The sequence below is a fragment of the Rhipicephalus microplus genome, chromosome 3 (genome assembly GCF_043290135.1).
Source record: "Rhipicephalus microplus isolate Deutch F79 chromosome 3, USDA_Rmic, whole genome shotgun sequence".
Taxonomy (NCBI): Eukaryota; Metazoa; Arthropoda; class Arachnida; order Ixodida; family Ixodidae; genus Rhipicephalus; species Rhipicephalus microplus.
The window spans coordinates 140,595,772-140,656,719 of NC_134702.1; the positions used below are offsets into that span (position 1 = coordinate 140,595,772).

A 60,948-nucleotide genomic window follows, 5' to 3' on the forward strand; every position below is an offset into this window, starting at 1 on the left:
GTACCATTACTTTTGTCACACTATGCACTGTAGCAGGTGTACTTAGAGTGGTGATAGTGAAGGATTAATCAAGCACGCCACCAACTGCGTTCACATCAATGGTCGCGTATTTTAAAAATAAACCTGCTGTATAGTAAAAAAAATTTTAGAGCATTTATGATTTTATTGATTGATTTGTGGGGTTTAACGTCCCAAAACCACCATTTGATTATGAGAGACGCCGTAGTGGAGGGCTCCGGGAATTTTGACCACCTGGGGTTCTTTAACGTGCACCCAAATCTGAGTACACGGGCCTACAACATTTCCGCCTCCATCGGAAATGCAGCCGCCGCAGCCGGGAATCGAACCCGCGACCTGCGGGTCAGCAGCCGAGTACCTTAGCCACTAGACCACCGCGACGGGGCCATTTATGATTTTATCCAAATCGAGTTAAACCGACTGGGTAAGCAAACCATTTGCATAAAATCAAAAGGCATAAAGTGATTCATGTATTATAACTATGTGAACAATTTCAGCAATGCAGGGCAAAGTGACAACAGTTCTATTAAAAACCCCTCTCATTATAACATGCATGAAAAGCACCACACCAGAATATTTTTGAGTGCATGTAATATCGAGACTACTAGACTGTCTATTGACCTTTTAGAAGAAGGGTATCTCCTTCACATTCAAGGGGCAACCACTTAGCCTTTTCCTGAGCTTTGCTGTGAATATTTCCTGAATTTCAGATATCATTACGATTGATTTAGAGTAAACAGATTTTGCTTACGCATTGAAACCTAGTTCTGTATGTAACTGCAATTATGGGTGCCAAACCATCTCCAATTAATTTTTTAACATTTAACTTATTTTTTAACTGCAGCAGCACAACTAGCTATGGGTGCCCAAAAAGTAGCTAGAAACAATACCTTTACCTCTTTGAGCCTTTTGGAAGTGTTCAGCTTCTCAGTGCTCACCTTACAACATTTTTTTTAAATACGTGTTTGTATGCCCACTGCTCTTGCTCCTTGTACAGTGAGGAGGAGCACATGGCAAGAAGAGACAAGAAAGAAGCATAGCGAAAAAAAGCGAAATAAGCGAGGACCTCTTTTGTATCGTACAATGTGTGTAACATTACTATTGCGACAACATATAGACAAATTATCACGGCTATGTATCCATTGTAGAGTCATACACAGCTGCAACACCACGACTAAATTTCAACCTTGTGTTGGTTTAGGATCCCTTTATAGTGGCAAGCTAATGATATCTGCATTTGTTTGGCACATACTAAGATGCAGTAAAATGTGATATGGTAATCTCATTTAGAATGCACGTCATGTGGCTTCATTGTATATGTGGCCACAAGTAACTCTGGTTGCAAAGCAATATGGCAGAGCCTAAACAGACGTCACCGACCACTCCAATCTGAACTTGCCTTTGCTACTTGCCCATTATCATCCCAGCAAAAAATGAATAATTGAATCTGCTACAGATAAGTGCTAGCTTATGCTAAGGACCAAGTATGAAGGGTGTTTTGTCATTATTGAGATCAGTTATTTGTTCAAGAACACTTGCTGTCAAACACAAATACATTGCTGTCGAAGCATCAAGACTCAAATATAAAGCAAAAAGAAGTGTCTCTTTAAAAATTACAGGCCACAAGGCAAGATAAATATTTGATATACTTGGGATGTAAGGCACGCACAAGAGGTGCTGCCATATTATACTTTTCCTTGTGTTGAAACCTGCTTGCTTCACTCACCCAACACATCTGTAAAGATGCCGTGAAAACACCAAGGAGCTGATGCAGCAAGGTTGAACACATGTCCAGGGATTCCACCATTCCTAAGCAGCCTTACAGCCTCCACAGTCCTGCAACCATTTGTAAGAAAAATATAGTTCTACCCAAAGTTCTTGGTTTACAGACACACATGCAAGACGCATAACTACTCTATAGGAAGTTTGCATGATAATGCGCTGGGTAGCAAAACGGATGCCAATATCAAGTATCCCGGCCTGCCGCTTCTTTCTTTCCGTTCTTAATTAATCAATCCATGGTTAATAAATGTTCCCCAATGTGAAGTGTACTGGCAGTCCGGTGAAGAATTGCAATGTATTTCAAACACAGTCCAATTCATGGCAAGTAAGCATCCAATAGCGTTTTGTCAGCTCTTCGAGAAAAGAGCATGAAGTTTAGCTAAAACCCATGTTTTTTATAAACACCATTCAATTTGATATAAAAGTTGTGAGCATTATGTAGAGGAACACGGATTCATGTTTAATCAATGATTTCTTATAATGTACTGATGTGAATGCAACTAACTGAATATGAAACGATAAATTTTGCTCGAGAATTTAGAGTTATGAACACTATCGCACTTGCCTGCTGCATCTTGTCCAAAACAGCGGCAAGATAGGCTAGTTTGTGTAGGTGAGTAGTAATGAGCAGTGCAAAGTAACAACAAGAAACACCAGTAACAACAGTATGGGGCAAGCACAGACTGCCAACTGTATAATTTATTACACAAAAGTTCGCCTGAATATCAGTCAGACAACTTGTGCAAATGAAGGTCCAGTTGGGCATGAACAAGTTACGAAATCAACAATGCCTGCTTTCACTAACAGGACCCTCATTCACATAAAGTATTGTTGCGAAAGACGGACCGATCCCACCGAAGCCACCACTGTTGCGAAAGACGGGGACGCCAACACGGTCCCGAAGGCGCCACTGCTTTCAACTCCGCCGGGAAGGTCACCAGCCGTTTGGTAGCGTATGTTTCTCAGCTCGCGACTGCTTCTGCGCAGAGCTGATAAGACGAGCGGACGAGACGACGGTGAGTTAAACAAGGTTTATGTACAGCATATATACAGAGGCGTTACAATTTCGGCACTGGGGCCGACAGAGACTCGAAGAGCCGAGCTCTCCTCTCTAACACATAGGTCAACTTTTTGTCTAAGACCGCCGACTCACACACATGTCGGCTCTCCGACATGGGGACTCCTCTCTCATAGGACCGCCGATCGCGACACGCCGCAGGGCTTCTTTTATTTGCACCGGGTCCAACCAAAATGTCCAATCAGAAGCGCCGCTGGTCGTCAGGGCAGATTCCTCCAATGGGGTCGCCGCGCCATGCGTCAGACCACCAGACACGAGGACGCCGGCTCGCTGTCACGTGCGCTGCTGACTCAATGCACGTGGGCCAGAGAGGCGCCGCGCGCGTTCACGCCGTTGAGTTGTTCGCGTCAGGCGGACTGCGGGCTGGCCTTGACCCAGATTGCCTTTTTCAGAGGCACGGACGTTTGACGAGGACTCGCTGGCATAACAGCACCCCCGTCGCCAGACAACGCACCGGAAAGACGAGCTGCTTCCACGGGGCTCGGATGTCAGGTGCGCTCGTTCGCCAGGTCCCTCCAGGTTCGCCTCCAGGGCCATGGGGAGAATACAGCTCCAGACTGTTCCGGGAACACATCCCATTTTTGACGACGGATCCCAGCTCCACTGGCTAGTCGCCACAACTTGTCGACCAGCTTCACTCGTCTCTTCTGACCATCTTCGGTTTCAGCACTTGTCGATGGTTCTGCAACTTGCCAAGAACGGATCGACAACAAACAACACACGACACAAGCAAGTGCCCTCGGTCACCCGACAGAACACCAGACAAAGTATAGTACAACATATATAATTATCTACGTGTCTATCGGAATTTTGTTCCCTCTACATCAAGAGGCACATGTGGGACGCAAGACTCCTAAAGTAAGAACTTGAATTTTTCACAATTACAACAACGCAACGAATTAGAATACCACATAAAGTCGGTCCCTTGAGATCACTCTGAACGAGAGCGCTCAGCCCAGGTCGTGATGAGGTCAAAATTTTGCCCCGAATCGCCAGCGAGAAACCGAAAGGTTGAGAAGTTACTAGCTGGAACGCACTGCTCAATGCACCTGCATTAGCGTTTACCTTTCCTTTATATTTTTTTTTTGATAGCAAACGTCAAAGTTGCGCTGTGGAGCAACATGCTCCACTTCAGTAACCAGCCACTTTTAGGCGACGATACCTATGCGGCACCAAGAGCGGCTCACACTTTCGACGTTGCACAGGGGAACAACGATACGGCTTGCTACGGATTGACTCCTCACCGCTTAGCTCGATATCGTGTTCGATCACCCTCGTGTTTCCGGGGCGGTCCTAAAACACGTCTCCAAACTCGGAACCAATCTTTCTCAGGTCCTCTTTCTCAGGTCCTCCTTCACTTAAGCTAGGCTCTAGGTTCAACTGTTCCCAGATTACTTCCGATTTCCTTTCGATTATCTCACTAGAACTAAAAATTTCTGCTTCCTCTTCCTCCGAAGCACTTAAAAGTAAATTTACGACTGCTTTCAAGTTACTGTGATAAACTTTGTTCGGCCGCCTTCCTAATTTAAATTCACAATTGGTATCAGAAAGCTTCGATACTACTTTTGCGGGCCCTTCCCAATCAACCTCAAGCTTGTTCCTTTTGGAGGGCTGCAGCCGCCTTACCTGATTATCAACTTCAAAAGCACGCTTCTTCACCGATTTCTCGCAGTGCTCCTTCGACAGCACTTGTGCCGCGTTTTTGTGGCTTTCCACTAGCGCTTCAATCGAGAGGTCCTCACGCTGCTCTCGAATGAGCGTCTCTCGATCAACTCTCGGCAGCTCGCTCCAACTTTCCGCTACAGGCGAGAGCGTTGCAACCCTCTCGCTCTGACTCAATGGCGCCATGTCGTCTCCCCTTTCTACGGAAACCGCGCCGGTCGGTTCGGCGACGGGCCGCTGGCGTGACTGCTCACATGACTCATGCGGAAACTTTCTTTTCTGGGGTTCCGTCGACCCGCCGACAAGGTCACTTGAGAGTTCACCGCATGGAACCAGATCAAGCTGCCGCGATAGCTTCCGCGCTTGCGATCGCGTGAGAGCCATGCACGCTAAGTTGGGGAAGAACGATTTGCCCTGCTCTTTGAGAAGCTGCTCTGAGTTGTTGGAGAAAAGATAAGGAAAACGATCATTTAGCGCGGCAGACACAGCCGCTTCGGTGCGAAGCTCACCGAACGGGCCTTTAATGACAACCGTGGCGATTGGTAAGCGAACACTCTGCTCCTCGGCGACCTGCCTGATCCACGCGCATTCTCCTGTGAAGTCATCCGGAGACACCAATGAAGGATGGACAACGTCCATGGTTGCCGCTGACTCTCTAAGTGCTCGGCACGTTTTCTCATTCACCCTAATTTCTTGGAGATACGGCTCCAACAACCGCATGTTTTTTTCTGATTCTCGGATCGTTGCGAAGGCAAACTTTTCCTGACAGTTTCTCGCGATGTGTCCTTCCTTTTTGCAGTTGTAGCAGATTAGTGGCTTCCGTTTGTTTTCCGATTCAAATGCCTGTGTGGTAGAAACCTCACTCGATTTCTCTGCTTCTGTTTGCCCTTCCCCCACACTGTCCTTCGTAAGAGACGGGTTCTTCTTGAAATTACGGTGCGGAGCGGGTTTCCGTTGATCAGGTTTCTTTGAAAAGCCCTCTTTTCTCTCATCCTTTTCAACGCGCACTGCCCTGCTGTGCAACTTTCGGCGAGTATAATACTCCTCAGCTAACTCTGCTGCCTTGTTTAACCGTACTTCCCCAAGTCTGTCCTGCAGCCAAAGTTTGACATCCTCCTCGATGCAGCGGTAGAATTGCTCCAATGCAACGCATTCCACCACTTTATCGCGGTCGTCATACACACCTTCGCCCTTGAGCCATTCAATTAAATCGGCCTTAAGACGAAACGCGAAGTCAACGTGTGACTCATTCCCCTTTTCAGCATACCGGAACCTTTGCCTGAAAGCCTCGGGTGACAACTTATAACGTCTCAAAAGGACTTCCTTAACCTCGTCATAGCTCTCAAACGCTTCCCTCGACAAGCAAGTTATCACGTCGGACACTTCGCCGGGAAGAAGAGCTAGCAGGTTCCGCGCCCAAAGAGGCCGCTAAAAAGCGTTTCGCTCACAGACGTGTTCAAACTTGACGAGATACTTCGCCATGTCCTCGCCTACTACGAACGGTGGCAGTTGGTCCCGAATTCTAAAACCGCTGACCTGAACTGTTGGAGAAGCTACGCTAGGCGCCTGCGAACACTGTAGGATTGCCAATTCTAGTCGTTTCAACTCGAGACGCTCCTGTCTCTCGGCCTCCTCGCGACGTTCGCGCCTTTCAGCTTCTTCACGTTCGCGAGCTTCGCCTTCTCGCCTTTCAGCCTCCTCACGGCGTGCTTTAATATCTACCCAGGCCTCATCGACTTCCTCAGCCGACACTCCCTCCTCCTTCATGATCTCAAGGATCGCTTGCTTTCATTTCGCACGGCCCAGAGTAATGCCGAGTTCCTCACAAATTTCGATGAGTTCCTACACTTTAAGGTTCTCCATCGTTCACACTAACCTCTTGCTGTTTGCCCCTGTTAACAATTTACTTGCCGTACCCACTATAAGTCAACTAGCAAGACGCGCAAGCAATTTTTCACTCTCCCGTGTTTACCCCCTCCGCATTAACTTTGGTTTCAAAGCACTTCGACTTTGCTTGAAACGATCAAAGCTCACTCTAATGCTTCACACAGCCCTTCTCTAAACTACTACAACCTGAGCTAGAGTAGTCTGGTGAACTGAGGGGAAAACATCAGGCACTCACCGCATCGATGTCGCTGACGCCGGCCGATCCCGCAGCTGCCAACCACTGTTGCGAAAGACGGACCGATCCCGCCGAAGCCACCACTGTTGCGAAAGACGGGGACGCCAACACGGTCCCGAAGGCGCCACTGCTTTCAACTCCGCCGGGAAGGTCACCAGCCGTTTGGTAGCGTATGTTTCTCAGCTCGCGACTGCTTCTGCGCAGAGCTGATAAGACGAGCGGACGAGACGACGGTGAGTTAAACAAGGTTTATGTACAGCATATATACAGAGGCGTTACAATTTCGGCACTGGGGCCGACAGAGACTCGAAGAGCCGAGCTCTCCTCTCTAACACATAGGTCAACTTTTCGTCTAAGACCGCCGACTCACACACATGTCGGCTCTCCGACATGGGGACCCCTCTCTCATAGGACCGCCGATCGCGACACGCCGCAGGGCTTCTTTTATTTGCACCGGGTCCAACCAAAATGTCCAATCAGAAGCGCCGCTGGTCGTCAGGGCAGATTCCTCTAATGGGGTCGCCGCGCCATGCGTCAGACCACCAGACACGAGGACGCCGGCTCGCTGTCACGTGCGCTGCTGACTCAATGCACGTGGGCCAGAGAGGCGCCGCGCGCGTTCACGCCGTTGAGTTGTTCGCGTCAGGCGGACTGCGGGCTGGCCTTGACCCAGATTGCCTTTTTCAGAGGCACGGACGTTTGACGAGGACTCGCTGGCATAACAGTATGCAGCGATAGGCCCCTACCGAGGTACGTCACAGCATGATGTCACTGGCACAAGTAAAAGGTGTGGCTGGAAAAACAGTCGTGCGGTGTTTGGGGCAAGTTTTAATTTTTCAAAGCTTACACTTCACGTTACAATGTCGACATTAGCTGTAGTATGTGTCAGCAAACGTCAAGCTGTGTGGTAAACTGTGTGGTAAAATATTTGCCACGCTGTCTGTTTATCTTGAAGAAGTGAACACACGTGGTGGCCTGTGCGAGCAACAGCGGCATAGTCTTCAAAAATGTGCACTGTTGATTGCGGCATGTAGTATGCATTGAAAGGTATTGAGAATATCGGTTCAACTGAGAATACTGAGTGTGGTGTGTGCAGTGTCAATAACAATGTGTCTTGTTTGCGAAGACTAGCACTCATGGCAGGGACCGGTCGATGAAAACACTTGATTCGACATTTTAGTCAAGGTAAATATGCACTGGACGTGACAATCTGCGAGTGGGTACATCTCGGTGTTTGCGCTGTGTGCAGAAAAAAATTGCAAGGTCACCGGGCTGGAAGATGCCATTTGCTGAAGCTGCATGTATGAATCGCCCCAACCAGTACGCAAGCTCAATAAAGGTATAACTCGTTTTATCGAAGGCCTCATATTTCTTCATGTAATAAGCAGAGATTCTTGTTTCACATATACTCAGTACCTTTACCGCTCGATATTCATGAAGTGACAATGCAAACAACAAGTTTGTGTGTTAGGTCCTAAGGGAGCAATGTAAATATGCAAATAAGTTGTAGGTGTCAGATGCAGCGATGTAACTGCACAAAAGATTACGTATATATTAGGCTACAGGTTTAGAATCGCATACATCTCAGTGGTCTATCAGGAACGTCACAAACTACTTCCTTGCCAACCAGCCCTTGCACAGAGGGAGGGAATGGCTGGCACAGTGCTCGAAGTGACGTCACACTATTTGCAAACATAGAGAGGTTTCTTACTTAGGCAACATTTTGCACAATATATTTTTTAGATGCAAGACTGTACTCATCCACATTGATCATACTGATGTCTTTTGTTGTTACTTTGTGCTGTGAGTCACTAGGCATTTAGTCACCATGATCTTTAAAAGCTAATTTCAGTGTTCTCTTTCATATTGCTGACAACTGTGTTGTTGCATAAATTGGGCAAAAAGCAACACAGAAAGGCTGTCACAATAAATACACCAACATAGGTATTCTCTTGCAAACAAAAGTCGGCACTGGTCCTGTCATTACCCGTCTTCCTTCTCTCTTTGCCTTGTTTGTGCTGAAACAGCCAAACACCTGATGAGTTAGATGAGAAATATTAACGCATCAAAACTATAAGTGCTTGCATCAGCAACTACACAACAGCGTGATAACCGCACCCCTGCCACACAGCAGCGAAACATATTTTGAACATGCTGGCAGTGTATTATTTTATAAAAAGCAACTCTGGCAGATTACAAAATCTCACATTGTGCATGCAAGTTTTCTTCAAAGTCAGGCGTACAATGTAGGTGCTGGCCGGTACATTATTAGTTACAAGCAGAGGCGTCTTGCAGGTACACATGCAGATTGCACGAACACCTCTCTCTCTCTCTCTCTACACTAGGCACACACATTATATCTTTCAACAAGCACACGCCACTGTTTAGGGGCATAATAACGCTCTACCGTGAACGTATGCTAATCAACCCACTTAGGCGGTTGGCTAGGTGAATCGAGCCAAGTTACAAATTGTATCGCCCGCGAACGTAAACAAAATGCTGCTTTGCATCAAATGGCACTGCAGGCTTCGTTTAATCAACAACGTAGCAAGCGCCGTGTGCATCTTCCTCACTACATTGCACATATGAAAAAATCGATCACCATACACATGCATGTTGCCGCAGTTGTCTCGAATGAGCTCCAGTAAGGCCGCGCCGATGCGCCATGGCTCTGCTGGCGTTAGCGTTGTCAAAGCGAATCGGCAACCGCACTCGCAAAGGCGCATAAGGTTGCCGTTTCACGACGCCTCGTTCAAGTGCAGCAACACACACTTGCACTGAGTGGCATACTTGGTCTACATAAAAAAGTGTCCCCCTTACCTTTAGTTTCTTTCACACTGTCCTGAGGGAAGCGACCACAGGCGTCAGCCGTCACCTCGGAGTCCTTCGAGCGCCCGCCCAACCCGCCGATTCCTTGGACGACTCGCACTTGATCCGCACTCGGACAACCGCGGGAATAGGGCGCAATCTTAGCACATCACACGAACGAGGAACGGCGCTTCCTTGCGTAAATTTAACATTTCGTGCTCTCGTGTGTAGCAGCGCGAACACATGAGACACGCACCGAAACGGCATGCCCACAGAAACAAAGAAGACAAACAACATGTGGCTTTAGCTGTGAATGAATTTGACTTGGATATCTGTGTGAGAAAAATAAAAAAAAACAACTGTCGCTGCTATAAACTGAAAAAAAAAATGTATGTTATCTAGCAAAATAACTTTAAAAGTGATAAACGGTTATTCAAAAAACAAGTTACAAGTTATGAATATTTTCGCAGGTCTTTGTTTTGTTTTTGTTCTAGCAGACGACAGCCTCCTACTGCTTCTACGACAGACGTAGTGCGGTTTCACGTTCGGTGCGTGTCGCCGACGCAAAGCTCTACAGTAGTGATATCAGAGTTATCAATTCTCAATGAATCATAGGATGGCTACAAAGCAGTAACATTTTGACATAGTGCAGTACGCAATCTTTCAAGGTATGACATTTCTTTGCTCTGAAGCAAATCGAAGCAAGCCGGCCGGCACAATCAGCTGATGTCGCCGCTACGCGAGGCATGGTCGTGCGCAATAGCGTCGCGCCCCGCTCTCGATTTGTCATCAAGCGATAGAGCTACTAAGTGGAATACAGCTAGATGCAGGGATTGATGGCGTATCACTCTAATTCCCTGTGGTGGCCGACTCAGTCGCAAGAGAGCCCCGGGAAACAACCTTCAACTGCTCAAGCTTGTGTGTGGGTGTAAAAATACTTGTTTTCATCCGCGGCGGGGCAGCAATCTATAGTTGAAAGACATGCGAAAAGCATGTGACGTATATACAATCCCAAAACATATGCACACAACAATAGATACGATCGCATATCGTACATAAAAATGCCAACACATAGCGTGTAAAAAGCAAATTTATATACATAACTCAAACTCCTGGCTTCTTCAGCGCGAATAGCTTAGCATTTCTGCTTCTGGACGCCGGTTGGTGCAGACGCAGGATGGAAAGCTCATCCCGAGCAGCGACAGCGGCCGACGCCGGCCGCGGTACAGCGTCTCCTCTCGTTCCAAAGGACTACAGGATTATTCTGCCTTCGTTGCCATCAGGTGAAGCGATGCGTCGAGCAGTAGCTCTACACTGCGACGTCAGCGGCCGACCGTACCGCATCGACGACTTCAGGAAACCTCTCAAAGATTTAGGCGTCATACAGCAAGTAAGTGGCATCGGAGCATATCAGATGTCGCACGTGTGGCTATTGAACATGAAGACCGTGGAAGCAAAGAAAGCGCTGACAGACGCAGGCGTTATCAGAGTTAAAGACCGGGTATGTCTCGTCATTGACCCGACGCGGCAAGAAGTTAAAATGAAATTGCACTGGCTAGCGTTCGATGTTACAAAAGACGCTATTCGACGTGCCTTCTATGAATACGGCGACGTCAAGGAGGTGACCGATGACCGATGGAGAGTCGAGGATTTTGAAGGAGTTGAATCGACCACTCGAGTAGTACGCATGCAACTACGAGATGGCGTTTCTGTGGATCAACTGCCCCATCAGGTGCGTATTGGCAGCAGTACGGCACTGGTCGTGGTGCCGGGAAGACCGCCTTTGTGCTTGCGGTGCCGAAGCACAGGGCATATGCGACGCGATTGTAAGGTCCCAAGGTGCAGCGAATGCCACTCTTTCGGTCATGAGCAGGATGAGTGTAACCGTTCATACGCACGAGCTGCAGGGCGACGACCAGAGACTAAACAGAGTGAACTTCTCATGGATGAGGAGGAATCTGAACAAGCGTCTTTGCCTGCGACACCACAGAAGCAGACGACATCGGATGACACGCCGGTGCTGGGGAAAAGCAAGCAAGTTTCTTCAGCCCCGGACACGAACGCCGAACGGAAGATGGGAAGTCAAGCGGCCCCAACGACTAGCGAAGAGACGCGTCCTGCGCCTGCGATGCACGCCGCGTCGCAGTTGCAAGCAACGCGCCCTGAAACGCCGGCGTCCCAGGCCAACGCTGCTTCGACTCCTCTAAACTCGGCTTCACGGCACTCTTTGGCGAACAAAACACACGAAAATGAGGATTTGCCTAGTGATCTGAATACCTTAAACATGGAATAAAAATCGGCGTCTGCAAAACGCCGTCGCGATTCAGACGACGGTGCTCAAGTAGACGAAACGCAAGTAAAGTCGGAAGTGCAGTGGAAGGTGGTCAGTGGAGGCAAGAAACGAAACGCTGCCCGACAACGGTCGTCGTCGCTGAAACGCGACGATGGCCGCTCAAACTAAAGGTGAACAACATGGATCCGCCCTGGACGACGAGAGCCCAATAAGTGAACGTGCCGGGCTCTCAGCTCGGACCCGCTCACCGATCACGTCGCTGAGCGGGTTCGCGAAAGCAGCGACGCTCAATGTACGAGGACTGGCTTCCAGGAAGAAACAGACTCAGCTCTACAGACTAGCCATGGACCAAGACCTGGACATTATTGCAGTTCAGGAAACCAAAGTGGAGAGCGTGGACGCCACCGAGAGCCTACTGCAACGTTTCACCGGACGCTACACCGCCAGCGTCAGTCATGCAGTTGGTAGGTCGGCAGGGAGTGTGATCTTTGTGCGGAAATGTTTAGGTGCCAGTGTTCAAAACGTCACGTCTGACTCATCTGGAAGGTTTGTTGTATGTGATTTGACCTTCTTTTCTCTTAATTGGCGAGTGATTTGTTTATATGCACCTCTTAAAGTTGATGAACGGTGTGTAACATTCGACGAAATTCGTACTTATTGTCAATGCGATCGCATAGTCATCCTTATGGGAAATTTTAATTGTGTGATCAGTGCCGATGATAAAACAAGTACATCCAATTTCAATGATTCAAGCACAGTCGCGTTAACGAATCTAATTTCTGACTTAGACCTTGAGGATGTTGCAGAGTGTATTGGTAAAGGACCAACAGTGTATACGCATTTCCAAGGCTCCAGTCATGCGCGCCTAGATAGGGCCTAGGTATCACTGGATTTAATTCCGATTATCAGTGAGTACAATGTCCTCCCTATTTCATTTAGTGATCATTGCTTAGTATCATTTGTTATAGGTAAAAGGAATAGACGTAGACCAGTATTTAACTGGGACACGTGGAAGCTGAATTCTAATCTCTTGGAAGATGAAAAATTTATGGACAGTGTTCGAGAGGCGTTGGTAAACATAGATAGTGGAGACCAAAAATACGGAGTGAAGTGGGAACAATTTAAACAGAATATAAAGTTGATAGCTATAGAACGCTCATGTGTAATAAAACACGGAAAGAGTGAAGAAGAAAGAACCCTTCGTTTAAATCTCAAAGAACTGCTAGCAGAGGACAGCAAAACGCCAGGCTTATTCACAAATGATATAAGGTCAGTAAAGTCCAAATTGGAACAAATTGATGAGGGGAAGTATCGTGGCGCACAAATAAGGGCAAGGGCAGAGAAAATGACCGTAGGAGAGAAACCGACCAAAAGAATGCTTGGTCTCAAAAAACGAAATGCTCAGCGGAATGTTATACATCAGATTGAATACATGGGTAACGTTACAAGTGAACAAAGGTATATAGAGGATGCTTTCAACGAGTACTACACCACTTTATTTGATAAATGTAAAGTAAATGTAGATGAATTCAAGAATGAATTTTTAAAATTAATGCCAAAGGTTGAGGACTGCAGGAAAGACAGCCTAGAATGTCCTATTTCTGAACCAGAAGTGACAAAAGCAATCATTGCCCTCCATTTGGGAAAGTCCCCAGGACCTGATGGCTTAACAGCCGCATTTTAAAAGGAATTCAAACACGAACTAGCACCGATCCTGGCAGCGGTTTTTAACGAAGCCTTAGACATAAAGACTTTGCCACCTTCTTTTCTGCTATCTCATACTATTCTAATTCCAAAAACTGAGGACGCAGTTAAATTACGTGAAGTGAAATCGTACAGGCCAATCAGTCTCTCAAATATCGACTACAAGATTTTGATGAAAGTGCTAGCAAGGAGACTGCAGACAGTGATTAATAACATAGTAGGCGACCACCAGACATGTGGGATCAAAAGGCGCACTATATTCACAAACATTCACAAGGCACGAAGTGTATTGGAGTGCTGCGATGCCACAAATGATCACATCGCGATGATCCAGATAGATTTAGAAAAAGCATTTGATCGAGTACCGCACGAAATTCTTTTTCTTTTGTTAGACTATGTCAATGTTGGCAAAGTAATTCGAGATACAGTTCGAATGGCATATACTGGATGTAAAACTCGGCTAATCATCAATAAAGTTCTTGGGAAACGAATTAATGTCAGACGTTCTGTACGACAAGGCTGCCCTTTGTCTTCCCTCCTATTTTCAATTTTTATAGAGTCATTTTGCCAAAAAGTCATGAAAAGCAATAACATAGTGGGGTACAAACTACAAGAAGCTGAAGTACGGGTACTGGCATACGCAGATGATATAGCTGTGTTTTGTAAAGATTATGATAGTATCGCTGAAACTATAAAAATTGTGAACCTTTATTGTAATGCAAGTGGTAGTTTGGTAAACTGGAGCGAGTGCCTGGGTTACTGGCACGGTGAATGGCCTGTGACTCCACAATTTGTGGCTGGTATTTCATGGACTACTACTCCGGTACGATATTTAGGTGTGCCATTAGAATATTATTGCGACAGTGAACCGTACTGGCGGCGTCAGGCTGCGGAGCTACGACAAAAAGCTGAACAACTCAATGGTTTCCAGCTATCAATTTTCGCCAGAGCGACATTTTGTAACGTATTTTTAGTCAGTAAGCTCTGGTATGTCCTTCAGGTAATGCATTGTTCACGTGTGAATCTACAGAAGCTTCATCGAATATTTGCTGTTTTCTTGTGGGGTTCTTCTTGGGAGCGAACAAGTAGAACTAACTTATTCAGACGGGTTCGCTCTGGAGGACTTGGTCTGTGTCATTTGTACCTTCGTCAGTTAGTTAATCGGTTTATGTTTTTCCGAAATAATCGAGACCCATTCATACGTACTGTTATACAGCTTAGGCTTGGAAGACGGTTGCCAGAATTTGTGGTAGCATCTGTTCACATGAAGGCAAGTATTAGAGGTTTCTTAAAAGAAGTTGTTGATTCATGTCTCTTTCTAAAAACGCGTTTTTCATTGGAATACCTCAGTACGGTTTCGCGTAAAAAGGTATACAAAGATTTAGTAGAAACAGTTCTTCCTGTTCCCCTATATAGAGCATTATACCGTGTAGGCCCAGGCCAAAATGTCTTAAGCCGTGTTAAAAAAATGGAGGTAACACCTGGAGCGAAATCCTTTTTCTTTAAGTTGCACACTGGGACCTTGCCCGTGAAAACATGGATGCAAGAAAAAGGCTTATTCGTTCCTTGGGGTGTTGATTGCCTTCTCTGCAAAAAGCCGGAAACAATTGAACATGTTTTCCTGGACTGCTGGGATGCAGTCTTTTTCTGGGATGTTCTCCAAAGGACTTTGAAAAAGGATCTGCCTCTCGATGCCTATGGCATCAGATTTCTACCAGTATCAAATGAAGAAGGAATACCTTTCGACCTAGTTATGTTACTGGGCCTGCACGGTATATGGCAATCTAGAATGGCGGTGCGCCATGCTGATATTAATGCACGTCCGGTCAGGCAATATTTCTTTCAATCTGTCTGTTCGTTCGTGGAAGCACAAAAGGTTCAACAAGAGGTGCCCGAATGGCTTCATCAAGTAGAAAGCCTTCTACAGATGAAGGAATTTTAAAAAAGCCTGTCAAATATGATGCTTTTTACCTCTTTTTTGTTTCATGTTTCTACTTTGTTTGATGTATATATGTTTGTGAATGTTGTATGTAAACAGGCAATAAAGAAAGAAAAAAAAGCGAATAGCTTAGCAAGCTGATGCACTCAGTTCACGTACGCGAGCACAACTAAGTGGCGCAGGTTCGAGTCCCGTCAAGTTTAAATTTCTTTTTGTTTTTTTTCAACGTTTTTATTGTACTGCTATTTTTTCTGATGCCTTAGGTTCTAAAACAAAATAAAAGCAATATTGCGTTCAGGTACGTATGTGGGACTGTGTTTTTTGCGCAAGAGTTATTAGTATTTTTATTTTCATTATTAATTTTTTTATTTATTTTATAATATAACAAAATTAAGGACTAAGGGGAACAATGGGTCTGCTTGATTGTGAAGGGACTCGAGAAGTGAGAAAACTCAAACCAAAAAATTTATTTGAGAAAAAACTGAGCATTTCACAGCCGGACCAGTTTCTTCAAGGGTAGGCCCTAGGTATGCGCGAGACTTGCTATATGACTCATCTCAAGCTGTGGTAGTTGAGGGAAGGCAATATCATCGAGAAGCAGTTCGAAAATATATTTTGGTTGGTGTTTTTTGATTCCTCCAAAATAAGGGCTGCACAATTGTGATCGAGCCAAACCAAGAATTGCGGGCACGAAGTCATCAGACAGAAAATGAATAATGTTGATTGTTTGAAAAACTGCCCTTAATAAAAGGAAGAGTTAGGGAGTGCTACGTAGCTTAACTCGCAGTAGGAATTTTATTTATACATATAGATAGTTTAAAATGGACAATGTTGCACACACAGACATTGGTTAAATTTCTTTGCAGCACAGTTGAAGCATCTATGTAGAACTGAAGCATCAAGAGAAGCTCATGCGTCCTCACTTTATTGCGCTTTACATAGCTTGTATGCGTCCATGCAGCTATGATATGATATATTTTAAAGCATTTGTTTAACCTATAATCTTCTTATTCATTAAAGCTGGCCCATAAGTTGTGTCTTATGTAGCACTACAATTGAAGCGTAATCTGCATGGTGGTCTGAAACAATGCTTTTGAAAATCTCAAAACAACCCAGCTCTATACACGACCATCCGTGCATCAGTGATAAGCACCATTATGTGTTTGTACATATCAGTTGTGCTCTCATACTTAATTATTTTTCTGACCACTCCCTCTGCCCCTACCTCGTTTCTGTCGTGAAGCTGTGGCAAGTTGTGTATAGCTGTATTTATAATGTAGGAGCACATACTATCAATAAAATATTATTTTTAGGCTACATGCAATTAGTTTTCATAGATTTTCATTTCTTTTGTCGGTGCTCAGGAGAGCTAAGCTCATGGTCGATATTTTAAAATAACATTTCTCTTTGCCAATGTTAATGAGAACAGTTTCATTAATATTGACAAGTTCATTCACATTGAATTTAGTTCTCATTATTATTGTTTCTACCAAAAAACGAGCCCTTGAAGTTATGCTTTTTTTGCTTGATTTGTTTTCGTGTGACAGCATGCAAGTAAAATGAGTTATTGTCATTCCTTGTGAATGACACATTTTCCGTGTGACAGACTTTAGCACCTGGTCATCTGCAGAAGTTGTATTCATTCTGGAAAAGGGCGAACAGCGGGGACTGACAACACAGACTAGCCTGCGTTATTCTTTTGTACTATATATGTCACTGTGCATTCATTTATAACTTTATAGAGCTCGGATTTCCTGCTTAAAATGTGACAACTGTAGAGTTTCCACATTTTTGCAACAATCCACATGCCTTTCTTACACTATTGCACATTTTCGTAAGCACCTTACAAAATCTGTATATTTCCGTAAGACCTTACATTCTGCATTTTCCTTATGAAAGCTTCTGTACACTCCATACACTTTCCTTATCCTTCCATATCTTCCATCATGAACTCTCCGTATGCTCCATAAGTTTCCTTATCTTTCCTTATCCTTCCATATACTCCATAAAAAGCGTTCCATATATGCCATACATTTTCCTTATCTTTCCGTATACTCCATAAAAAGCATTCCGTATACGCCATACAATTTCCTTATCCTTCCTTATACTCCATAAGAAGCTTTCCGTAAATGCCGTACAACTTCCGTATATTTCCATAAAACTCCATATTTTTTCCGTATGTAGCATAAGGAAATGTTACGGAGTCCATATATTTTCCGTAAGATTTCATACGGAACGTTTCAGTAGGGATTAATCGAAAGACGATTGTCTTTTGCCGGGCGTACTACAATAGTCCTGCTCTTATCCGTGGCCACCCATGATGCTGTTTTCGTACCATTTTTGTACTTCCATGTGGCCGTGCATATCGCTGGCAGAGGGCTTTTCAGTGCATCGCGCCGCATTTTCAGTGCAGCGTAGCAAAGCTTAGGGTACTTAGAATTACGTATCTACGCATTTTCTACTAAAGGAATCACCTAATACTACTATAATGGTGTTGAACCTCCGATATGCGTAATATTTGCTTTTTGATCGAAAATGTCCACAGATATGAACCGTCATGGTTATTACATGGGCTGCCAGAGCCTGATGCTGCACCTGTTGCCAGGTTCGGTACCAATTAGTTCAAGGTGGCTGAGTGCTCAGCAAGTGCTCAAACTTGTATGTGGTTATATCGTGTGACATACTGATAAGCTACAAATACAGATAGACGAAAATATTTACGTTGAGGTATCCCAAAAAAGACTATTGGAATTGGAAGCAATGCGAGTACGTGTGCGTCTGCACATGTGGTGCCTTGCTCGTTCATTCCATTTGACCTCGTTTTACGGGCGAAGATCCTTAAAGCGGCAACCGTTCGTCGCTCGTAGTAGTAGTAGTAGTCGTAGTGTGTAACCAGTCTCACATTTTGACCTCCAAGGTGGTGCCGGTGGGAGATTTCTTCTGTGCGTTGTAGAACAATAAAAATTCGCAGCGTGCGCGTTACCCAAAAGCCGCATTCTCCTGTCTCTCATTCCCCATTAGCCGCCATTGGCATGTACATTGAGCACTATCTGACAGGAAAAGGTTGCTACGTTATACTCGCTAAGCGTAACCTCCTAGGTTTTAGAAAGGTTTAGCGAGCGTTGAGCCGCAGTGCCATGAATACAGTGAACTAGTATATACCATGAATTCGAGGTGGTTAAAGGCGGGAAGTAGAGACGAAGCGCAAGCCGTAAGAAAGTGTGCGCGTGCCCCCTCTCGTTTAGTCCTTGGAATGTCCGCTGAATGGTGGTGCATATGCGGAATATATGATGAAAAGATGCGAGATGGTGGTACTTGGAGTGTTGAATAGGTGGACGAACGGACACACAGACAGATGCTTGGATGGATGCACGGATGGCTGCACGGACGGATGGACGTGCGGACGTACGAACAGACGCACGCTCGGACGGGCGGATGGACGCATGGGCGGCCACACAGACGCACGCACGGACGGACGGAAGCAAAAACGAATGAATGGACGGATGCTTCGCCCCACTCTCCATCATTCACTCCGTGGATATGCAGCCATTTTTTTAAAGCCTCACTTTAACATAAGTCAACTAGACCGCAAGGACATCCTAATAAAGTGTATATGTTAGCTAACACATTTACACAGAGCGTCTATCATAACCTCAAAGAGCAGTAATTGCGGTATACTTCAGGCCAAACTATGCGACCGCATGTATAAGTCACAGCATGTCCACTAGGTGAATGATGGTGAGTGGGGCAAAGCGCATATATGGGCAGAAGCACGGAAGCACAGACGGACCGACGGACGCTTTGGCCCACTCATCATCATTCACTCCGCGCATGTGCTGTGACACCGTCTTTATTGACATGCGATGCAATGCAACTGACTACTACGACGGCACGGGACATACGACCCACAGCGTAAGGAGCTTCGCCCCTAAAAACGTCTAAAACACGAGAATTGCACTTATTTTCAACTGCTTATTTCTCGAAGACGGTGAATGAATGGAAATGTTTTTGAAAGCACTAATCAACGTTTGTGTCCTGTCCCATTGCTTTAAACTAACACATAATTTCTAGGATGAGCCCAGATAAAAACAATTACGCTGCAAAAATAGTGCGTGTGAAAGGGTTTGCTTGTGTCCCGCCACAATGAACGTGATATACCTCACACGCTATTCTTTGCATTGTCACTGTGGGGCCAGTACTTCCAGGTGACGATGTACATGCGGCATTGCCACAGTTAAATATCATTCTTGACAAAAACCAACAAAAGCTGAGTTTTCAAGAAAGCGTAAGCAAGTTAGCGAAATCATTTATTCTTCTGAAAGAATACACTCTTTTTACGAGCTTTTTTTTTCTGAGCGTAGATATTCCGTATTTCTTCCTCCGCGTTCTAACTTTCAATTACATTCACTCTAGACGCACCCTTCGCATCTTAGTTAATAAAATATAACGGTTGTTTCGCGGCAATAATAAGTCACCCGCCATAAGTAAAAATGAATTTAGCTAAAAAAGAGAAAAGTTAACTCGCAAAAGTCATTATTCCTGGACTTTGAGCGCATATAACGGAACGAGGAAGAGTTGTTGATCACACTATTTTTTTTCTAGAGATGGCTAAAGAGATTGCTAATCAGCAAACTCTTTCTTGAGGAATACCCAATGTTTTGCTGAAGGAAGACGTTATGTGAAATAAATCACTAACGTAGTGAATGGAATGCTTTGCTCTAATCGAGAAATTCACTTTTGCCTAACAAGTTACCTGGCAGTAAAAAAAAAAACAAAAAAAGAACTCTCCGGCGGTGGCTTCATTGTTATACTATTTTTTTTCGTTAAGTATGATATTAGTTGCTCTGCGATGCGCGCTAATGATATAAAATTTCGCTAAAACAAAAGAGGTTTACTGCGATGGAGCCACAGCGGTTATCAGAGGTTCATAAGCTCCGAGCTCAGAGGCTCATAAACGTCAAAACTGGAAAAATATTTTTACGAAAGGCATGTCATTTAGACAAATAGCAGCCACACGCATCGCCTCGCAGGCACGCGGTCAGTACTTCATAAACTGGTGATCCATTTCGACGCAGTATCTCGCAATTGTACTGGAAGTAGGCACCCTTAGATAGGAACAAAGTTAGCAAGACACACCTGATGGTTTTAGCCATTGAAAAAACAAAAACAAAAAAGCATAAGTCAGTCTAGGCTTCGGAAATGTCACCATATATATATATATATATAGGGTGAAAAGAATTTGACGTACCACGCTCGACTGTAGAAATTGAATGAACGTACCTAGTTGGTGAGCGACGTATCTAGTTTGTAGTGCATGTCTCAGCGATTCATCTGTCGCGCTTTCTAGAAAAATAGGTGGCAATATCCGCCCCTGAGCTGATGTTTGGGACCACGGATTGTAATTTTCTCTCTGATAATTATTAGAACGCGCGATTAGGGTTTCCATATCGCTGGTGTGCTGCCAAATATGCTCTTCAATGTGCTAGTTGCAGCTGAGTACAAAAGTGTGCAAATACGATTCGTGCTTCCATAATAAAGTATTTGAATGAAGCGTAACGCTAAGTGTGCGCAGTTGTGTGTCTTTTTTGTCGTTGTTCACTAAATATTGGTGGCACAACAGAGTAAAAGAATGAAAATTGAGTGACGACAAGATAGGGGGCACCTTATTGTCTTATCTCGTTTTCTTTGCTCGATCTACGTTATGCACAACGAACATGCACAACATTGCACATGCATACTGTGTTCTCTTTATTTTCGCGCTGGCATAGTAACAAAACACATGGAATTCCAAAAAGCCCATTCTGAGAAAAAAATTAGAAGTCTAGCACAACAAGAAGGCGGAAGAAGCAAAAAGAAAAAAAATTGGGGTGCTTAGGCGCATAGAATGTTCCTTCATAATGATGTACAAACTTGCCCAACAACAAGCGTTTCTGCCTTACGGAAAATCCCATTTTGGAACTTTAATTACCCTTGCCTAGAGAGGAGGGACACCGCTAGGGGGCCACGGAGTGCGGACGTGTTGCGCGTCAGCTCCGCAACTTTCCTATGTTTTTGGTGGATTGTCGAATTTATCGTGGAAAACGCTTCTCATCATCGATCGGCGGCAGTTTCAAGGACTTCCCTGACACCAAGTTTTGCCAGGTGGGACCACTTTTTAGCCACTTATTGGCGCCTTTTATTCCACCACGAAAGCAAGAACGCCAAGTCCAGCGTCTCTGCGCACGACGCCATAGGCCGGCCGCTGCGGCGGTGGGGCCTGCAAGCCTAACGTGTCGCCGGACCTCCTCGGAGCTCCCGATCCCCGACGGCAGCGTACAAGGCCTTTGCCAGGGCTAAATGGATGTCGTAGATGTAGAAGGAGAGGACATTCGGCCGGAAGATTTCGGCGAGGGAGCAGGATGGTGCAGCGTAAAGAGAACGAAACAGGCCGACGGCGCGTCCGAGTCAGCGCAAGACCAGAAGACGGAGACGCAGCAACAGGCGGCTGCCGCGGAGACTACAGGGATTGCCCCGGATACTGCCACAGCGGCGCAGAATAAAAAGAAGTGTGCTCGTTACTTGCAGCACCTCGCTAAGGCGAGCCGAATGCCAGAGCTACCGCCCGATGACTACAGGATCATTGTGCGCCCCCGCGGCGGATTCAACGGGGCTGAATACAAGATAGATCGCATTTACTGCTGCCTTCGTAACGCGGCAGGTATCGGTAGAGAAGCGGCTAGAGAGGACAGCAGCTGCCTCAACGTTAAACAGAACGTCGTGGTGCTCAGCACTCCGTCCGCGGACAGAGCCAAACGCTACGGAGCCATCAGCAAGCTTTGCATCGGGAACCGAGAGTTCGAGGCGAACGCCTATCAGGCCGCCCCGGAGAACACTTCCAAGGGCCTGATTAGGAACATTTCCAAAGATGAGAGCCCGGAGGACATCGTTAACAACCTAGTGACGCAGCGCAACCCCGGCGTGCTGCATGCCAAGCGAATGGGCACCACGGACAACATCATCGTATTGTTCGACGGTTTCCATGTTCCCAGACACGTATACTATGGACCTATGCTTGTGAGATGCTCCCTCTACAGAAAGCACATCGACGTGTGCTACGCGTGCGGGAGGCTGGGCCATCGCTCCGATGTGTGTCCCAACCCTGCCGACAACATTTGCCGTGGCTGCGGAAGCAGTAACCCACCGTCTGACCATCGCTGCGAGCCGCGGTGTCAACTGTGTGGCAAGGATCATCTCACGGGTGACCGCGTCTGCAAGGCGAGATACAAGACTCCTTACATAGTCAAGCGTCGCCGCCTAGAGCGAAAGCGGCGTGAAGAAGAGCAAGCGGCCGCAGCGTCCGACAGCATCTACAACAGCGGCATTAGCACCGAAGGCAACGGAAGTTACTACAATCATTATCCGGCGTTTGACAGTCATTCATCCAACGCCACCCGAAGAGGACGCTCGACAAGCCGAGACGCGAGAGGCGGCGGCGGTAAATCCCGGTCCCGCTCTCGCAGCCGGACACCAAGGCCGAGAAGCATGTCGAAGACGCGCGGTGGCGCCGTTCCGGGCGCCGCAGCTGTCAACCAAGGCACCCAACAAAGTCAGCAGCATCAGACGTGGCGGCAGCCGCAACAACAAGGACCCATGGGCACATGGCAGCAGGTGAGATGGGCGGATGTAGCCGCCTTTCGCGCCGGCGGCGTTGTTTCGGCGGGACGTCCTGGCGGTCCCGCCGTCGGTGGCGGCGGTGGGAGCGAGCTCAAGCTAGCGGTAGAGCGAGCGCTAGAACAACGCCTAGGACCATTACAATCGATAATTTCAGAGCTGAAACGCGAGAACGCCACCCTTGGAGCGGAAAATTCCAAATTGAAAGGAGAGGCTCCACGAATGCAACAACCGCAGCAACAGTCGACGGCGCCGCCACCACCGACGCCTCGGTCTTCGACTCCGTTGAGACCCGAGGCGGCGGGGATGGACACGGATGACGAGAGCAGTTCGGGAGAGGGGGCAGGCGGACGCGAAGACCGCCCGTGTATCGCGAAAAGGATAGCACTAGATCCTGCCAGGCACGAATCCACACAGCGATTCGGCCGTTATGATAAGCTACAGAAACAAATCGATACTATCGAGACCAGCCTCGATGAACGTTTTGCTAAACAGGTGGCACAGATGAATGACATGTTCAATAGTGCGATAGCTAAGCTCTCTGAACAAATGACACAAATGCTCACCGCGCACACGGCGCGCATAGAAAACATTGAAGCGCGACTCCCGCCATCTGCGGGCAGACCGATTAGAACGGTGAGTAAGCCCTACGCTAGACAGCAACAGAGTCAGCAGCAGCAGAACACGCTGCCAGACGCCGAGCCGCAGATTCAGCCACACCCCAGTCGCCTCGACGGCGATGGGCTAAATTAAACACAAGCATCACCATGGCTAGACACGCGCACACTCACACTAACACTCACAAACAACAGTACACGATGTGGCAGTGGAACTGCCGGGGATATAGGAGGAAGCGGGGAAATCTCGAGCAATTTATTCGAAGCCGTGAGACGAAACCGGACATTATCCTTTTGCAGGAAACAAAGTATCCGGCAAAACTAGCTGGTTACAAAGCCATAAATGCGGCCGCGGCGGACAACAGGCGGAAAGAAAAACGTGCTACACAGCGCTCGGCGCGTGGTGGGACGCCGGGGGCGGCCGCGGGTCGCCGAGGGCGGGGCGATCCGCTCTCGTCGTCGGCGCGACCGCGGTCGCTGCCGTCGCCCCCGCCGCGTCCGGCGCCGGTCGCCGCCGTGCTAGTTAGACGTAACATCACGGTGGCGCAGCGCGAACTTGAGTGCGTAAGGATACCGCATGTTTTTGTAGAATTAATTCCTAAGCGCGGCCGAGGCCTGTTTGTACTTAACGTCTACAGTAAACCCACGCTACAGCACCGATTTGGGGAGATGCTCCGGAGAGCAAGCACGGCCGCCAACGGTGCACCTCTGCTAGTTGCGGGTGATTTTAATGCGCCCCATGGGGCCTGGGGATACACGCGTGAAACGCTCAAGGGCAAACACCTTTGGGAAGACTCGCAAGACCAACGGCTTGAACTGATCGCGAACCCCGCCGATCCGACGCGCCGGGGTAACAGCGTGAGCGCAGACACGCTACCGGACCTCGCGTTCGTGTCGAATGTCACAGCGGTGTCTTGGCAAAACACGCAGGAGGACTTAGGGAGTGACCACTCTCTGATAGAGATTACGGTAGACACGGGCCCGAGCGTTCGTAGAACATACTCTGAAAGCACAGGCCGTAAACTCAAATTAGTGCAGTGGGACGCGTTCCGCAAAAAGAGAGCAGAAGGCGGGCGGGGCGACGAGCCGATCACGGATATAGACGAGTGGACTGCGACGCTCAATCGGGACGTAGACGCGGTAACGTGCCACATCCCGCCCGAAGCGAAGCTCGAAGTAATCGACAGCAGGCTCCTACACATGTGGGAAGCAAAGCAAGCCCTACTCAAGAGGCGGAAACGCCAAAGACATAACCGGGCGTTGAGGAAATGCATAGCACGGTTAGGCAGAGAAATTGAGGAACATGCGTTCCAAGTCTGTAGGTCACAATGGGAAGACCTGTGCAACGGCCTCGAGCGACAGATGCGAGGGGCGAGTGCTTGGCGCCTTTTCCGGCACCTATTGGATCCGGAAGATACTCGTGCCGCTCAAGGCCATAAAACTCGGAGACTTGTGAACGATCATAAAGGCGATGACCTGCTCGGTGCAATAGGTGACCGTTACTTTAAGTCGGCAGAGAGCGTCCAACACCCAGATTATGACGGCGTTGCTAATGAGCAACTAGACGCCGAATTTAGCGAAGCGGAAATTCGGGCAGTCCTTTTTGAACTAAACACCCGATCGGCGTCCGGCCTGGACCGGGTTTCGAACAAGGCTCTCCGCAACTTAGATGACGAGCCAATCTCCCGATTTGTGACTTATATCAACGAGTGCTGGCAACGCGGTTCCCTTCCTGAAGCGTGGAAAAGAGCTCGAGTTATCATGATTCCTAAACCGGGCAAGCAGGTTGCGCTTGATAATCTAAGGCCAATTTCGCTCACGTCTTGTGTAGGAAAAGTTCTGGAGCACGCAGTCCTCAAACGCGTGACTGACTTTCTCGAAGTCCGCGATGTATTTCCGCACACCATGCTAGGATTCCGCCGCAATCTCTCCGCACAAGACGCGTCGCTTCAGCTGAAGCACCACATTGTTGATGACATTACCAGCTCAACCAAGGCGATCCTTGGCCTAGATATTAAAAAGGCCTTCGACAGCGTTAAACACGAAGCAATTTTAAACAGTGTTCAAACATTAGGACTAGGACAAAAAACATATAATTACATACGTGACTTCCTTGCCGGCAGACGCGTACGCGTCGTCGTTGGAGATGTGGAACTGCAAGAATTTGAGTTGGGCTCGAGGGGCACGCCACAAGGCTCCGTAATTTCGCCATTACTCTTTAATTTAGTTCTATTGGGGCTACCCGAGAAATTATTAGGCATACAAGGATTGTATCACGGTATCTACGCGGATGACATCACCCTCTGGGTTCCCGGCGGAGGTTGTGATGGTCACGTCGAGCGTACGCTCCAGGCAGGTGTAGACGAAGTTCAGGAGTACTTGCGAGGAACGGGCCTCGAATGCTCGGCAACCAAGTCGGAACTTCTAATCTACAAACCTACAAGTAGAGGTCGCAAAACCCCGCGCGACGAGGAAAGGGAGTGCTACAAAATAAGCGTTCTATTGGCAGATGGCACTCCCATTCCACACGTAGACAAAATTAGAATTCTGGGGTTACACCTGCAGGCAAACGGCCATAATGGTGAGACGGTGCGAAGACTACGTCGTTCGGTAGACGACACGATCCGACTCCTACGTCGTATCACGAACAGACGTACTGGTATGCGCGAACACTGCGCGATCCGTCTAGTGCAGGCGTACGCAATAAGCCGTATAACATACGTTGCCCCCTACCTCAAATTGCTAGGCTCAGAAAAAAACAAGATCGAATGTATAATACGAAAGGCTTTCAAGAGAGCAATTGGAGTTCCACTGAATGCGAGCACTGAAAAGTTACTAGAACTTGGACTGCACAACTCACTCGACGAGTTAATTGAGGCCCATGTCGTTTCGCAAAACGAACGCTTGTCGGGGTCTAAGACGGGTCGCCACATCCTCGAGTCACTTGGCATCCGGTACCACACTCAGCAGGGAGAAAAAGCGGATGTTCCTGCCTCGGTTCGCGACCGCCTAATTGTTCCGCCGCTTCCTAAGAATATGCACCCGACGCACCACGTCGGGCGCCGTAACCAGCGAGCTAGTGACCTTCAAAAGAAGTACGGCACTAGCGACGAAGTTGTGTACGTAGATACCGCGAGATATGAGGACGGGAGACACGCACACGCCGCTGCGGTCGTTGACCGTGCAGGCAAATGCCTCGCGAGCGCCAAGGTGACCACGGGACATACGGAGGCGGCCGAAGAAGCCGCGATAGCCCTAGCAATCGCCACGGTGCCGAACGCTACGATCGTAATCAGCGACTCGCAGGCAGCAATCCGCGGCTTCGCGCGCGGCCGCGTCTCGCGGGAAGCGGCCCGCATCCTTAAGAGGTGCGGTGATGGTGACTCGGCGTCGCGATCGCCACAACAAAATTTAACAGTCTTCCTCCTTTGGACCCCGGCACACACCGATGTCCCGCTTCCGGGCAACGAGGCGGCCCACGCCGCGGCTCGAGGTCTCACTCGCCGAGCCGCGGCACATTCCGTGGCCGCCGCCTCCGCTCCCGAGAACGGGGCTTCTGATCTGCCGGATCGAGACACTTTGACAGACACGCAGCGACAACACAGACCACAATGGTCGTGGGGTGATCGTCTCATCACGTTCCGAGATATTACGCAACACTACAGACTGGAAAGGCGAAAGTTCCCGCCACTGCATGACAAATTAAACAGACACGATGCCGTAAGCTATCGCTTACTACAAACCCACTCTTACCCCAGCCCGGTCGTCTTACGCCACTGCTACCCGCACTTACACATTACCGATCTATGTAAAGCATGCTGGCACAGAGCAACGCTGCGCCACATGCTCTGGGAATGCGCCGATAACAATGGTCGAGAAACGGCCGTCGTTCGCGATGCGCCTATGGCGGCTGCCAATACCAGGCAACAGGAAGCCTCGAGCTCACTCGTTCCCGCCGCCGTCCCGTCTGCGGGAGCCACGGGGGACCTTCTCCGTCGGCGACGCCGCCGCTGGGAGGCGGCGCTCAGAAGCTCGGAGCTCAACGACCAGCTCTGGGCTGTCCGGCAGGCCGAAGATGCCGCCCGAGTTCAGGGACTCAGCGCCGCCATCTGAGGCCACCAAGACCAAGCTGCCGGCCAAGTTCTAATAAAGTTTCCTCTCTCTCTCTCTCTGCCTAGAGAGCCTTCATGTGCCCGCGTCTCCGTGTTTTAGGGTGGTGACAATTCTGATCATGGTTGCTTACAACTGGCTAAAACGGCCCCCATACTTGACGGGCCGCCATGTTGGTTCTGAGTGGTCGCTCATTTACATTGACGGCAGCGTGGGTTTGAACGAGAAGAGGGTTTTTTTTTGCATAGCAAGTGCTGAAGGCTGAAGGGTTGTTTGCTGAAGTTAGCCGTGGTTTGGTAGAACAGGAAAGACATGTTCGTGTCGAGTTTGTATAAAATACTGTTAAAACAGTTCGTTTCTCCCACTTGGTAGACCGACCGCATTGGCGGAGTGAGGCTATTTAGGGAGCCTATATTTGCGAGGGGGAGAACCTCGATGTCACTATGAATGGACTTCAATGACTGCGCGCCATTCATGAAGCATATTCACCTTAGCACTGCAAATACCTCAAAGGCCTCTTAGTGCAAGGCTCGAAACCGAGCTGTTTATATGATGGAACTCGTAACGACCGGGAAGGCAGAACAAACAACCGGGTAGCTCGCGATGTTCTCTGTAAACCGAGTAGCTCAGCTAGCCTGATTCTCATACCCTAAACATTGCGTTTCTCCGTAATAGAATTTCCTACAGCAAGTTGGGTTCCTGCGAATGAATCTGTACAATGACTGCTTAAAAATTTTATGAGCTGTAAGCATTGCCCGAAAAAGTAGGGCATTAAATTTACACCGCCCTCTCCCTATGCTCACAAGCCTGTATATTAGGCTAGAAGAAAACCAAAGGGAAGCAACGAGGGACAAATCAAGTTTTTCAAGGTCAGATTTTATTGCAAACGGCATCCAAACGGCATCTGGCCTTGTGTCTTTGAACCATCCTGCCTCCTTAGCTGGAAGCTTGTGTCTTCGCAGTGGACCTAGAGTAAAGCAATAAGACAAAAAATCATACACGGCTCCGACAACATATACGGAGTCCATACACATTTTCTCTACAAGCACTAAATAAAAGCGGAGTTAACGATATCAAATGTGTATCAGGTTATGAAACAAAAGGACGACACAAATAACGATGCACCACATAGGGCATATTTGAGTTATGGACTGACAACCGACTTGCTGATTGCACTTATACTGCTCCATTCAGGACCGACAGATAAACAGCAGGATGGACGGACATGAACAGAAAATCTGTCGCATTCTATGTCATTAAAGAGAAGTCCTGTTTGCAATTATTGAGCGAGTTTCAGTGTGGTTGCGCGTGTCATTGAAGCGAAGAACGAATACCCCATAGCAAGCCACAAAAAAAGTTAGCTGCGTTGCAACTGCGCAAGACAAGCGCCTACAGGGAACGCGTTCATCGGCTCGTCTTTGTACCTCTCCAAATGCCCTTCCTCTGCAACCGAGGTAACATTGCAGGAATGTGAACTGCCACAAAAGGAAGAAGCGAACGGGAGCGTCTGTAGGTGGTTTACGGGCCTGGCGTTTTCCGCGACGAATGCAGCGATGGCTTCGGAAACCGACAAAGTGCAGATAGTGAATGCATGCAGGACCACACATTCGACTAGTCATATCATTCGATCGAGGAACTGCGCTTCAACTACAAGGATAAACAAGCCTACTTAACCATCTTCCGCTCGCATAGCGTAGTCGAACGAAGCCTAATTCATTATTATACTGTGCACGTTGTCGTGCTTACTTTGCTCAAACTGCTTTTCGTTGCATGCCTAAGTCAGCCATTTCACGAAATGTGCGGTGATATACTCAACCCAATCGCAATACAACGGGTACTCACCTCACAAACACGGCGAGAAGTACTCGTCTCCAAGCAGTCTCACTTCACTTGTGTAGCCCAGCGTTTCCATTGGCTAGAGCAAGTCGGGAAGGTCTTCAGATGGTTTTGCATTGTGGCACGCAGCACCCTGGCATATAGACTACAAAGTTGTTTTAAGTCTGGTTAGCACGAGCATGGTGTCGTAGCGGAAGCTACGTCTATGGGGTAATCAAACGCAGCTCATACCGCAGCTTGCACACCTGCGCCAACATGCAGCTGGTGCAGTGCGACGGAGCAGGAACGCCTGGCCGCAAGAACCAACATGTCGCCTGTTGCCACGGAAACCGGGAATGGCAACATTATGTTTTAGCGGGTGGCGGCAAGTGGTGGGTCAAAGGCTGACACCACCCTAAAACACGGAGACGCGCGCACATGTAGGCTCCCTACCCTTGCCAAACCTGCAACGGTCTCTAGTGCCACTTTCTCAGCATGGCTACAGCGAATGGTTTCCTCCTTTAAGTCGCGTTTTGCTAAGGTATTAGGAACCCCGCGAGTTTTGGTGAGCGCCATAGAGCAGAAGAAGTGGCATTTCTAGCACTTTTGTTCTAACAAGTAGGAAGTGTCTCAACAGAACAGAAACTTGGGTGCCCCGAAGCAGATTATTGTTTACAGTTTTGATTTAGCTCTCAACGTTCGATGACGGATAAATCAAATAATGGGCAACTTTCGTGATTTCAAAAAAATGGGTTTGGCATAAATTATAATACATTACGTTGGCCTAGTAGAAACAACCGCACTCGTCAATAATAAAAAAATTAAGCAACAAGTTTTTCCTAATTAGCCACGTATACGTCATTGCAGAAAAGTATTTCCCCCTCGACATTTAGTTCATGTACGAAAGCGACGGAAGCCTGTGGTATACATTCTGAAAAAAAAAACATTTATTGTCTAAAAACAAAACAAAAACAAAACAAAAGTACATCCTGTGCATGGTGCGGACGAAATACAGCAACAAGTGCGCACTTGCGCCTGTATTAAGAGTGTAAGTGCTTCCTTGTAGTGTGCGCATTAAAAACTACAAAGCGACATAGAAGGAGCAATACCTTCTTAACGCTGTCGTCGACATCGACAAATGAATGAAATCTTTCAGTTAAATTTTTATTTATTGACAGAAGTCGCCTTAGATAAGTGTGAACATGAAAATTTGTCGTCCGAGTAAACAGTGTGCCGCCATCACCCTTCATTCTGCTGATTAGAATTTCTGGCTACTCACAAGCAGGTCCTTCACTGCATAATTTACGCTTCTTTCAGCACGCGTATTTGCCTGCTGGTCGATGATGTTCTATTTACGGACGCCAGTGCGACCTGTGCCGGTGCCTTGCACACTTCCTAAGCCACTTGTGCCTGTACTTCCTCCAGTACCAGCAGGGCCCTCTTCTGCATCTGACGAACTTCCAGTTCCGCCCATTTCTGTGCTGCGGCTCCTTCCAACGACAGGGATCCTTTTAATTTCACCAGCGCTGCCACTTTCACCACCGCCTTGATTGCTGCCACCTAAATAACCACCACTCGCGCTATCGCTTTCTCTACCACTTCCAATGCTTCCACCGCTTTGTGCACCAGCTTCAACGCCGTTTTCGCCATTTGTACTGACCCTTTCACCACTTCTATCACTTGTGCCACCAATTCCGCTGCTTCCTTCACCTTCAGCACTTGTAGCGCTGCTTCCACCACTTGCTTCGCATCCACCGTTTCCACTGCTTTCGCCGATTTCATCGCTTCCTACACCGTTTGCGCCAGTTATGCTGTTACTTTCGCCAGCTCCATTGCTTCTTAAACCCGTAAAAAGGCCTCTGCCACCCATTCCGAACAATGGCCCTCTACTTAATGAACTTGCTGTACTAGATTCTGATGATCGTCCGTACACTGATTGAATGCCAACTGCAGGAGGACCTCCACCGCATGAACTGCTCTGACAGCCTGTGCCAGCGCCCGGTGATCCTGGTTGACCCATGGCAGATCCAGTGTCTTGCTGAGTACCAGCCGCACTTGTTATCAGGCTCATCATAGTCCCTGTAAGGCACCAATAATATTGAAAATGTCAAGACAAAACACTAGCAATTGGAATCGTGGGAATGAATGGCTCAGAATTTCGCTATTTAGAATTTAGTGGTACACAATCGAAGCATTCACAGTGCGACACTGCTGAAGTAGTGTTGCAGAGGCCTACAGTCGCACATTTGTTTTCTAGCCTAACAACAGGATAGTGTTCCCTCTAAGTCGCCGTGACAGGGCATCTTTATGAACAACAAACCTGTCTCAATTCTTTTATAGCCAAGCACAAAAATAATTGTGAGTAGCACAACGACAGAGGGCAGCAGAAAGAAGCAGGCGAGCACATTCGCAAACTAGCAACTGATTTTGTTGAGGGCACATACTACTTTGTGTATCATACCCGGTGTAGCTGCACCGTGGCAACGAAAAAAGAGAGAAAAAGAAGTGGTGCGCCTGCGCACTTCATTCATGTATAACCCTGAGATACATCTGCAATAAAATCAGTTTTTAGTTTGCTCTTGAGCTCGTCTGTTTCTATTTTCGTGTCTGGTTGCGCAACTCATAATAGTTTTTACTCTCAAACACCTACTCGCCCAACAGCAAACTCTATTAAATTATAGCGAGTAACTGATAACTCTCCAGATGAATAAAGTGGCAAGTTTGGCACGGCCCCATCGGCCGCCTTCACGACGTCGTCTCACGTTCCTTTCACTGACTACACTAAACGATTACAGAAACGCTAATTCACGCAATGCTTGAGAAAGTTGCATGAGAACACGGAGGTGTGTCCATTATTCACTTTTGTTAATTTTTGCAGATGTAAGCAATATATCTATAGCATGGTGCATACCTACCACGGGCACTTGGCCTTCTGGCCTTCGCTCTAGGCTCATTGTAAGGAGGCTACAGACCTCGTTTTCGATAACCATTTCAATATGGACAAGAGCCGCGAAGTAGGGTGAGAATGTTGACACTGAAGTGCTCATAATATTAATAAGATATTCGAGGCGAATGGAAAGCTGTTTCACACCTACCAACCATGGTATCTCTCGGAGGTTGCCGTGGGTGATAAATAACTAAAAAATGAATTTTACATTATTCTTACCACATGAAAAGCACAAGATGCCTATGTAGATCATGGCCTGCAGATCCGTATTGAGTCTATGAGTCGTCATGACTAGCAGCTTTCTGGAAAACGCCCCCAAATCTGGAACAGCGCAACAAATGCGAAAGCAAGTACCAGGATATCCGCTTGAATATAGTTAATAGTTTACCGCTCGTACGCTTTAGCATTGTTTGTTCGTTCATAAAAAGACAACTGAGGAATGAATTCGTATGCGCAGGGGTACCTACGTGTAAACTAGCCTAAAGATATAGAAAAAAGTTTAAACGTCAATGTTCTTATGTCCTTAAACCTAAAAGTGCGAAACGATTGTGTTTCAATAGAGAATAATGCTAAAGGAGAAGTGGTTGTAAGGTTTTTCAGTAGAGGATCACAATCCCGTCTTTGAGGTCGTCCATAAGATCCCCGATAACTGCGGCAAGGTGTACGCTGGTAAATTAAGTAATTACAATAATGAGTTATTGCAGCAGGATAAAATTACCATTAAGGGAACGTGAACTTCGCGTATTTCAGCTCAATACAGTTGGCGTGGCTGTACGACTTTATTCAACAACACAATGCATACGTTGAAGGATAAAGACAGAAGGGATCGTGAAGTCGCGTAGTGCCACCACAATGAAGGGTTATCATTGCACATCCGAACCTTCTGCTCGTTTAGTAGACTGCGAGGTAAGTACGCTTGCTGATTTCTTTCACATGAGGTAAATTTATTATGCATGCATGGTGCTGTTATTCATGTGTCCAGCTTTGTTTCAGCGAATTCAGTTTATAGATGGTGTTCGTACTGTATCCTTTTTGTTTTATCGCGATAACAATTGTATGGATGGTCTCGGCTGGTTTTCACCTTTGCTAAAGCTTCCGTCTTTTACCGTATATGCATACGTATCTATACATAGGAAAACTCAAGAAAGAAAAAAATGGCCCCGTATTTGCATGTTTCACTGCAATTGTCGTCGAAAGACGACAGTCTTGCATGTGGAGAGAGTAAACGAAATGTTTATTTTATGTTCTGCGCGAGCAAATTGGTGAATTGTATTCTGGAAGCGCTGCGTTAAAGGGTCTGAATCCGTGCAGCGATGGCAAACGAGCGTATCGAGGCATGTTAGACACGAGTGCCATCTGGCAGTTATCTTCGAAAACGAAGGAAGGCGTGCGCGCCCAGGGAGAGTGAGGCGCGCCTAGCCAGTCTCGGAGGCGATAAAGAGTAGAACAGAAAGCGACGGGCAGGGGCCACCACCGTGTCGTCCTAGCAAAGCATTGGAAACGCTTGACCGTTTCAGCATCGCGTTGCACTGTCAGCGCAGAGTGGTAAACGCTAAGGTCCTTAGAATTACTTCTGTGTGCCTTTTCTAGTATAATGACCCACATAAAAAACATCTACGTGTTCTTCTGGTGCCTCAGATATGCACAATATTTGCTTTTTAATTGACAGTCACACAAGTAATAACGCTGAACTTTGAGCAATATTGGTGGGCGCTGCGGATGAGTTTGGCCGTTGGAGTTGTCGTTTAGTGCCATTTGTGGTATCGTTACCGCAGACAAGAAGACAAATGTACAGAGAGACAGACAAAAATTTTGGTGTCGGAAGTTCTCCCAGAAAGACTATCGTCTTAGAATGCAGCCTGCGCTTGGCCCCCAGCTTGTTGCTACGTGCCAATGCATGCATACTTCCCACTCGTACTTTGCCCCACGCATAGAAGTGGGGACGTTAGGTGCTTGTTCGCTCGCCCTTATCCTTTATTTTTATAGCACGAGAGCAGAACGACGAAGAACGGACAAGAGAAGATGAGTGCTTCATCGTCGTTCTGCTATCGCGCTATAAAAATCATCATGTCATACCAACTATTATAACCCAAACCGCCACGCTTTTTATCCTTCGGTGGGGAGAATCGTGTGCCTTGGATTTCCTCAGGAATGATGGCTTAGTTGCCTAGGCCACAAACCTCACCTTCGCTCGCTGGGTAGGCCCCATTTGCTAAAAGAGCGATCTTTTAAAACAAAATGAAGTAACAACTGCGACAATAGTTAGTTCTTACTGATATCTGTACCTGTGATTACGTTTCGTGCACCGCTTTTGTTTAAACAGCATGTTAAATGCCGAGTTGTAATTGTTGTTAGCTTGCAGCCAGTGTGGGTTGTTTTCGTGCGACATTTGTGCGTGGACAGCTCGCTTCAAGTTTTGATTTGTTAGCCTTTCTAAGTGCTACATGTCTGAGTTATTGCGATCGCATTCATTACTTCACCCTTGCTGTGTAACTGACTTTTTTTTTCGTCGTGCCGTCGCTGATTTTCCAAAAATTATATAGGCGCAGCACTGCTCGAATCATGGATGAAATGAGCACGCCAAAAAAATTATAACCCAGCCATAGCATTATGTACATGTATATTTCATTTCGGTGAGGTGGCTGTGTCCTCCAAATAACTGTGCATAACTCCGGTGTTTTCACTCCGAAATATTCTGAATACTTTGCGTTGAGATCATCATGACCAACATCATCATCAACATCACCACCATCATCATCATCATCATCATCATCATCATCATCCTGACTACGTCCACTGCAGGACAAAGGCCTGTCCCATGTTCCGGTGGTTAACTCGGTCCTGTGCTTGCTGCTGCCAATTTATTATACCGGCAAACTTGTTAATCTCATCTGCCCACCTAATTTTCTGTCTCCCCCTAACCATCTTTCCTTCTCTGGGAATCCAGTTAGTTACCCTTAGTTACCAGCGATTGTCCTTTCTATGCGCTACATGCCTGGCCCATGTCAGTTTCCTCTTCTTGATTTCAACTATTATATCCTTAACACCGTTTGTTCCCTAATCCACTCTGCTCTCTTGTTGTCTCTTAATGTTACACCTACCATTTTTTTTACATTGCTCGCTGCGCCGTCCTCAATATAAGCTGCACCCTCTTTGTAAGTCTCCATGTTTCTGCTCCGTAGCTAAGTACCAGCAGGATACAGCTGTTATATACCTACCTCTTAAGAGATAGTGGCAATCTACATGTCATAATTTGAGAGTGTTTGCCAAATGCGCTCCACCCCATTCTTATTCTTCTAGTTACTTCAATCTCATGGTTCGCACTGCGTATATTACCTGCCCTAAGAAGACATAGTCTTATACAACTTCAAGTGGACTATTACCTATCTCAAAGCGCTGCTCTCTTCCGAGGTTGTTGTATATTACTTTTGTATTCTGCCGATTAATTTTAAGACCCACATTTCTGCTCTCCTTGTCTAACTCCGTAATCATAAGTTGCAATTTGTCCCCTGAGCTACACAGCAATGCAATGTCATTGGCGAAGCGCAGGTTACTAAGGTACTCTCCACTAATTCTTATCTCTAACTGTTCCCATTCTAGGCCTCTGAAAACCTCATGTAGGCACGCGGTAAATAGCATTGGGGAGATTGTATTCCCCTGCCTTACACCCTTCTTGATTGGTATTCTGTTGCTTTCTTTTTGAAGCAATATGGTAGCAGTTGATCCACTGTAGATTTCTTCCAGGATGTTTATATATGCTTCATCTTTCCCCTGATTCCGCAGTGTCTGCATGACTGCTGATATTTCTACTGAATCAAACGCCTTGTCGTAATCTACGAAGGCTGTATAGTGGTTCGTTATATTCTGAGCGTTTATATATTACCTCATTGATAGTATGAATCTGATTCATTGTTGAATGGCCTGTTCGAAATCCTGCTTGTTCCTTTGGTTGACTGAATTATAACGTTTTCCTAACTCTGTTAGCAATTACTTTTGTAAATGGCTTGTATACTACAGAGAGCAAGCTAATCGACCTGTAATTTTTCAAGTCCTTGTCATCTCCTTTCTTATGTATTAAGATGATGTTAGCATTTTTCCAAGACTCTGGTACTCTTCCCGTCAAGAGACACCTCGTAAACCGGGTGGCTAAATTTTCTAACACAATCTGTCCTCTATCTTTCAGCAGATTTTATGTTACCTGATCCTCACCAGCAGTTTTGCCTGTTTTCATGCTCTCTAAGGCTTTTCTGACTTCTTCTATTATTACTGTTGGGGTGCCATCTGGGTTACTGCGAATGAGATCAGTAAAACCTAACGGGCTTCGTAACAGCATTCTTTATTCTCCCCATTCCTGCGTGAGCGTGCCAATAATTAGGATTTCTATAAATGTGGGATTATTTTAAACAAACCTCACCATATTGTTTCATTGCTTTATGTGTATCTTCAAAGGCACTAAAAGTGTTTGCACTTACCCAGTGAGCCGAGTCTAAAAAGATACCAACAAGCTTAAGTCTGAACAACTGAATGTTGCGTAAAAGAAATCAAGTTGCGTGCTTTTATACGTATCTAAGCGAATACTTCCGACATATATCACGTAGCGTTCGCCAGCACTGCGGTGACCATGTTGCGTCGGCAGCTGAAAAAATGAAAGAAGCCGAACAAATAAAAGAGTGTCCGACTGTTGCAGCTGTGCGCGTTTTGCAAGTACTCGTTTGCCACACCGCAATGACTGCAGAGATCGAAATGAAAAGATGAAAAAATACAAGTATATCATTTAAAATACAAGCTTTGCTGTTGCACGCGGGACTCGTACAAAAATAAAAAAAAGAATGAACAATTCACAGCATATTTATGGAGTGCATGATAATGAGTAAGGCGAAGCGTCCGTCCGCTCGTGTGTCCATTGGTCCGCACGTCCGGACGGATTGATGGTCGGACAGAGGCGCGGACGCACAGATGGACAGACGAATGAGCTTATGGACAGATGGGTGGACGAATGGAAGCATGGATGGATGGATGGACAGAAGTATGGACGAACAAGCAGATAGATGGAGAGAAGCACGGACAAACTCATGGATGAACGGATGGAAAGAAGAATGGATGGACACACACAGACGTACAGAAGCACGGAGGGACAGAGAGGCGGATGGACGGACTCACGAACGGACGGAAGCAGGTATAAATGGACGCACGGGTGGACGAACGGAAGTATGCACGAATAGACAAACGCACGAACGCACGAACGGATGGACAGAAGCACGTACGCTAGGATGGAAGCACGAATGGACGGACGGAAACATGGCGCAAGAACGGGTCACACACAGATGGGCGCTTCGGCTTCCTCATCATAATTTACCTCGTGAATACGCTGTGACTACCACTTAAGCTATCTTATTATATTGTTCCCAAACATGTACATACGTCATCTAATGAGCAAGCCATAATTAATCTAGAGGTAGTAGATTATGGATGAGGGAATGACTGAGCTCAAGAAAAATACACAAGGCGATGGATATCTGCGAGGCGATTCACAAGCTGAACCTTAATACAGCTACTTGCGTAAAAGTACATTGGATTCAAGGCCATGATAAGAACCCACACAACATTGCTCCTGACCAGCAGGCACACTGCCCTCCAGACATAGACGTTCCAGCCATTCCCCTTCCGCCTTAGCGCCTAAACTTACTCCATACCAGTAAAAATGTTCCCCGGCAGGATACATGTGCTCTCATTCCACCATGTGTCTGCTCTTTCACCCCTCACATTACTAGGGCGGAGGAAGTTGCACTTAGGAGGCTTCGGACAGGGGCGGCCCTTACACGAGCCGTTATATCGTCATAGAACTGGTCACATTTACGAGTTGGTGATACGTGTCTGAGTTGTCCCACTCCAGCGATAAAAGCAGATACAGACCACCTTTATGGACATGTAAAGGTTTGCAGCCAGCACGCTCCCATCATCTCGCTCAAGCCGGCCTTCGCTACAGCGACACAGCCAGTAGCAATCGCTGGATACATGAAAACAGATTTCACAAGACACTACTTCACTTCATATACAACACTCGCCTAACAGCACACATTTAACAAGAATATTATGCCTAAAAGGCAAGCCATTGTCACAATAAATAAAAAAGAGCGACTGAAGGTCTAAGAAGCTTCGCACCTCAAAATTTTCATTATCGCTGCGAAGACGAAACATCAATATTAAGCAACTAATTGGAATTCCATACATATAAAAATGCTAGCCCCTCACTCCTTAAGGAAACACGGCTGATGCACCAATCAAAGTGACTTCCATGTAGTGTATGGCTTTAACGCAAGCTTCGCTTTGACAGCACAGGACGTACAAAACTATGAGGCCTGTGTTGAACAACCGTCAAGATATAAGCGCGCAAGTGCGGGCGACTGTGTTCATTAGGCCATTGTACTGAACTGGAGCCGTGCAATCAAGCTCGGCGAATGACGAGCGGGGCGAAGCCCTTTAATGTGCACATTTAAGGCCCTTGCGCCATATCAAGGTTTACCCCCGTATTCAGAAACGCTCCTCAACTCGAATTCCATCCTTCAATCGAGTGAGTTGAGGACTACGCCGCTGCTCGACTGAAATTGGCGCTGCGCTTCTCAAGAATCGCTGCAGAATATTGCCGATATGCAGTGACACATTCGGCCAAGAGACTGCACTCCCATCGACTTTTTCAAGTCGAGGAGAGCGATTGAGTGAAGGAGCATTTGTGAATACGGGTTAAGTCTCTGCCACGGAGGAACACTCAAAGCTATACTCATTCACAATGGTAAACATGTATAAATCAGTCCCATTATGAAACCGGTAAGTGCAGGAAAAAATGGGAACAAGCGAAGTGGTACTTCACACTCATAATTAGAGAGTTATAGCATAGCGGGCTTTGTTACGCGTCATGGCGACCACAGTCTGCGGGTAGCGGGGCCGGTCGCCGTCGCTCCGTCGAGCCAAGGACTAGGGGAGAGCTTTGAGCAAACTCAACGGATTTATTTACATCTTTACAGTGAGTTGTCGAGATGAAGACAGAAGAGAAGAGAGTTGGGCGAGGCGCTGCAAGCCCTTTTTGTTGACCCCCGTTCCGTAGGTCCCTAGGTTGGGGATCACTACACAAAACAATGCGGACCAATGGTGATGTGGAAGTTCCTCTCAGTGAAGTACCGCCCGTCATGTATGTTCATAGAGGCACAACACTGGCTTGCACATACACACACACCCTTGCCACTAGTCGAAGCGCTGCCGTAGAACAGGGAGGGGGAGAGCGGAAGACGCACGGGCGCCTCGACCCCTTTGGTGCCGGCCTCGCGCTGCGTTCCCACGGGAAGATTTTAGCGCACCCTTTCGAGAGATGCCAGGTTCGTGGAATCCTCTGGGGAGAGCCCTTTGACCAGCGCCGTCGTCGTCTGCTAGTTGACGCGCCAACGTGATGCGTGGCCCAGGCGGGAGATAGAGCGGCGGCTCCATAACCCTCTTTTGCAACATTCCACACAGTTGGCGCCGCTGTCAATCAGTGGGCGCCGTCTCGTGTAGTAGGCCCCTGTTGCTTCCTCCGTCCAGCCGTGGCGAGAATATCCTTTTGGGCACTGGTCCGGCGTGGCAAATGACCCACTGGGTCAAGGCATAGCTTGATCGCTACAGCTCCTCCGCCGACGGGAAGATCTCGGACGTCGGGTAGTATCAGCTGCTCGACGGGAGAGATCACAGTAACCGCAGCCTTCCAACACCATTGAAACCACAAAGACCAACCGCTAGAACCAATAAGCGCCGGCAATGAGTTTTCGGCAACCAGGCCGGTCTTTCAAATGTGTCACAATGCACCTACGCTTTTTTTCTTAAATAGCAACCACACTAATAGTCTTGCTCATAGCTAAAAACTTCGATTACTCAAAAGACCACTTAAAACCATTACGGAAATACGTCCCTCAACGTTCGGTATAACATAACGCTCAGCTAAAGAATTCACCTGATCCTTGAGCACATACTAAAGTAATAAAGGGTAATGCAATTCGTGTACTAACACGATTATTTGCTGAATGTAGTTTCATGTCAGCCCATGTTTTTAAAGAACGCACAAGACTTTGATGTGCGCCCTAGCACGGCATCATACTCTCATTCAAAGAACGCTAGCATACTAACACACCCATAATCATAGGTCATACCGCGATAACCTATAGCCACCACTCATTCAAATTTAGCGGGCGTACCAAATCATCATCCCTGACCTACATGCTTTTATCTCGAAGAGAACTAATTTCGCACAGTCGGCAGACTGATGCGGGTCACTGCTTTCTCATAACGCTTAACAATTCAACTCGAGGCACTCACAAAGTATACAAAAAAATTTTGGAGCGAAAAACCAACTAAGCAAAGAAGCTGTGGAGACGGCTCAGGAAAACTACATTAAAAGCAAAAATAAGGAAACAAAGATGCTTCTAAAAAAATTTCCTTGTCCGACTCTGCAGCTTAGAGTCGGCCCTCACTTCAATCGCACACGTGGCGGTCGCGGTCTTGCCGGATTTCGAGGACGCCCGAGTCCACAACAAGCACGTGCTTCCAGCTTAACTGCAGCGTAACGCCTCATTCGCGATTTTGGCGGGCTTCTGCCAGTTCGGCGTAGGGGACCCGAGCTATGCGTGGGACAGAGTGGCCATGCCTTCTTTGGGCTAGCTCGTGTGTGGTGTTTAGCTATTGTGGCCTTTCTTCTGGGACCCCTTCGACAATCCTGTCCCCGCAAAGCTTTAAATCTCCTGCGTACATTCCGTCGCGAGGATGCGCGCTGTGGCCTACCCTTTCGCCGCCGGCGCCTTACTTCCCACCACAAAGGCCTCTTCGCTGAACTGGCCGATGAGCTACCCTCTTTTCTTTCTCCCCGATGCTTGCTTCCTCCTTCTTGCCTTCGGTTTGTCGCGGGTGTACCTTTCACTTCTCTACGGCGACGTCTACGACCGACTTTTTCTGCACCGTTATGAAATTGGCCTCGGGTTGCGTCATCGGTAGTTTTACAGCTCAAGGGTGCTTCTGCACCACCTGCCACAGTATTTCGGCACTTTGATTTCTTGGCTCTGTCGCCTTGTCTAGCCGATTCACCAGTACCAACGCTGTACTCAGGTGCGCCCTGAAACGTTCTGTGGATAGGACGGAAAGACCGGCGCTCTCCACGCCATTCCATTCGCGAACCCGCTTTCCTCTTACTTTTCGTCCAGTTGCTCGGACGCATGCAATGCAGTTTTGACGCTGCTGCAAAGCTCTTATTTGCTACGCTGACAGGTTTTGCGCCTTCTTTTACACGCGTAGTACTGTTGGTCTTTCTCGCGGCTTTGCGACGTCTCTTTCGTCTGCGCCGCTTTTTGCGTCTCGTTTCCGAGCCTCCCGATCGCATCTCACACTCGTGAACCCTCTCACAGCTTTCGTCAGCTGTCTCAGACACGCGGTCTAAATGATTTTCGACCAAATCATCTTTATTCTCACCCTCTAGACCGGCGGACTGGTTAACACACTTAGGAACAATGCAGCTGCTTCCCTTCGAAAAATCTTGCTCGCATTCCTGAGAGCTGTCAGCAACTGCACTGATACCATTCTCTACTTTCGCTGCTTCTCCTGAGCTTTTTCCGGTGTTCTTGACTTCTTCAACCTCCTTTGCAAGATCCACCGTCGCGACAAACACAGTTGAGGTCTGTCCCAGCCTTTCTACAGCTACCCTAGCTGTTTCGCTAACAGCTAACTGGCACAGCAGCTCGTCGCACTCGCTCTGGCCTTCATCGGCCTCTCTACTCAGTGCAGCATCTTTCGCAGCACTCGAATTCGGTTCTTCATCGAACCTGCTGCTGTCTTTAAACGTGCTAGCCTTCTCTAAAGCTCTGGGCTGCACCTCGCACTTCTCGTGCACTACACTTGCGGATGGCTGAATCTTCCACCACGTTGCCTCGACTTTTTGTTCCGACAGTTCAATCTCTAGGCTGAGTGCTCGCTCAAGCTCTTCACCTCGCTACCGTTTTTCTATCTCCCATTTTCGCTCACTATTCCCCTTGGTGCTCTAAGAGACACGCGGACCTCTCTCAGGCTTAGTTTTAATACCAGCACGCCGTCGCGCGTTCTTCAACGGAGCGTTCGTGAGCTTGTACTCAAATTGCTTTCTGTCAACTCTGATGCCGAAGCACCGCAGTAAGGCTGCCTTAGCTACATTGTAATTATTGAATTCCTCCTCGGAAAGGTACCTTATTCTACCAATTAAGTCGCACGGAAAGACACTCAATAAGGCGACAGACCAATAGCCTTCGTCGAGCCCTAGGTCTGTGCAAACATTCTCGTAAGAGGTTAGGTAATTCTCTATATCCTCGCCCTCTTCGAATGCATGGATCCTCGAATTTACTTGAGACCATCTAAGGAACTGTATTGATCTTCTTGTCTCTTCCTGTTTTACTTTTAGGCTTTCCTTCCACTGCTCTCTCTCTTGCTTTCGCCTTTCCTGACGCTCCTGTTCCTCACGCTTTTTCTCGTGCTCCTGTTCCTGTTGCATTTGAATCTCGTTCCACGTTTCTTTAATATCTCCACTGCTCAGATTCAAGCCATCGATAGCGCTAACAATTGCGTCTTTCTTCATCCCCGCATCTACTTCTGCTCCCAGCTCCTCCCCTAGAATCAGGAGCTGATTCTTCAACAATCGCTTCCAATTCATGACAGAGTACTAGTGTGGTGCAGTTCACTCTCTACCCAGAAGTTCAGTAAATAACTGTTTCTGTGGTAGCCTCTACCAGCGAAAAGATTGCACTTCTATCTTATCAGCCTGGCAACCAAAAAACCAAAGCCAGCACTGACCAGTCCACAGCTGCCAGTCTCCATGATCTCGGCGTGTTGTTCATTCTCCGTCCTCCAGGCTCACATCCAACCGCTTGCCATCCAGTTGTTGAGGTTCGAAGGAGGAAGGTCACTGGAGGCATCCCACCGCTGCCACCAGTTGTTGCGCGTCGTGGCGCCCGCAGTCTGCGGGTAGCGGGGCCGGTCGCCATTGCTCCGTCGAGCCAAGGACTAGGGGAGAGCTTTGAGCAAACTTAACGGATTTATTTACATCTTTACAGTGAGTTGTCGAGATGAAGACAGAAGAGAAGAGAGTTGGGCGAGGCGCTGCACGCCCTTTTTGTTGACCCCCGTTCCCTAGGTCCCTAGGTTTGGGATCACTACACAAAACAATGCGGACCAATGGTGATGTGGAAGTTCCTCTCAGTGAAGTACCGCCCGTCATGTATGTTCATAGAGGCACAACACTGGCTTGCACATACACACACACCCTTGCCACTAGTCGAAGCGCTGCCGTAGAACAGGGAGGGGGAGAGCGGAAGACGCACGGGCGCCTCGACCCCTTTGGTGCCGGCCTCGCGCTGCGTTCCCACGGGAAGATTTTAGCGCACCCTTTCGAGAGATGCCAGGTTCGTGGAATCCTCTGGGGAGAGCCCTTTGACCAGCGCCGTCGTCGTCTGCTAGTTGACGCGCCAACGTGATGCGTGGCCCAGGCGGGAGATAGAGCGGCGGCTCCATAACCCTCTTTTGCAACATTCCACACAGTTGGCGCCGCTGTCAATCAGTGGGCGCCGTCTCGTGTAGTAGGCCCCTGTTGCTTCCTCCGTCCAGCCGTGGCGAGAATATCCTTTTGGGCACTGGTCCGGCGTGGCAAATGACCCACTGGGTCAAGGCATAGCTTGATCGCTACAGCTTACCGGATTACCGGATGCACCGCGACGCCGGAATCGAAGTGCGCATGCGAAGATACGTACGTCACCCGCACCGCTTGCCGTACGTGCGATATTTTTCGTATTTAACGTTACCGTGGTCGCGTATAGGTGTACGTAGTGTACGTAAACATGGCGGTGCTCTTTTACGCCCGCTTTGAAGTGATTTTGGCGTAGTTGTTGAAAGAATCACCTTCTCCGCCGTAAAAGACTGTTCAATGTGGCTTCGCTTGCCTTCAGTTAGCTTCGATGACCGAGTATTACGGATAAGTTGGCATAGTTTTTGAGATAGCTTCCCATTTTATACGCGCCTAGACCTAACAACAGGAGCGATGTAAACAAATCGGCAACGTAGATGGTTTCGTGTTTGGTGCGTGATTCATACTTCTTTACTTTTCTTATCACTAAAATAAACTTCTATCAATGCTTCGCGCGGTAACATAGGCAAATATTCTGGTTTTCTTTTTATTTTCACTGTTTAACATAATAACCATCTAATAAATGGGGCCACCATCCCAGCTGGGGCACGTAAACCACGTAAACGCTATCCCGCTAAACTATAAGACGCTGCCGACAACGAACGTTTGCTGCATGGTAACGCCATTCCCTTAACCTACGCTATGTCGCTAACGCTAAATTATAACTGTCTTTTATCACGACACAAGTACGCAAATTTTATGGTCTCATTATTCTCAAAATTGTAACTGCGCATGCTTGAGAACTGTCCTATAATCGTCTCTCTATCTGCTACACTCTTTTTCTCTCTCCCTTTTTTGCTTTTTGTTTTTTTTTCACGGTAACGATTACAGGCTTAGTTATCGCGTGCATGGAAACTGAGTGATGAAAAAAAGGACTTGATATCTGACAAAACTTTATTGTACGAATCATGAAGACAATCTAAGCAGTAAAATGAACTTGGGGGGAAAGGTTACGTACGCTAAATCAACAAGGGCGTGACAAAACAAGGTTATGAATGAACGGAATTGAAGGACCACAAATGCTACAAACAACGAAAGTTGTTCAAAGGTAAAACTCTACCAAAGCTCAAGGCGTAAGAAGGCTAAGAAGTGTAAAAAAGAGGACCTTTAAACGTTGAAAACGTAAAAAAAAGTCATTGTTTCGCAGCTTCAGCGAGGCAATCGATGCGATAGCAAGGAGTTGGAATATCGCACGAAGAACTACTGGCAGCTCGATACTTTCAGCACGCCGCTGCAGCACAAAGAAGGACTCAGGTGTACACTGTACAAGCGCGATCTAACAACCATCACAGTTGTTAGGTTTTGTGTTTGAGGAACGCGCTGAAAATGTCTGCAATACAGAAGCCGATGCTGTTGCATTTAGTTTTCATCTTATTCTTTTGAACTGTGGCAGATTACACCTCTGCGTCTTTTGCCTCGCGGTGGCGTCTGACACGTAGTGCGGCTAAGTTTTTTTTCATTTTTTACATGAAGAGCGGAACAAAAGGGTGACAGAGAAAGATGTTATGAGATCAAAACTCCGGTCTGGCGCGGCGCCGTAGTTGTACGCCGCCGCTGCCGCCGTTGTCCGCATACACAGTGGAAATCGAACCTGCACACGCTGCGTGTCAACCCAGTATTCTACCACTGAGCTACGCCGGTGTTTTCCCTTGTTCGCAAACTTGCTTTAGGCAGGCTTGTTGTCGGGAAAGAAATAGCTTTATTATGAGTAATACAGTGTTTTAGAACAGCAAAGGAACAACGAGGTGCCACACAACGCGAATAGCGTAACGAGTGCGTCGTCCACATAGTATAGACCTGCCCCTCCTACAATGATCCAAGTAAAAAATTGGTTCCCAATATGCATGTTACACCACAAATGTCATCGATAAACGATAACATTGCGTCTGGTGAGAGTGAACAAAACGTTTATTTGATGTTCTGCGCAAGAAAATGGGTGAATAGTATTCTGCAGGCGCTGCGTTAGAGTGGCTCGAGCATGTAGCGGAGGCGAACGAGCGCATCGAGGCACATTAGACACAAGTGCCATCTGGCAGTTAGCTTCGAAAACGAAGGCGTGCAGCCCACGGAGAAAAATGCGCGCCAGTCTCGGAGGGGATAAGTTGTAGAACGCAGAGCGACGGGTAGGTGCCACCACCGTGACGTCGTAGCGAAGCGTTGGAAATACCTTTTTGAGCATCGCGTTGGACAGTCAGCGCAGCGCGAATAAACGCTACATTTCTTGGAGTTACTTGTGTGGGTCTCTTCTAGTATAAAGGCCCACATACAAAACATCGAAGCGCTGTTGTGGCGCCTCAGATATGCGCAATAATTGTTTTTAATTGACAATCGCACAACTATGAGCTAAACCTTACGCAATATTGGTGGGCGCTGCGCATGGGCTTGGTCGTGCCGTTCAAAGTATCGTTAGAGCGGACACACAGACAAATGTATAGACAGACAGACAGACAGACAAACAGACAGACAGACAAAATTTTTCCGTCGAAGGTCCCCAAGGAATACTATCGTCTTTAAAAACGTATAATCTTGGGAGGCCTTATTACACAGCCACGACGCCGAAGAACAGCGTCAAGTCATCGGTCTCGCCCTGACCGCCGCCGAGTCCTAAGGGATTCCGGCTGATGGCTATGGGGTGATCGGGGGCAGAGGCCAAAGCCCCTCTCCCCCGTAATTCTAGACGGAAGCAAATAAACGTTATTTCTCTCTCTCTCTCCAATGCTCTGAACCATTACAAAATTATGTTTTGGATAACCTATTAACTTTGGCGCATACCCACTTCAGCTATAATTGATCATCGTCGTCAGCCACTGCATGAACAATTGGCACAAAGTCCCTTGCAATTGTTTATCGGATACCGCACTTCTCAGCAAAATGACGAAGGATAGCATAGCGTATGCTGGTATACTACACAGAAATTATCATTATTAATGCCATAGTGAGTACCTAGCAAGTGTGCTTGCAGCAGTTACCCAATGAGTGCTTAGAAAAGGCTCTGTAAGACCACTCTTGTAGCTTTTGATGCGACTGTGCTGTTCCTTCCATGGAGGCCTGTCATTTTTTTTCTTGCGTGTCTTAAGAGAAGTTCTCAATTTCAAAGAATATGTAAAAGTCGTAGTCATAAAAAAATATGCTCAAGCTGTCCCGAGATCCGCTTACCGCGAGCGCTCAATGGTGTTTATGAATAGCTCGCCGTTAAATCACCGGTCCATGCATGGAGGTGGCTTTTCTATCTATTGATTTTTTATATAGGTAAGTACACATATGCGGGACATGACGGTGACGGATAAAATGTATGCAGAATGTCAATTTATTGCTATTGCAATAAAACTAAGAGGAGCCCCAAATAGTGTCACTGCATTTGCAAAAACGTCAGCTCTTTCGTATAGAGTGAAGGAGATAGAGCGAAAAGTGCAATAACAGGAGAGGGGAGAGAGAAACATGAGAGCTTAACAATAAGAGAGAAGTTATAGCCTCGTTCTGAAGCATGCACAGTTATCAAAGTATAAGTTGGAAATAGCCTTCGGTGTGTCGTCTTCTTATTCTTGTATTTGGGCAATTACTGATTCATAATGTCATTGTACCAACTATTCATTATTAAGTCACAGTTAACATAGGGGAGGATGTTTGCCATCGTGGCCGCGTCAAGGCTGCGTCGTGGCCAAAAGAGCACGCTAAAAGTTCAATGCATCAGCGCGTGCCGTTCGACTCAACTCTGCGTCCTCGGAGCTGCGTGCTCTCTCTCTCTCCGCAGGGCTCCGAGTCTACATACCGCGAACGAGCAGTTAGGGTTTAACGGGTAACAACTGTAACGGTGACGTCATATAACGATGCCATCTGTCGCTTAACGAGGGTGACATCATTACTATGCTGTCGACGTCACTGCGAAGTTTGTAAGTAGACGAGAGCATTATTTCCTGAATCTTTCATATGATCTATATGTCGTTAAGACATCAGATAATATAACTTGGCATGGAGAGCTGGAGGGCACATGAGAAGCTGGAACGCGTGATTATTATTGCCGTTATGGCTAGAGCAAGGAAATGAAATTGAATAAGACAGAGAGAGACAGACAAGTTTGTATGAAGGAGTGAATTAAGTTGCTAAAGTTGGGAGTATAGATGTTTCATTTGCGCCTTTGCTGTCATTCGTGATGCAAATTTATTGTGCTAAATTGTGCAAGCAGTTCTGCCTATACGCTTGTTCTTTTTTCTTTTAGAGGGAGCAGTTTTATATGTTCCCTTCTCTAAAAGAACTTGTCCTTGTAAAAGAAAAACTGCCACCTTTTTTAATATAGTGGCGTGGAAGCGCGCATATATACTAAATAAGATAACCAGGGAAGCATAAGCATAAGCCCTCAATTGCTGCGCAAAAAATTAAAAAAAAAATGTTTCACAGGTGGTCGCAAAACGTAACTGCATTCGTGGAAATATATGAGTGATCCCTTGGTATAAAAAGTTAAAATAATGTGCCAAGCAAGGCTGCATATACGTCGCAACCGATTCCTCATCGCCAGCGTATACAGCTGTATGCTATGTAGGATGCAACCTTGTTCGCCGCGGAAAAGGCCCAGGGAATTTCGTTATATATGACGCTTCCGTATCAGTCGGGATATGGTTGCAGCAACTGCACAAAGAGGATTGTTCACGAGAATTCTTCTACCTGCGTCCATACTCTTTGCAATCGCAATGAAACTTGACAAGTTGTTTTTCATCCTTCGCACTCACTTATAACCCCCCCCCCCCCCCCACAGACACAAAGAGTGAACGAACAAGGGCCCGCCTAGTATCGGTCTCACTTACGCAATAGCGGAATGGTATAACAGTGCTTTTGGAAGGCCGTGGGTGGTCGTGCGGGCTAATCTGTAAAAAAAAGGTGAACACATCAGAATAGAGCATGTGCTACTTTTTTAAAAATCTCCTACCTAATTAGTCAAAATTCATAATCTTGGCAGTGTAATTACTCACTGCGAGTTAAATGGTTGAGTAATTTCGTTCGCTCCCAAGTTCATAAGACGTCACGGTTGATTTAAAGCAAAATATACTTAGCTGGATATGCCATGGCTACCTAAATAGCCAATTTCCCAATGTGAATTTTGAGGGAGGTCAATTCTTTACGGTGTAAAAGACAAAACGAGAATCAAGAAGTCTGTGCGCAGCGAGTGTTATCGTTTTGTGTTCACTTGCGCTAATTACTCGACCTGGCAGAGAGCATAAATTCAACAAAGATATAAGTTTCAGTAGCGACTCTCTAGCCACGAAAATGTTAAACTGGCTGTGTGCGTGCCACACTGCCCAATATTACGCCAAAGTTGTTCAAATCTTGTGGAGCACACATGTTACGACCGACTGCGATCGTTTTATTTGTGTTTTGGTATTTGCTCTGAATATATTTAACGACAAATTTCTACCAACCAACTGCTCACTGTGGTTTTCGCCTTTCGGTTACAAAATCGCTCCCGTGGCTGATTCAACGGACTTAGTGCCATTCTGGGGCTTCACCATTCATGTGTTTTCTTGCACGACAGTCGCATCTCATGGGTTTATTCAAGATTCCATTCAGTTTTGGTAAATATAATAACGCGGGGAAATGATGCATATCTACGAAGGTCCTCGCTCATTACCATAAATAGCGTGAATACACTGCTGATGACTCGTCCCATGAGACGTATTTGGTAAGTGTGTTTTGAAAAATAATAATACGAGTCCAGTTCACTTTGCGATGAGCTCACTTTGCTAAACATCTTACGAACAACACTAGCTGATATGCAGAGCGTTTAAGCATGTAGTTACAACTCGCATGTTACATCGCGTAATGGCCATCAATTGACCAGTTGGTTTTCATTCGTCTGCGATGTGAGAAAAATATTGGATAACTGCGTCAGCACGCAGTTTTAATGACAACTCAATGACAAAAGTGGCGGTTTCTTCTTCGGTACCACCAAGGAGGTTTTTAAATGGAATGATGGTGACGAAGAAATGAATGTATAAACAATAGATTTCATGGCAGTTAACCTTGAACCGATGACCCCACGGTTTTATGACTGACGAGTGAGGTGAGTCTTCTAAGCCAATAAAAAGCTTCAATGGAGATTGACAAGAAAGCCATTGGTGCAGAACAGCGAAGATAATCAGATGTGGCTGAGTCGGGATGGGGTGCAGAAGGCGATCACTGATTAGGGAATGAAACGACGGGCAGCAGAAATCCTGCATCATGGTCACTGCGGGTTCTCGCCTGGACACTAGCTTCTTCTCATCATCCGGCGTCAGCCAGGCTTGTTTTTGTTGTCTGGCGGTGACTGGGAAAGCTAGTAATCTCCGGCTTCGTGTCCGAGCTCTGCATAGCTGCCTAATGCCTTAAGGTATGTAACCTCGATTCGCTCGGCGCTTTCTCAGATTTGGGTGCACGTTAAAGAACCCCAGGTGGTCGAAATTTCCTGAGCCCTCCACTACGGCGTCTCTCATAATCATATGGTGGTTTTGGGACGTTAAACCCCACATATCAATCAATCAATCGCTCGGCGCTTCCCTTTTTTCGATGCCAAGAGAGTGAGCGTCTTTACCCAACACCACTGTAGGGAGGCGCGGTGAATATGCTGATAACTACCAAAATTCGCTTAAAGGAACGACTGAAGTCGTTTTGCATTCACGAATTTATTGTGAATTCAGTATCTGCGACTTCTGACAGCATAGCTACGATGGTTTATTCGCAATTTTCGATTAAACGGTGGTACAAGCGAGCAAACTTTCACCGAAAAAAGCACCCCACCCCCCCCTTCTTTCGAGCGCGCAGCCCAGGGGCGAGGCGGTGAAGTCATCGGCGGCATCGCGATGAGCCACCGGGGCTACCGGCGCCGTTCAGCCTGCTAGCTTCAGAATTGTGTCTCGTTTCTGCTGCGATCTGCAGCTTAACAAATCAGCACTTCTGCTACTTCGTAGGGATATCTTGAAATCGCACCGTTCTTCAGATTAGAGAATTTCGCCATCCGACATTCACTAATCGTGTTTGGGTGGGTTTAAATGAACTAACGAAGCCGAATTATTGCACTGCCAATGGTTACCGCAGCAGATCCGATCGCGGTGGCGTATTTTTACAAGTTTTCTTGGGATTAGAGGATGGCTGCAAAATGTGTCGCTTCAGTTAAAGGACTTCAAACCTACGAGAAAGTCGTAGCAGTGTGCGACCGAACAATGACGCGGTTCCTTTTGTTTCCGCATTTGAAAGGGCACTCGTCGCCACCACAAGTTTCCTTCGCGAAAAGAAAAATTGAGGCCTGTAAGGCTACTTTTCTGTCATAGCAACGTGTAATTAGTAAGTGAGCACGCGCTTACGGCAGCCATAATAAGCTCACTCTTCTACCACGCTTCCGCGATGCCTACTTCAAATTTATTTGGAACGAGCGGATTGCTAGCCTTTACGCAGACACCGTTCATCGAAGTTTTGCTCAATCTGGGACCCAATAGGCCGTGATCTCCGGCTGTCTCTGCACTTCAGTTCCCCGGTAAAGATAACCATTTTAATTTCCTTTAACGAATCTCCCTGATGCAGCGACAGCCCGAGATCGCGCCGTTAAAGAATATTCATCAGAGCCAGTCTTGAATGCCAACAAAACTGACCGTGTAAAACGGGCGCATAAATTCGATTCCGACTCAGGTGATATTCTTCGATCAAAATCCAGAAAAATCGATGAATTGATGCATCAATGACTCATACAATGATCTAGACAACATTCAATCGCTACCGTAGCATTTCATCCCTGCCAAATGCCACTACATGAAACTAAATCGTAGTCCATGCTGTTCGCGTAGGCTTTCTCAATTTCAACCACTGCACGTGTGAGAGATTTAATAACAGAGTATACCTCCGAATGCTCATATTATAAGCGAATGTACCATTGAAATTTAAAGTGTTCATGCCCCCAGCTTTCTGGTTCAGAAGCTGGACCTGTACAAGATTATTCTGCTGCTTGCAATCTTCACTGTGGTGATTGCGGCTCGTCGTGGCAGTAGTGCTGAGACTGATTTGTGCAGATGTGCTACATATCAGTACATTGAAATGAAGGTGATGGTATTTTAATCATACTGCAAAAAAAAAAGAAATGTGGGACTGCAAGGTAACATTTCAGCATGAACGCGAAGGAAATTAGAAATACGCTCGCAGAGGTTTGTATCACTGCAGTGATAAAACATAATACCCATGTTCAATGCAGCTCATAAAGAATAGTTTGAGGTCAAATGAAGGAGAGATCAAATAAGTTCATATCACTGACGGGTTTGTCCAAAGGCTACAATATGATTAGAAAATTGAAGAGCAGATTTGTGTGTACCGGAAGTTTTGTGTCATGGTACCATGCCGTCAAAAGTTTGTACAGTGTTTCGCTGTTTCCTTAACCTTTTAATAAGGTAATATTACTGGAACTTAAATACATATTGAGGGTATGCGCTTAAAGTTTCATCTACTCAAAACGATAATGGAGTCTGTTGGCAGAAGAGCACATGACCAACAAGCTTGACTGCTTCGATCATAGTTCCACTTATCAATATAGGAGGCCGTATTTGCGTGCAAGAAAACTCGCCAATGTTTTCACACGCACCAAACTGAACGAGACTCACGCTGTTTTACGTTTTCCCTAATCGACAATCCAGATGGTATGATATATATTATGACCCATCTTCGCACAATATAAACGAACCGGTTATCAGCAGCATACTTATGTGTATGTATCCATTTTGAACATTTTATGTCGCCGAAACAAGCAAAAATATACACAGCGAGAAAAAATAAAGCAAAGCACATTGCGGCAAAGCTGAATGAAGTTTTGATTTTCACAATCCAGCATCTTCCGAAAACAAACGTGTTTAAGGTGCGCCTTGGCTATTTTTGTACGGTGCGGAAAAGAGAGATAGGCACTCACAAACGTTCTAAAATATTGCGCACTTCCATACACTTTGCTCCGGGAGTTTCAGCTCTTAATTTTGCTCATTGAAAACAATGTTGGCGAGCAATCTATAGGTTAGCTCTCAGATGAGCAGTTTGACAAACAAGTACTTCGTCCATAAGAGTTTGTAGCAGTAGATGCTTTAGTTGTATGCTTTTCAAATTTCAAAGAACGAAATGTATATTAGAAAAATGAAATATATTCTTCTAAAATCTTTGTGTTCTGCTCAGATACCGTTACATTAGCATTTTGCACTCTGAACAAATAGTTTATTTGTGCAGGGATAACTCTTTTTAAGTATATAGCTCATGTTTGCCAAGCGGTAACTATTCCGGTCATTGACGTGCTCTAAACGGACTGTATAGTGTAATATGTACCAATGCGACTTATATACACAGAAATGTACGTCATTGATTATTTTTTTACATTCGTTATCCTAAACGGGCTTCATGATTATAGGAGAATGCAGTCTTTAGATCGTATTTCATATTGGCAAGCCACTTGTGGTCACTTGGAAATATCTGGTTTATTACGAATATTTTCTCTCAAAAGGAATTGTAGACTGTAGAGTGTGTATGTGGGTGCAAAAACCTCTTGTATTGGAAACGGAAAGTGAGGAGTTGTATCTCCTTTCTAAAAAGCTTAGTCTGTTTTTCCCATTTTTTTTCACATTGTTTCTCTCCTTACTTGCAGCAACACAAAAAGCAGCAAACACATCCAATGCATGTCACTCAGGAGATAATAGGGATTCAACAGGCACCGCCACAAACACAAGTAGTGGTGCCCACAGTAGCAGCGATATATACGGAGGGATAATTCCAGGATTGGGTTTGATTCCCGGTATCCGAGGAACTGGAAACACCCCGACAATAGAAGCGGTCTGCCAGGAGCCGGCAACACCTCAGCTAATGGTACCACAGCAAGTACTGCCGGGAGTGTTGGCTCGAGCAATACAACCAGACCTGGTTGTCTGAGAGAAAGCAGTGGAAATGGAACTAGCAGCAACAGTAGCAGTGATATGTCCCGAGGGGAAATTCTGGGGTTAGGTGCAATTCTCGTTATCAGAAAAACTGGGTGCGAGGGACCGTGGGCCTTGTCAAGCCGCTTTGTGGCTTTTAGCTAACGGCTCTCTAAAGCTGCAATCTGTCTGAGTCTGGCGTTGAAATAAAAGTTTTTCTGATTCTGATTCTGATCCCCGACATTGGAAGCAGTCGGCCCGGAGCAGGGAACACCTCAGCAAATGGTACCACTAAGAGTACTGCGAGGAAAAGGCATGCGAGGAAGCAGTGAAAATGGAACTATCAGCAACAATAGCAGAGATATATCCGGAGGAACAATCCCTGAATAAGATGTGAATCCCCGTATCAGTGGAACTGGAAGCAACCCATCCATCGGAGGTGGTCAGTCAGCAATCGGAGGTATTGGAAGTGATGCTGCAGAAAGCATCCCTTGAGCTGAAGGCTGCCCCGTAGGTAGAATTTAAGGTATTTTAACCGGTGGAATTGGAAGCATTCCGGGTTTAGGTGGTATCGAAGGTGCCCCGATTGGCGGAAGCTCTGAAACAGGCACAGGAAGCGGAAATACTGGAGTGATTTGGTCGGGTTGCGGATCGAGTGGTTCTGAAAGTCCTACTGGTGGCATCACAGGAGGGGGGGTGGTTGGAAGTGTGCCAGGTCTTGGAGTGCCACTGGAATTCGGGACAGGAACAGGCAACAGTGGAATTGGAAGCACAGATGACGAAGATAATAATATCACCTTGCCAGTGGATGGAGTTTAAAATAAAGAATGGAGTCCCCAGGAGAAGAGTTAAACGATACAAGCAAGTATTTCGAAGCAGCGCGAATAGCTCGGATTACGTAGAAAGGCTGGACTGGAATTTTGAAGCATGCATTTGCGACAAGAAGGAATCGACGGATGTTGTAGCCATCATGCGCGAGAGTGCTGGTGATTGCGGGCTTTTATTCTATTATCCGAATAAAAATGAACTCTTATCGTGCTTTTCAGCACATACTTAGTTTCTTGCTTTTTAACACACCTAACACTGTCTGAGGTCATCCACAATAACCAATGTGAGGCTTCACGACCCAAAACGACTACATCACTATTAGACAAACCCTCCTGGATGATTTAAGAAACTTCAGCAACTGGGGGTTTTTGAACGCCCACCTGCATAAAACACATGTGCCCCTAGCGTTTTGTCGTGAGCTATTCTCGTTTTCTCTTCATTTTGTCGTGAGGTCTGTCGTGAGCTATTTCTGAAATGACCTCTCTTAACTGCGAAAAACTCTCTGTGGCTAATCATTCCACCTACTATTGTATGCCGTATTTTACAGAGTAAAAAAAATCAGGGATCAAATTTTCTTTGCGCATTGTGAGCGTTTTCTTTTTTAATTGAGGCAGATGTTTTCACTAGCCCAATTTTTTTTATATTGAAGCTACGAAAGGGCGCTGGTGAGATGATTATTTCAGACACAGCAATGGTGCTAATGCTACAGCTTTACAGATCCTTATTGCGAGTGATCACAAAGCTGTAGGCGCGTGCGAATACTAAAAAAATGAATAACAAATGGGATAGCGTTCTAGTTGACTCAGTACTGGAATCAAATGCAGCAATGACAGTGAGGAATTGGCCAAGAATGTAGCGATGTTATAAAGTTCTAATGAATTTTAAAATGATGCAGGTTATAGAATAAAAAAAACATTAGAAATTTTATACAAAATTTGGGGCTCATTCAAATGCACATAAATTAATGCTTTTTTGTTAGAAATAGATAATAAATTGAAGTAACAGTCCATTTCCCGCCAACTAAAAAAAAATATCTCATTACTACTGCGTTCTTCGCCTTCACCACCATGATTCTTTGAAGGAAATGTCGGCGTGAACTATGAGTAAGTAAAACAAAATATGTCTACCTATATATGAACGCGTGTGTACTGGTGGGCAAAAACAACGACAAGGAGGTTTCGTGGACACCAGGCTGATGAATACGTTTCGGCATTTAGTACCGAAAAACGTAAAAAAACTGCATTTGCTATCGGTACCAGGCCACCGCGGATTATAATTGAACGAAATGGCGGGCTCTTTAGCAGCAGTATTCCTTGGGTGGGCCCACCATCCCGGTTTTGCCAGATACGGCTTACGTGACAGCGCTAAGGTTCCGAAATACTTGCCTGCAATGGGGAAAAGGTAATTTGAATAAATTCAAATATTTTGAGCATTTTAGCTATTGCTCGAATAAACAGTGGTGTGTATCTCGCCAGTTAGAGGTTACTTATACCAGATTGCGCTGTGCAGTTCCACAACTAAATTATTACCTTAAGAAAGCTCGGCTCAAGACGTCACCGCTATACATTTGGTGCAACGAAATTGAAACAATTGAACATTTCTTTTTATTCTACCAACGTTATTCTTATCAGAGAAAAAAGATTTTTAGTAGCCCCATTACAAAAGCTAGAAATACAAATAAATCTACCAGTAATTTTATCGCTTGGCGGAACTTCATTTGGTTACTGCCACAGGGATGTATGCTCCACTGTGTTTGATTACATCAACGCAACTGCAAGATTACCTTTCTAGTGAACCCCAACCTTTTCAGATCTTTAGTTTATAACTCATAGTTATGTTTATCAAAAACAAGAGATGGTTTGACCGCTTGCTCAGCAAACATTTTTGTTTTTTTTGTAGTATTATTTTTGAACTACTTTTTCAGATTGGCTTCATTTTCATTTTAGTTTCATTTAAGTATCCTGCTGCCCGTTTCTTGGCCCATCCCCCTCTGTGGGTGAGCGCCATCCATAAGAGGTCATCATCGTCATCATCATCAGGTGGTGGAGCTCTCGATGGTCGAGGAAAAAGAGGGTGATCTCGCTGTTCGGCGGCTGAGAATCGCTGTGTCAACGTCTATCTGCCCTTTTATCGCGTTGTACCGCGACACTAGTGGAGATGCTGGACCGCAACACTACCTGATGCTCCATACTTCCGCTGGGAGCCGTTCATCTAGCCCGAACGCATTTCCACCTATTGCAACTTCCGCGCACCAGTTCAGTACGCGGCTAATAGGCCTCGCGCCAGAGTTCACTCCTTCCAGGGAATATCCCAGGTGCCGCTTACCTCACCAAATGGCCAACGCCAGTCCTCAACAGGCGCCCCAAAGTCCCCCACCGACACACCCTTCACAGGTAAACATCTTTCAACCGCTGGTTCCCGATCACTTAAGTGGCGGCGCCCATGAAGATGCTGATGACTGGCTTGAGCTCTATGAGCGTGTAGCCAAGATCAATCTGTGGTCTGAACAAAAAAAAAGCTCTCACGTGCCTATTTATACCTTGACGGTGGTTCGCGTATTTGGTATGAGAACAGAGAAGTCAGTGTGTCAACTTAGGGCGACTTCCGACAACAGCTTGTTGACAAGTTCTCCAATGTCGATCGACGGGACCGTGCGCAGCAGCTGTTGGAGCTACGGGTTCAAAATCCCAATGAAACCATTGCTATGCCCACTGAGGGTACGACTCGTCGAGCTGACCTGAACACAACTGAAGACAGGAAGTTGAGCTACATCACGCACGGCGTTAAAGAGCAACTTTTCGCCGGGATACTGCGCTTTCTCCAAACACCGTAGTTAACTTTATAAAGAAGACTACGGCTATTGAGCGGGTCCTCCATCAACGATGCAGGCAGTATATCTAGCAGCGCCCCAATCAATGCTGCTGCCATACCAGGAATCAAAGCTCCCTGCGAGACCTCATTAGGGAGATAGTTCACGAAGAACTACAGAAGTTCTGGACTGCGGTTGCTCAAATCCCGTTACGTCCGTCGCTGAACTGGTATGTGACGAAGTTCATTATGCATTTTCTACCGTTGGTCCTGATGACGAGCACCGTCTCATGAGCTACGCCGACGCTCGCCGACGTTCACCATCTGCTATATCGCCGCCATACCGCCCAGTGCCAATGGCGCCTTGGTCACCGCCACATGAGCAGACACTGAGCCAACCGCCAAGCCTGCCGACGTACCACCAGCCGTCCACAGCAGCATCTTGGACATCGTCGCAAGATGGGAGGCTCAGACGTCCACCGCTCCGAAGAACAGACGCATGGCGCACAAACGATCGACGTCCACTATCCTTTAACTTCGGATGTGCAGGTCATATTGCCCGTCGTCGCTGGCCCCGTAGTGGTTCGTTCCGCCCTCTTCGACCATGGTCTGACGGTCGACACGTGAATGATGAATACATACCACGCTGAGTGCACACCTGTCACCAAGGAGCCCGTTCTCACTTTTAGGACGACCGTACTTCTCACGAGTAGGCAGTACCTCTTTACCAGCCGGGTTTGAAACGTCGATCCCGCTCTCCTTCTCCCGCGCATTTGCCTTCGTCGCACTGACGTACCTCCGTGGACCTTAACGCAAGAAGGTCACCCAGCCCACGCCGGGTAAACTGAGGGTGGTGACCTCTGAGGGTAAGGTTGCAGGCTATGAAAATGACGACGAAAAAAATTGACAGATCTCACGTACAGTCGGAATCGATGATATCCGAAGCATGAATGAGAAAGGTTGATATGTCACTTTAAAATCAGCACAACGTTACGAGGTGGAAGTAAACAATGCCGTAAATTACTTCCGTGCCATGATTATCATGTTTAGATGTGTTGTTTACCTTCGTCATCTATTCACGTCACGTGATAGCAAATTTAGCATATGTGGAGCTATAGAAACGACCACGAGCACGCTATGAGCATAGTATGTTGTCATGTTCTTACATGACATGCCTGTCAGCATTATAATGTATAATGCTTTCACCAGTCATATACTTTCGTCATTCATTGACGTCACGTAACACTAAATTTGGGATATGTTGAGCTGATTGATAATTGATTGATGTGTGGGCTTTAACGTCCCAAAACCACCATATGATTATGAGAGATGCCGTAGTGGAGGGCTCCGGAAGTTTTGACCACCTGGGGTTCTTTAACGTGCACCCAAATCTGAGCACATGGGCCTACGGATATGTCGAGCTAGCGAAACGGCTGCAGGTGCACCATGAAGTGCCCAATATACTCCTATGTAGCGATGACGCGCGCGCGCGCTAGACACCATTTAGCTTCCTAAAATTAACTAAAGGGGACTCTGTCGCTGCGATCGTTCAGCTAGCATGGGAATGATGGGTAGTACCCACATTTGCCTAGTCTTCGTCCTTGCGGGCGGCGAATAGTACGTGCAGCTTCGTTAATTGCTCTGTTTCGGTTCTGTTTAAAAGCGAAGAATGAATCCTTTTGAACTTCGTGACACGTTTCGGCAAGGTAAGTGTAAACGAATAAGCTGATGAAGCAAAATCGCTGAACATTTGCTGATTTCTGTTTTGTGAGAAAACAACTCCAAGCCAAGCGAACGCGCATGGAGCCAAAAGCAAGCAAGAAGTACGAAGATTAGACAAAGGTGTGTACTACGCATCATTTCCATACTCACTGAAGCGCCGTGCGTTGCAGCTCCCATAGACACTAGCGCCAGAGTTCTCTTTAGTGTATATTAGGAAACTATACCGGGCACAGCAACGCTACGTTAGCAAAATGCGAGCACTCTATTATTTGACGCCAACCGTCACGAAATGCGACATGCGGCATTTCGCGCCAAAGCATTACCCAGACAATACTGCGTCTCCCTTTTTTCGTGACGGAGGGACGCCGGATACGCTGAAACACGCATGCGTCAAAGCAACGCATCGTGGCGCACGCCTGCGAGTATATGGCAGGACCGGTGCCTGGCGTGGCAACGCTGGCGTAACCCGACGAAATGAACGCCGGTGAGCACGCGCACCGCGTCACTTCAAAATGTATTGGCACCTTGACTGCGGCATGTAGTGATGTTCTCACATGACACGTATCTCATGATTATCATGTTTGCACCATTTGCATACCTTCCTCATTCATTCATACCAAGTTTGGCATATGTAAAGCTAGCAAAACAGGTGCGAGTGCACCTTGAGTGTGGAATGTAGTCATGTTGTTACATGACACGCATGTCTTGATTATCATGTTTTTATGTGTCATTTACCAGTGTCGTCCGTTTGCGCCACGTAATACTGACTTTCGTACATGTGAAGCTATCGAAACGGCCGCAAGCGCATCATGAGCTTAGCATGTAGTCATGTTGTTACATTAGACGCATCTCTTCTTTATCATGTTTGCACCAGTCAAATACCTTCGTTCTCCATTCACGTACCGTAATACCAAGTTTGTTATATATGACGAAAGCGAAACGACTGCGAGCGCATCTTGACTATGGCATGTAGTCATGTTGTTACATGACACGCATGTTACGATTTTCATATTAGGGTGTGTCGCTTGTGTTCGGCATGCAATCATGTCATACCATACCAGTTTTTCAACATGCCATGTAAATAAAACCACCTGAACCATTAATAAAACCACCGCAACAGCTGCAAGACCATCAAATGTAAATTATGACATTCCTGACATCCATGTTATGATTTTCATGTTAGGACTAGTCAAATAACTTCTTCATACAGTCATGCTATGCTATACCTAGTTTGGTAATGATACCCTTATCGAAACAGCCAGGAAAGTAAAAATCGTAGGTGGCTAGATAAGTAGATAGATAGATACGTTCAATGTTGCTGAAGTTCGCTAAGAAATGCTTCGCATTCAAAAGCCCCCCTAACACGACGCTGCAAAGCTGACAAGACGTGAGAGCGACGGCATTGTGACCGCCGACACTAGTGTTTTTCTTGACGG

General features: G+C 46.6%; 1 protein-coding gene and 2 long non-coding RNA genes across 3 annotated transcripts; 1 reads left to right on the forward strand and 2 right to left on the reverse strand.

The window, feature by feature from the left end:
* Nucleotides 1-10,647: 10,647 nt before the first annotated feature.
* On the forward strand, nucleotides 10,648-17,957 carry LOC142802977 (uncharacterized). Its single transcript, XM_075888067.1, has 3 exons — nucleotides 10,648-11,504; nucleotides 12,076-12,211; nucleotides 17,952-17,957. Exons 1-3 carry the CDS (start codon nucleotides 10,648-10,650, stop codon nucleotides 17,955-17,957), a joined length of 999 nt encoding a protein of 332 aa, XP_075744182.1.
* Nucleotides 17,958-28,638: 10,681 nt separating this feature from the next.
* Nucleotides 28,639-29,920, reverse strand: LOC142803371 (uncharacterized). The gene is made up of 2 exons (XR_012894079.1): nucleotides 29,626-29,920; nucleotides 28,639-28,750 (listed from the first exon to the last, which is right to left on the reverse strand). It is a non-coding gene; the product is annotated as an uncharacterized LOC142803371 (long non-coding RNA).
* A 739-nt stretch (nucleotides 29,921-30,659) lies between these two features.
* Nucleotides 30,660-37,097, reverse strand: LOC142803372 (uncharacterized). Its single transcript, XR_012894080.1, has 3 exons — nucleotides 37,018-37,097; nucleotides 32,765-32,866; nucleotides 30,660-31,677 (listed from the first exon to the last, which is right to left on the reverse strand). It is a non-coding gene; the product is annotated as an uncharacterized LOC142803372 (long non-coding RNA).
* Between the last annotated feature and the right edge of the window lie 23,851 nt (nucleotides 37,098-60,948).

Bases quoted from the DNA above. Each gene is read 5' to 3' on its own strand.
- LOC142802977 (XM_075888067.1), top strand. From the start codon at position 10,648: ATGGAAAGCTCATCCCGAGCAGCGACAGCGGCCGACGCCGGCCGCGGT. The intron at 11,505-12,075 runs GCAAGTTTCTTC...ACTGGCTTCCAG, and splicing joins CCGGTGCTGGGGAAAAGCAA to GAAGAAACAGACTCAGCTCT.